Raw genomic sequence first — 59788 nt, forward strand, 5'->3', positions numbered from 1 at the left:
AGTTATTTGTTAACAACAGTTTGTCTGCACGTGGAAGGTTTTTGTGTTACAGCTGGGGGGATTATGATGAAAGGACACTTTTTTATTAAAAAAAAAAAGTGGCCCTAGTCTAGCTCAGAATTTTTTTTTTGTACAGCAAAAAAATATAAAAAAAAAAAATCTCTGCTTGCTGGATCTGCTGAATTGAGGGTGCTGGGGAAGTTGTACACAAGGAAGGTGGGTATACAAATTGCCTTGATGAGATTGTTTGGGCAGAATAACATTGAAACGAGTCCCTGAGCAAAATATTACTTAAAAACATGCAAACAAAAACTGCAGATGGTTGCAAACTGAATGCTACCCTGTGATGTTAGCACTAGGCTGGAATAACTCTGTGGGTTGTAATGCTTCCTGAGCATTCCCCTCTGGACCTACCTGCCTGGAAACACTGCTATCTTTTTCCTGCTGTAAGTGCAGGGGTAATTCATCAGTGTGTTTTTCTTTCTTTCTTTTTTTTTTTTTCTTAAACATCACTAACCCTGCAAATTAAAAAGGGACCCATGAGTAATTAGGCTTTTCTTTTTCCTTTGTTAAGTGAATAAATGATGGTGACAGCTGAAAAATGCACGTGTTTTTTCTATCTGAGTCTACAGACCTTGAAGGTCTCTGAGTGCAGGAGAAAGTGTTCTGAGATACAGATTTTCTTGGATTCCCCACAGAATATTTTTCTCTGGCTTTTCAATCGTCTCTGTCTACACAGGTTATAAATCTAGTTCAGTAGAAGCAAGACAATTTTTAATGGAATTTTTTGTTAAAACTAATTAAACATCTGCCTCCCTCATCACCACAAATGGACAGAAGATTAACTACAAAATAATGGCCAACTTGGATTTGAACAAGGAGTTTTGGAAGACTTAATAACTTGCGTTCACCTTCTGCTTTATCAGTTACTGTGTTTTCTGGCTGTTACAGGAAATTACTGGCAACTTAAGTTTCCTTGGTCAGTTGCAAATGGCCTGTAGAACAGACTTTACATTGGCAAGCATTCAAGCAATGGAAACTCATTGATTAAGACCACCACCTCTGAGAGTGATTCTTATTTCCTTAATCATGTCTTCATCATCTGCAGTTTGCAGATGAATCTCAACTTCATGCTCTGTCAAAAATCACTCTGTCTGTTATGGAAATGCTGGGAGGCACTTGACAAATTTGAATCAGACACCTTTATTTCACTCTGACATTTTGATGTAGGCAAGGCCTAATTAGGTTTTGAAAGCAATCGCCGTTCCTGTGGATAACATCTTCCCGCAAGAGATGTTCACAGACCACTCTGCCTCGTTTGGCTCTTAGTATGGACAACACGAAGCTCTTGCATTTCACTGTACCTTCTTGGCTGTTCCTGCTGTTTGCTCCCAAACCCACATCTGTTACTTGTCTTCGGTGCTCTTGAGTTGAAAGTTGGTGTTGAGTCATCTTCAAAGCAGGCTGAGCTGGCAAATGGGTAGGCACCTCTGGCAGATGGTCCGGACCTAACGCTGGCTCCATTCACACCTCTCTGCTTTCACACTTCTCGTCCCCATTTGCGCCTCGGGAAGGGATTGCTGACTGTCCCCTGAGCCCTAAATTGGAACTGATCTATATTTGCTTGTTTTAATTCCTGGCTAGCACCATGGTCATACCTTCCCCTGCTTTTAGACATCTGCAGAAGATGCTGTTTCTCTAGAGCCTGGCACCTGGGGGTTATGGCTTGTGGCTGGGTGTGAAATGCTGACAGAGTAGTGTCCTCTGGTTTTGTTAATGGTGAAATTTTATACCAATGTGCAATGGAAAATCGGGCTCCTCTCCTTGTTCACCAGTGCCAGGACACCCGGCTAACCGGAGACCTCTGCTCCTGGGCTGACACAGTTGTGCAGGCAGCCTTGTTTTCCAAAAGATGGCAAAAGAGGGTCAGTCCGCGTTGCCTTCCACAGTGAGAAGGATGAATAACTGTAAAAACATCATTTTTGATAGTGAGGAGAACTGATGGCTGGGGAGTAGGAATTCCCTAAAACATCTCCCAGAAGGGCAGCGCTTTGCAGCTGGCCCTGTGGTTGGAAAAGCTGTGAATTAACTGTTGCTTGGTGGCTTGTGGGTGAGGGTGTTTGTCCTGGTTTCAGCTGGGATAGAGTTAATTGTCTTCCTATTAGCTGGTACAGTGCTATGTTTTGAGTTCAGTATGAGAAGAATGTTGATAACACCGATGTTTTCAGTTGTTGCGAAGTAGTGTTTAGTCTAAAGTCAAGGATTTTTCAGCTTCTCATGCCCAGCCAGCGAGAAAGCTGGAGGGGCACAAGAAGTTGACACAGGACACAGCCAGGGCAGCTGACCTAAACTGGCCAACGGGGTATTCCATACCGTGTGATGTCATGTCTAGTATATAAACTGGGGGGAGTGGGGGCGGGGGATCGCTGCTCGGGGACTAGCTGGGTGTCGGTCGGTGGGTGGTAGGCAATTGCACTGTGCATCATTTGTATATTCCAATCCTTTTTATTATTACTGCTGTCATTTTATTGGTGTTATCATCGTCATTATTAGTTTCTTCTTTTCTGTTCTATTAAACCGTTCTTATCTCAACCCATGAATTTTACTACTTTTCCTGATTTTCTCCCCCATCCCACTGAGGTGGGGGAGTGAGTGAGCGAGCGGCTGCATGGTGCTTAGTTGCTGTCTGGGGTTAAACCACGACAGTGTTTTGTTCTCCCAGACCCAGATCTCAATTAAAACCACCTCCCTCTACTTCAGCTGGCCTAGGCCAAGGGGAGCTGCTCTGCCAGGAGGCTACAAGAAACGCTGGTACCAGGTTTTGTCTGCGAGCTGCTAAATTCCCTGCTTGGCCTTGACAGGGGCAAGCATGAGCAATCCTCTTCTGCTGAAATTCAGATGAGCTCTGTGTGTTTGTGGAACTGTCTTCCCTCCAGGTTATTGCATGTTTTGGGTTGACCCTTCATGGGCTGACCTTTCTCAGAAGGAAGCAGCACATGTCTCTCTCTGGTGTCACAGCAGCAAGGGACAGGTGGGAGGTCAGTGGTTTCCCTCCCCATTGGGGATCCACTGCCCAGATGTAGAGCCCATGGAGACCCTCCTCAGAAGCTGGGAGTAGGTGGCTTTTTTCCTTCCCATAGCATCCTGTAGTCTTGAGAGGAGGGAAAAAAATTAGAGTTCACTCCTGCCTCCTTCCCTGTCTGCTCACCCTGTCACAGTGCTGGGGACAGAGAAGAGGATTTGGCCATGCCAGTCAGTGCCTGTGACCCAAACAGGACCCCTGTCCTCATGCTGCCTGACAAGAGAAGGGTAACTCCAGCCCCGAGAAGCACTTGGGCTCTCATGGATAGTGGGAATGCCTTGGGATCACAGCTAAGTTTTTTCAGTCAGCATTTCTGTTCACCTTTTATTTTTTTTTTAATTGTTCAGCATGTCCATTTAGTATTTTCAGTCTTTTTATTCTGTCCTGGTTTCAGTTGTGAAAGTCTTTCAAGTGATTTTGGCAAGAAGTCCATGAGTGCACTGGCTTGATATTCTCCCATGTTTAATGTTTTGATGTAGCTTTTTTATTTCTATTTTCTTCTTTCTTTTTCTCTTTTGGCACCTCCAACCTTCATTTGTTGAAGAAATAAACCTTCAAAACCAAAGAATATTTCTTGTCTATAATGGTATGAATAAATGAACGTGAGCTCTGTGATTAATCTGTCTTTACACAGCTGTATCATCGTAGAAGGGGGGGAAAAACGCTTTGTACTTGTTTTCTAGAGGGTGTGCAGGGAGCTGGGGACAGCATCCAGTATTTTGGGAGAAGGTAACAAAGAAAAGGATGAGGACGCTCTGAATGCAGAAGAAGGTTATTACAAAAAAAAATCATTTAATGAGTCTGGGGCTTGTGCAAGGCAGAGGCTTCTCCCTCTCTCATTTGACAGAGCTGTCATCTTTCAAGCTGAAATTGTGGTTACAAGCCAGGAGGGTCGGGATGTAACTCCTGCTGCTTCACCACCGGTATTGTTTGGTCCCAATGTGCTGGTGGGTGGGCACCTGATGGCAGTGATGTCCGTAGTCTTTTCAGTACAGAAGTGAGGCAGTGAATTCCTGTGGAAATAATTTTCGCATCCTGTTGGTAACTCTGTGTCCCCTGGAAGCACTGGGAGGGTGCTCTGGGGACAGGAGGAGTGTCTCCCGTGGCAGTTTAGCTGCCCCAAGTACTTAGGCTGGCACTTGCCCTCCAAAGGGCTGAGCTCTGTGGGCAAGCAAAAACAGAACAGGAAGGGGCACTTTGACACTGATAGAAACCAATAATGTGGTGCCAAAACAGAGTAGATCCCAAACCCTGTAAAAACAAATACTGGAGCCAACATCAATGTGCCTGACAGCTGCTTTTAGCACAGAAATCACATAAGGTATTCACTTAGTAGGAGAAAATAAGGCTAAAATGGTTAGCTGAGAGAATAATTAGGCAATCTCCACTCCCCCCCCCCCTTTTTTTTTTAATTAAACAAAAGCAAATTCATTTTTCTGGCTGTGCAGGCTCTTTTCCACAGTTTGTGCCTGAACAAGGGTGTGGGATCAAATCTCTCTGCTTTGGAGAGCCTCTCCAGGCACGCGGCAGGCAGGAGGGAGCCTCAGCAGGGGATGGGGCACGGAGGTGCTGCTCGTGGGCTCCCTGGGCAGGGCTGCCCTTGGCACAGGAGACCTTGTGGGTGGGAAGGATGAGGCTCCCTTGGAGCTGCAGACCAGGCTGGAGGCAGGCTGGCTGGGTGCAGGCTGGAGCAGCCATAGGGTTGCTTTATGTTCAGCTGCTCTTTGTCTGTAGAGGATATTTCAAGCTGCTGGGGTGGTTGGGGACTGGACCTACTCTTGTACCAAGCTCTCTCTTTGAAGGGGGAGATGGAAGCGTAATTTCTTACTTAGTTTGTTCCTCTGCTGTATAAATGCCTCCCATTTTACAGGGTTAGAGCGTGTCTGTACTGCAGAGGTGAGCTAGGTGTGAATTATATATGTGAGGGCCAAAACCCAGTGCAATTCACTGAGATCTGTCTGTAGACGATGATCTTGAAAGTGGATGGATTTCCCCCTCCTCCCCACCTCCCCCTATTAAATCTAAGCTATTATGACATTTCAAGAGACTTTTAAATAAAGCATGGCGTGGATATATTTTACATCCTACCATTCACTTGTTATCCTGAGGGATGGTGTAGCTTTTGTACTCATTTCCTTGGCATTGTCAGTGATGGATATAACTGCCTTCATCTCAGTGAGGTCTTTGAATCTAGCAAGCCTTGACATCTAATGCAATTTGAATAATCAACAGAAGCAGATAATGAAATGCCAATGTTGAGAGGAAAATTCCCACAGCTTAATGTCCCAGTGCAGAGCATGGTGAGAATGTACCAAGAGTTTTGTAACCTGCTAAATTAATAATGGAGCCAACCAAGCCATACACATAAAGTATCTTCCACTGTGCCTAGAAATTAACCTTTAAAAGCCAGGGGATTTTGTCTCTTGAAGGCTGTGACTTGAGGCTGATGGGTTTTCTGCAAGATTTAAAGGTTTTGGGTTCATTGGGTGATGTAGAGTTGGGTGAAGCTTTGGGCTGGTTTGCCTAGGAAGACTCAAGGTTTCTGAGTGTGGGGGTTTTGGTTTTGTTGGTTTTTTTGGTTTGTTTTTAAGAGCTATTTTGCCCAGCACTGAGTAGGCTGGATCTCTGATAAACTTCCCATAGCCTTAGCATCCGCATCTGTGAGCATTCAGGAAGGCATATAGTAACATATGGCAAGAGGCACATCTCTGCTTTAATAAAATCCCTTTGTTTTGCCTAACAGCACTTCGGATAACTTCAAGTTGAAGTTTACCTAGTTATCCAGATCCTCAGTTTTCTTTCAGTTTTTTTTTTTTTTTTCAGAAAAAACAAAATTCCAAGAGAGTTGTAAAATAGTTCCAGTCCCCTTGGAGTAGACGGCATTAAAAACCAGCAGTTGGATAAGCATTTTAGCATTTTCTGGAGAGAAAATAAATGTGGAGAAAACAGTAACAAGTAAGGACAGCCTTTCAGCCTTTCTCTTTCTGAGCTCAGAGAAAGCACAGGCATTTGGTAGAAAGCCAGGCCAAGTTTTGTGCCAGTTGCTCTACCAAAGGTCCCAGCAGTTCCCTTGCTCTGTCTCTATCCTGCTGTGAGTGTGCAACACGTGACGGGATTTGCATTTTCTGTTTGAAGTCATGGAGCCAAATCCAACTTGATCTGAACGTTTTTCTGGGTTTTCCAGATATTTGAAATCTTGATGCAAACTCACATGTCACTTGTACAAGTGGCTGCAGATGCAGGATGGGAGGAGAGGAAACTTGTTCTCTAAATTGGCTGGGGGCAGGTGAACGAACTGATTTCATTATGCTTATGTGGGTTTCCTTAGTCCATTTGAGTTTTTAATATGTTTAAATTAATGCATGGCAGCATTAACAAGACTCTAACATTGAGTGCTGACCTGCGTGATAACCACTAATACAGTCTCGGGTTGTTTTTCAGTATTTTCTTCTGCTGTGCTCTTCTATTGGCAACTAATCTCTTTTATGCTCCATATAAAAACATCCTTCTCCAAAATAACATGTTTCTCTTTGGAGGCATTTCAGACACATTTAAGAACAAACTTGCTCCAGTGACTTATTGCAAGCCCAGAGGAGTTCTCTAATGCTGCTTCCATACGGCATCTTTTCTCTCTCTTTAGCAGCTGTTTTCTCATTTTTTCAACTTGTGAAAGACAGCCTTTGCGAGACAGGCCCACATGGGAGCTGTCATTTGATTAACCCTTCCATCACCGTGGGCAGCTTGTGTCCACCATGAGGGAGCGAGGCATGTCTTTTAAGCTCTCCCATGCCCTACACTGCCTTTTGCAGCCCCATACCAGCTTCCCTCATTCATCTGTTCCTACCTGCTCCCAGGCACCAGGGTCACCTCCTCACCTGGTTTAGGTCTGGAGTTTTTCCATCAGATCCAGTGGATCTGGGTTGCTTTGGGCAGCTGAAGACTTGGTGCCAGGCCACCCCTAAGATGTAAAACACTGGCCGTGCATAAGGGGCTTTTAACATTCGCTGTCTCCTGGGCTATGACTTGGCACGTGCTCCTGAAAGATGGGGATGTTTTGCAAAAGCCAGTGTAACACTGCTAGATGCTGTGAATATTCCTTTCAGAAGAGCCTGGGAGATTAAGGAGCCCAAAGTCTGGTAAGAATTGTCCATGCCTGTGTTGTTTCTGGAAATGGGGTGCAAGGCTCACAACTGCTATTAAACATCACCTTGTAACCACCTGTTCAGGAGTCCAGGGCTTGCTGGAGAAATAATTAAGCATTTTGGTTTTGTTAACAAGTGCTGCCAGTGCCATTCCCGTACACAGCAGGGCCCCCCTGGGGAAAATGGTGATTTTTGCATGCTGGGTGCCCATGTGCCCAATGGTGTGTCTTACCAGCCCGAGGAGAGCAGTCAAAAGAGGAGAGCGTGAAAGACCACCCAGTGGGACCAGGGATGCTGCTGACTGCAGTAAACTTGGGTCTGGGGAAAAGAGCCGTGCTTCTGCTGCTCAGGTTAGCTGAAAATGGGTGAGATTGCAATAAAGACAAGCTTAATCACATTGAGAAAAGCAGTAATAACCTCGTTTGGGGCAGGCTCTGGGCACCTTTTTAGTCTTTTCCGAAGTCACTGCTTTATAAGAGAAAGGATGGGGGAGAGAAAAACAGATGTCCCAGATACAGCTGGCGTATCTTGACTCCTAAAATAATCTTGCTTTATAAAAATTGATTTTGTTCTTTTTCTTTTACAAAGAACAACACAGAGTGAGTTCTTGCTTCCACAAATCCTCTCTGAAGGAACAGTACTGTATAAATCAAACTCTGGTTCAGGGGGTTTATTTTTTTTTTTTAATCTTTAATATTTAATTTAAGCTATCAGTTTGGACTGACATGTATTCATTTTGAAAGGGCATTTTTTTTTTCTTTAAGAAACTGATAGTTTCCTTTTTAATAGAACCTTTATATCATGCTAGGGGAAGACGAAGAAGCTACAATATTCCCCCAAACAGTATCGCACTCATGAAACCTTGTTTTCCCTGCTATGGATTCAGATTAAAATAAGGTCCTTTATGTTTTTCTTCTCCTAAAGCACTAGCACATTAGGAAGACTTACAGTCCACCAGAATAAAAAGCAAGGGCTTGGGTGTGTGAGGCTGGCTTTGCTGCCATTTTGCCCAAGTCCTGGTGGCCATTGTCCCAGTTGGAGCCATCACTGAGTCGTGCCCCAGTTAGGGTTTCAGGGTTGGTACTTGGAAATGGGGGAATGTGTGGGCTCTGAGGTCCTGGGAACCCCTGTACCCCATGTCATGTAGCATCCTTCAACGGCTGTATCTGCAGTCCCCCGACTACTGTAAGAGGTACCCAGCTGCATTAGGTACGTCATGTTTCAGAAAGTTCCCAGAGCCAGAAGAGCTTTTGAGCAAATACTCTGCTAATTTTTTTTCCTGAAGGTTTTCTTTATATAGAACAAAACATGTTTTAAGATCTAGCGGTTCAGCATGCAAATAAAATCAGCCCTCATGCACACAATCTGGAAGGTTTCAATTCAAAATTCATTGGGTTTTCTGGAGAAGCGTATGTTTTTTTTTTTCTCTGTGTGTAGAAATGTATTGAGAAAGATCCTGATCTGTGTAAACCATCAGAGTAAATGCCAATTATGGATTCATAGACTAGCAAAAAATATATGTTACTCTTGATTTATCCTTGTGGTAAGATTTATAAAGAACAGTGATAGTCTCTGTTAAAAAGAATTACTCCAGCTGGTATAAATAAAAACAATAAACTTAATGGCAAAAGTGATAATATCAGCCCACAATATGATCTGAACAGTGAGAAGCAACACACAAATTGATAGTTGATGTCCAGAGGAGAGGACTGCATTTCCTATTTGCACTTGAGGGATATATGAGGTCATTTGGGTCTGCAGGAGAGTTCTCATGCGTGACTCAAAGCAAGAGTAATGAGAATTATGGTGCTATTGCCCCACTCATTGAAATACCAGTATACACTTAAGTCTCCGCTTCTGAATTTGACTCGTTCATTGCTAGGTCAGTTGGCACTTTCCAGTGTGATATGCAAGGACTTAAAATGCATACGTCTCAGGAGCCCTCCATGTAGTTTCATTGCAGACTGCAACAAAATGTAAAAGCAAAGTCCCACAGTTGTGTGTCATCAGATCAGCTCTGCTGCGATAATGTAAAAATACTCGAGAAAATGATGTATTTGCCCTGAGAAAAAACTGCTCGGAGAAGATGCTAAAATGTATTGCCTGACAGAGAAAGACCATCCAACCAGTGAGTGTGAATGTGCTGCACTGAAAGCTTCGGAGTGACAAAATGACTTCCTGGGCTGCTGTGCCTCTCTGCGGGGAGGGAGGCCATGGCCGCGACTTGAGCAAGGCACTACAGAGCTGGGAAAAACCGTTCCTGGCGTTGGTGCTTATCTCTCTGACCTTGACAGCAATGATTTTTAGGCCTCTTGCAAGGCTAGAGCAGGATAATTCAACTGAGAAGGGATGATCGAAGTACTGATGAGTTGTGACATTGACTTTCTGCGCCTCAGTTTCCCGCATACTGTTAGTATCATGGTACATTAACTATGATTAGGTATGGTATTTTGTGAGTCTCTTAATAATGCTACTGTATAAGTATGGATAATGATTTTTTGTGTGATTTAAAAGCCTGCTCTACCACTAGCATAAGGACTGAGTCCAGCATTATGGTCTCTGATCCCCATTAACGTTAAACATCCCATAATTCTGAGCTCTTCTTTGTACAAACCCTTCTTGCTAAGCCTTGCTGCCTTTGGGTACCCTCCTCGGTCAGCAGAGGCACAGGGCAGCAATCAGCAGGTTAGTCCTGCAGTGATGGAGGGGACCTGGGTGTCTGTATGGATGTCAACAGGTCTCTTTGTCACCTCGATAGAGCAGGACATGGGCAGAGGAGGAGGTGGCTCCCTTGGTCTTCTCTGGGGATCCCAGAGACACGTTCCCTCTGTGGTCCCATAGAAAGGCTGTGGGCAGCACAACTGAGCTGGCTCGACCATTCTCTGCCCTAGCATAGGATGTGCCAAGGCCCACTGAGCTCTGCAGGGTATGTCTGGTGAGAGGACTGGGGACTTTACCTGGTAGTGCCAACCTTGTTACTGCGATTCTTGTCCTCCTTACCTCCTCCTGGCCCTCCTTTCATGCAGCATCTAGACTTCCAGTCTTTCTGAGAGGTGAAACAAGGGAGAAATGTATTGCCCGCTTACCAAGGCTGAAGCTTTGATTGCTTTAAAGCAGCCCAGCTGCAGGGTCTGCCAGGGAGGTGCTGCATTTTCCCTGCTATTGGCCTTGCTTTTCCAACAGCCGGAACAACAAACAGGCACCTGGTGACTGATCTGGCTAGAAATCAGCCGTACCTCAGCAAGTGCTGTTTTGGTTGCATTTGTGCCACTTCTCTGCACTGCCACACAGATGTCGGTATACAGGGCAGGATGCTCCATGGTCCTCCTGGCCACTGGCCCATAACCAGGAAACCACAGCCTTGGTGAAAACTTCAACATTTAAAAAAAGAAAGTATGAAACTCTTAGAAACTTTGCAGATGGTATGGGTTGAATGGAGGCTTGGAGACCTCCATGATACCAGAGATGGCAATTAGCAAGTCTTGCGTCTGGTTGGCATGAGAGCTTACACCTTGGAGGATGGCTTGAGAGCAGCGTGCTGTCATCCCACACAAATGGGCCATACAACCCTGCTCAGTAACTGAGCAAGGCTGGGGGGAGAGAGGGAAAGTTTATTCTTCCTGTCTATGTGGCTATTCCAAAAATTCACGTCTCTGAAGAATTTTTTTGAGTCTAAATTTATTCTTCATTAATTTACATCTATTTGTTCTTGTGCCAATATTCTTCCTCAGCTTAAATAGCTCTTCTCTCTCCCTTGTGTTTACCCCCTTGATGTATTTATAGAAAATAATCACAGACCCTCTCAAGCTTCATTTTGCAAGGCTAAATGAAGCAGCTTGTACAGTCTCCTCTTACAACACGGGCTCATCCCAGTTACTTCTTGCTCTGAATTGGACATTGCTGAGCACAGGAGACCACATGGGGCAGGGTATTCCCAGTGAGGTTGTGCTCATCCTTCCCAATGATGCTCATCCTGGTCTGTGCCCTGTAAACGTGTCAACGCCTCTCCGCAGTACCTGTGTGCAGAGCTACTCATCACGTTACCTTTGCTTTTCTATGGCTACAGCATGTCAAACTCTCATGACCATCCTGTGCTAGACTGACGCTTCTCTTTTCCCCTTGCTCCCAGCTAATAGGCTTCCAGGTCCTCACAGATATTCTTGCTGGTCCTTAAGTACAGAATCATAAATTTATTTCTGTTTGTGTTAGAACAATCCCTCTGCCTCTCCTTCTGTGCAATAGTCACAGGTTTTACCTAAGAACCTGCAATAGCAGGTTTCATCTAAGAATGCTTCCCAGCTTTCTGTCTAATGCCGCTGACAGCATTAGTACCTTTCTGCTCTGTGCAGGGGTAATTAATGAAGATAGTAACCAAAATGGGCCCCAGTCCTGGAGGAATTCCTCTGGTAACCTCTACCCAGCCTGCTCATCCTCCTTTCAAAATGGTATGTCAGTATCTCTCCTACAGGGTGGGTGAGGAACTAGCTACCAGTTGTGAATTAATCCAAATAATTTCCAATGAACTTAATTTTCCATGTCAGGTGTTCTGCTGAAGTCCAGATATGTTATATGTGCTGCTTTAGAAAAAATAAGGATTTTTATCAGAGAAAGATAATGGCATAGCTGGTGTGATTTATCTTGGTGCATTTTTTCCTGCCACCATTTGCTTCCAGAGCCCTTTCCTTCAACATGTATTAAAAAGCCTTCCTTGCTTGTGAAATCAGACTAAAGAGCCTGTAGTTGTCCAGATTGCTTGTCTACACTTCCAAAAAAAATTGTAATATCATATTTTCTTATTCTATCTGATTGCACAGATTTATTAAATAAATCCTTGCCTTGTAGCTATCTTATATCCAGATTTCCAAACCAGTGCAGGGAGGGCGCTGGTTCTTTCTTGATGAAATCTATTGAAAAAAGACCAACAAATGAATCCCTGTCACCATCCCTTTAATAACAAATGCAAGCAAATAAAACATCCTCGGGGACTCTCATTTTTCAAGCTCTGTATAGGTAGCATGGCTTTCAGACTGCAGCACTGTCTCTCAATGCATTTAACCACCATGCCACTTGCAAAAACTAGTAGTTCAGACATTATACGAAGCATTTGGCAAAGAATGGCGGCAGAAAGGCTTGCAATGAGCTCTGTTATCACAAAGAAGTTTGTCATTGAAGTGGAACACCCTGTATGGACACTCCAACTTTTATCATTCTCCAAAAACTGAAAGCTAACATGGTATTAACTGAACTAGTATGATAGATGGCTGTGTTATAATTGAATTAGTTGGGAAGCATTGACCTTTTTGATGTATAATGTCTCTGAATGTGAACAACAAATACAAACTAATGCTTTTATGAGTTTGCTGGGTGAGTTTAGCCATCAATTGAGTCGTGATAAATAAGACGTTGTACGCTCCAGTCAATGGAAAACATGTTTGCAGCTCCTGTGCTTGTATTTCTGTACTCTGTGAAATCAGCTCTGCAGGCACACATTACTCAGGTGTGGCTTTTATATTATGAGCTGGACCCAAATGCGAATTCAAGTCCTCAGAGGACCTTATACTTGCTGGATAATGATGAGCCCAGCAGCTACTGCCTGGTGTTAATTGTTTGCTCCCTTACTGCGTGGCCAGATTAGCTGACAATGACCTGATGAGATTTCTGCTGTTTCTGCAGCACCTCTCCTTGTCAAAATAGTTGTAGATCAATAGCTGTTACCTCCACAAGCCATACCAAAAGTGAAGTTAGATGGGAAATGCAATTAGAAGAGAGGAAGCTATTCGCAAAGAATTCATGTTGTTTGTTTTTGTTGTGTTTCTACACCTTAGTCCTTCCAGCTCCAGAGCAGAAAATGAAATTTCGCTGTTTATCTTTTATTCAGTGTGGGTTTGACAGAAAAATCACTATTGCTCTAACATGGGACTTTTTATTAGTGTTTATCTGACCGTGATAAATTCACATATTGCTACTTGCCACTGGAGCCAAAATAAATGATCTCCAGGTGGACAGGATGCTCGGGGAACTGGTGGATGTCTGATCTGCCTCTTCAAATCCAGCCTAGGTCAGGAAAGCTGGTCCTGAAAAACATCTGTTTACTGTCTCATGTGAAATGAGCTCATGGGTCTTAGCCTACATATTGACACCTCCAAAATGGCATGTCCTTGGGGCAGGAAGATTGCCCACTAACCCTTGTGCCTATTTGCAAGCATAGCTAATTCTTGGTGGCTTTGTTTTTCTCCACCTCGGCTCCCCCTTTCATGCATAGTTTGCAGGTACTTTCTTGCACACAAGAATAGCCAAACCCCTCTCCAGATCTGAGACTCACCCACAGTCTAAGAAAAGCCCGCAGCTACAGCAGCTTCTTGTAGTTACTATTGATTTAGGTAAAAGCATAAATGTTGCATTCTTCCACAGTTTGTGCGCACAGTTTGTGCATCTGTCTCTCGCCACAGGCTCTTTCTTTTCCTCTCTGGGATCAATTACCTTCTTATCCTTCGATGCAGAGTCTGGCATGCCCTGCTGGAGCACTGGAGCAGGGGCACAGCCATAACAGTTTGGATCAAAAGGATCCTTCCAATGCAAGACCTTGTCACCAGGAGGGCCAGCAGCAGACACTTTAGGGAGCACTGCAGAAATGCATTGTCATGGCTTAATTTTTATTTAAGAAAAAAACCCCATCATAGCCCCTCCAAAGTGAAGTCGGAGTAAGCCATGAAAGAGCAAAACCAGACCAACCGGTTACTGGCAGAAATTAAACTTTTCTCATCGCTGCTTTTGTACCTCTCTGCCCCCCTCTCTATCTTTGGACACCTCCCAAAACTCATCTATGCTTCTGATGCTTATCACTCCAAGTCTAGATAGTATCATTGTCTATAAGAGACTTTAAAAACTCTTTTTGGATCTTGACCTTTAGTAATACTTGGTGGCAAAGAAGTTTACAATACTGATGCTGAAAGAATAAGGTCTCCCATACCATCTTTTCTGGCTCTCTGCACAAGTGTTAAATGCAATGAAGATATTTTGTCTTGCAAATTCAGGGGCAAGTTCTGGCTGGGCTATGTGCAAATGTTCAAAGGTGGCAATGGGAGAAACCATCTCAAAAAACATCTCAAGGGCAGCTCAGATAGTGGTGAGAGGGGAGAGCAGCGTGAGCCCTCTTCCCTCCCTATGCAGAGAGGTGGGAGGCAGTAGCTGCATCTCTGTTTTTCCCAGCTTCAGCTGGGAGCTGAAAACAGAGTGCAGGGCAGCATTGCCTGTGAGGTGTAGCCTTTGCTCTGCAGAGCATGTACAGCCCTGACCTTGAAACTTATTGCCCAGAAGTTGGCATCAGGAGTCGTGCTTGACTGGTTCTTGATATCTTCTTGCTCTGAGCAACCCTGGTCAGCTCAAGCCCAGCTGTGAAGAGATGCAGCTTCTCGGCATGAGGCACGTGCTGTGGTGCTGTGCCTTCCCTGGGATGCTGCTCCTTGGACTTCTCTCTGTATCTCCTGGTGAGACCGTCCTGAGTCATCCTGGATTTGATGCGCACAAGCAGGTCAGATAGGACACCAGGTCTTCCCTGGTATTGAGCAGAAGAGTCAGTTAAATATTATATCTTATTATATTAAGATTTAAGTATTACATCTTTCCCATGTGCTAAACAAATTGTGTCAAAACTGCCATTGAAAATGTGGTTCTACATGGTCCCCCTTGATAAAGCAATTATGGAAGAGCTAGGCTTCAACGTGTGTATAATCCCCTAGACATCACAGGGAAAGTGTAAGGACTTAAGAGTAACTCACCCAGGGAGCAAACCTTGCAAACCTAATTAAATTCAACAGAGATATAGAAGGAAGTGAGATTCTTTTTCTCTACGATCTGCCCATAGTCAATGGGAGAAAAGATTAAATGCTAGAAAGGTTTCAATCTATTTGTTGTGGTTAAAGAGCCTTGTACAAGATATGTCACAAGCAGTTCAATGTCTTCATAATCTAATTTAAGTTACTGTGATCCATATGGGTCATCTGTCTTTCATCTGCTATTTTTCCCAGCATGGGGAAGCATGACTTTCTGGCTAATAAAGACATCTTGTTATGATGCATCTTATTATATTGTGCAATACCTTATGTGAATGACCCAGTGACGGATAAGAGGGCTGTGACACAGGGGAAGGAATACAAGAGAATGGGAATACGTGAAGACACTGTTCCCTGATTCTCTAACGGCAGTCAGATGGTGTCACACCACCCGCTCCAGCCTTACCAGCTACTGCAGAAATCCCAGGGCTGCTGAGATCGATAGGCTTTTTGCTGACAATTTCAAATGAAGTGAGTGATTTAACCCCAGCCAAGCCCGAATACAAAACCTGATGTGTGCTGCTGCCTGGATCTTTGGGTTGCAACCAGTGAACTTTGCACCACATTGAGGTACGAGGTGGCCTAAAGAAGCCAGCAAGAAATGGCTTATCCATAGAGATGTTCTGACCTAGTCTCCACTCTTCGAGCAGAAAACCGTACATCCCTTCAAAGGATTTTAAGGCAGACCAACACAGCTGAAAGGAAAGGATACTAAGAGCAATGAACAATTCAGAGATTTGGGACAAAGTATGTGAAAAGAGCTCCTTTAGTGCTTCCATAAATCACCCTGCACAGGCCTGGTATGTGGGAGGTCAGGAGAAGGTCCCCTCCCAGGGAAGCTGACCTTGGCCCCCGCACAGCAGTTGCCTTCCTTTTTGACTCTCCACTTTGCATGGGCTCAGCCAGAACATACTGCTTAATCTGTGAATGCCTTGGAGCATCTGGTTGATACGTGATTCTTATTCCCACGGTGAAGATCCAGGAAATGGATATAAATAAAAGCAGGGCCAATGAAGCCCAAGGTTAAGTGGAGGTGAAATCCTGCTCACCATCAGACATGAACAAGCTGGACCTAGGACTACTCCCACAATGAGATACTGTTTCCTGGAGCAAAACTGACAGAGGAGATGGGAAAACTGGAGCTTAGAACAAGCAAGGAAGCAATATTGAGAGAGCAAAAGGCAAAAAGGCGCAACTTTGGATGTATAGAGAATTAAACCTCTCTATAGCAGTGATGGTTGCTTTCCTTGGACTCACCTTGCAGAAGTGAGAACTTGTCCTTTCACTCAACAATGATTTGCAAAGACTCTGCCTTCATTTTCCAGACTGCAAGGCCACAATTAGGATGAATAGCTCCATCCTGTAGGACAGTGCCAGGGATTTCTCTTCAAGACGTACCAGGTTGATGCTGTGGGGGATGCATGCATGGACAGGGGCTTCAGATGTTGGTACTCCCCAGCTGAGTGTCCAGAGGTGTTCAAAGGCGTGGGGGTATTTTGCAGTAAACACGTTTCACTTTTAAACCCAAGAGCGGATCAAGCACTAGACAAACCACTGAAGGCAATGATAGTTTCTTCATTCCTTGATGTCTTCAGTGGAGACTGCAGGCTTTTCTGGAAGGTAGTTTTTAATCAAATGCTAACTGCTGAGCTAAACACAGTGTTTATTGAGTGAAATGCTATGGGCTACGTTATTCCGCAGACTGATGAGCTAATAGTCTCTGCTGGCCTTAAAATCTGGATGGACATTTTAAGAGGATTCTATAAAAAGGCCATCCCAATAAATAATTACTCAGGGCGGTAAAAGCTAAGGCATTTGTGAATTCCTTGGTGACCACAAGAAATTTGAAGACTGTTTAACATATTACCTAAGTGCCGGTGAGCACAATCTGACATCCATCGATACGACTGGAAAGTCTCCTCTGGCTTCAGTGGGCATTTGGTCAGGTCACGGGTGTGGAAATGGTGCGAAGGCTAAAGACAGCAGGGAGGCAGGGCTGTGCCACCCTCCATCTCAGAGCATCACTGGTGGTGAAATATCTTCCTTCAGGTTTTAACTCTCATGGGAAGGTTATTTTGATTTTCCTTTAGAAAACCTTGATGGGTAAGACCTGGGGATAAGCCAGTAACCAACAGAGAGACAGATTGCACAGAAAATTCACCTGAATGTGCAAGAAATCAGCACGTACTTTGCACAGCTTGGAAATATCTTCTCCTCTCTGGAACTCGGTATGGAAGGTAACACCTTCCCAAGAGCTCACACAGAACAAATATGTCTCCAGCTTTGACCCAAGATCCCACACAGCCTGTTGTTGAGCTGTGGTCGAGGAAATCTTGCAAAGTAGGCAGGTGGTTACCTGTCACACTTGCTGCTGCCTTCACCTGTCAGATCAAGAGAAACTGGTGCCTCAGCAGCCGGAGCAATGGCTGAGCGCAGATAAATGTGAGCCGCACTGATTCCATCTGCGCAGCCTTCCAGTACTCTGCAAGATGCTCGCTCCCTCCTAGGGGCTGCAATCAAAAAGCAGCCCCTGGTTATTTTTTTCCCCTGCTTTTGACCTAAAATCAGTTGCACCTGTGCTTTTGTGTAGGTTCACTCCAGAAAGGAAGCTTGTCTGTGCTACTGCCTGAGAAGTGTCCGAATCTTGCCCCTTTTGCTCATGGTTAACAATGCATTCAAAAAGATCCAAACTGAAAAGTCCAAGTGAAGGCTCATTTGTAAAAATACTCATCGTGAATATAAATAATCAAATTGTTCTGGATCTGCTTCAGTTGGTTAAACAAACTTAAAGTTTCTTCTCTCAGATGGATTTGCCTGCGATCGCTTCAATCATCAGTGTTTTTGTACGTGGTCTTAAAAGTCCATTTTACAAATGCTCAAACGTGCAATGTGGGGGGTTTATTTCTCATAGGCATTTGTGCCGGCAAAAGCCGGTTGTTCCCACGCCCACTGGAAATTCAACATAGCAGAGGGAAACTCATTAAAAAATTTAGACCAGTATTCACAAAAATATTTTATCTTATCCATCCCACTCCACAGTTACTTTTCTCTTTGTTCGTAAATATATTGGGGGAAAAAAAATCACTTCTTCCTAGGACTGTTGTCAAGTGCACTGCTTTGAAGAATTTGGCATATTCTCCAGTCAGCACATCTGGTATGGGTGGATGCTATTCAACAGACTGATTTTTTTTGGTGGTTGTTATATTTCAAGTGATCCTGTGCCAAAACCCGTTTAGCTGAACAAGAAGTTTGACCGTTATCAGTCACTCACTGGTAACCACTGCCAACTCAGAGATGCATCTTTCCAGGCATAGCCTGCGTGCACGCTGGCCGCAGAAGCCAACTTCAGCAATATTGATACCCTACTGAGATTTCAGAGGAAGTGCAAATACAGAGTACTTGATAAAAATAGCAATCTGCAGGCTACTTATTGCTAAGTGCTATTTAATGATGCAGAAAGTTTTGGTATTTGTCTTTAACCTAGGAGAGAATCCCAGACTGTGACAGAGAGGGAAAGAAAGCAGTGCCCTGGGTTGTCCAGCCATTCCCCCTGTGGTTGCCTTGCTCTCCCAAATCTCGGTTAAACACTTCAGGGAGCACACCAGGCTCAGTCAGTCTTGTCTAACTGGAGCGTAACTACTTGTACTCCCAGCATAGGGCTATGCTTTGGGCTTTAGATTTTCTCTTCGTCTTAAAAGCAAACCCAGAAGAGAATAAGGACTTGCTGTTGGCACACTGGCAAATGTAAACCAGTCTCTGTACTGTAAGCTGTATTGGCGAAGGACTCTTTTTTCTACATTTCAATATAGTTTGACTGCTGCTAGCCGTTTAAGAAACGTCTGTGCTGAAGAATGTGCTAGGTATGGTCATGTCCCAGTTAAAATGAAATTAGTTTTCTTTTACCTCTCAGTAAAAGAGATTTATCAGGAAATTATTTGGGGGTTCCTAAGAGCAGCTAAAACACCAAGTTGGTTGAAGAGTTTTTGGTGTGTTGAGCTCTTGTTTTTCTGACGGCACAAATTTGCCCAGAGGTTGCAATAAGGAAGGTGAAGAAAAGGCTTGCTGTGTAAAGATTTCTTAGTGCTTCAAAATGAGCTCTTGGGCCAGTCCCTTTGCTGTCAGTGGGACAAGCAGTTTGGTTTAAGTTAATCACTCGTGTAAGTCTTTGCAAGGTAGAGCGTGTAACAGCTGTGTGGTGCTACAGACGCATCGTATGAGGTAAGGCAAAGCGAGAGCCCTGAACCCAGGCTTGCTGCAGTTTATATCAGTTCGTTGGATGCATATTGCTCTAGAGGGGTTGCAACTGAAAGAAAATTTTGCAAGAGAGTGTGAACAAGACATGAGGGGGAAAAAACCTCCCTCCCCACAGGGAGTTATCAACATGGAGAGGGAGCCAGAAAGTGTCAGAGAAATAGCTAGTGGGTATTGCAGTGATGAAAGTCAGATTTTCTTCCCTAGACCTTACCTTCAACACGAGCTTCTCCTTCAGCATCCATCAGCTTCAGTGTTTCCAGCCCTGTGGAGTTATTCCTGTGCACAAACAAAAAGCACCATTGCTGCTGTGAGAGAGGACGAGACAGTGGCAACATGTTCATTTTTGTGTAGCTGGGATTAGCATCATGTATGAATGAGGAACATGCTCTGGCCCTGGCAAGCAAATTGGGCTGAACTATCTTTATGTTAGGGCTATGCCACATAGGGAAGAGGCTGCGGCCCCTCTGAGGAGCTGGGCACTGTTTCTGCAGCGCTGTGATGCCAGACAAGCTGGGAATGGCGGGTGTGCTGAGTCCTGGACACCCCTGGCTCGAGGAGACATCTCCTACATCCAGTGGGTCACCCGCTTAATTTGGAAGGAGTTGCTGAAGGGGAGGGCAGGAAAGATGGGAGGCCTGGGGGAAGGTGGAGGCTATGGGGGAGCCAGACAAGGTAAATGTGCCAGCCACTGAAGGAAAGAGGAGATGAAAGGGAAAAGAAGAGTGGAGAACAAAGCAGAGACGTCAAGGAAAGGTGGGGAGGGGAAACAGATGATGGTGCTAAAATTAGATGGGGAACGGGGACAGGGAGAGCCAATCTGGTGCTCTCCCCTCGGACAAAATTCCCACTGAAGCCGTTGTCAAACCTGGCTTGGGAGGGAGGGAGAACTGGAGTCCAGATGGGAAAGCAAGGGAAGAGGGGGGGTCATTGTCGACCTGTAGCACCCCAAGATGCTCAGAGAGGTTTTCCCTGGCCCCAAGGCGGGCCAGCCCAGCTGCCCACGGGCACTATTTCACCCCTCCCGCCTTAGGCATCGCCTTCAGCCTGGGACACACTACCCAGTGTCTTTTTGTAAAATCAACATCTTGTGTTTATGAATCTGCACCGTGTTTAACTGTTTCAAACCAATTTTTGCAGGTGATTCCTAATTATATGCCACTAGTCACAGACCACAAAAAGCTAATGAAACCCTTGCCATCAATTAAATGTAATTTCTGTGCGCTGAGGGACAAGCGAGAAAGGCAAAAGACAAAGTCATCAAACTTTCCTCTGGCTGCAGCCTGCCTTTGGGGTATGGCTTCTCCCAGTTGCCCTCGATTTGAGGGATTTGAGGGATTTGGGGCTGAGGGAACAATGCTCTGCGTGAAATATGCTGCATGCAACCGGAGAGCAGAGGGCATGCATTGAAGAGCATCCCTTCCACTGAAGCCTTGAGCTTTTAAGTTGCTGCAAATTCTCACCAGGCTTTTACAGGAGGCAGTTTCATATCACAGCTACGACTCAGGCCAGCGAGCACACACCAGGACTGTGTGCCAAGGGAGCACTGGCTGATGAATGACCATTTCAGCTGCACGGTCCCTTTTCCTCCCAGGAGGAGTTCAGGATTATGTGGTTGGGGACTTCCTGTCAATCAGGGGATCGTTGATCAGACATCTTCTTTCATAATCAGGGAATGCATCATCGATCTCATCATTATTTTTATTATGCTCCTTAATTTCTAGCTGGACCAGCTTTCGCTATGGGAGCCAACTCTGGGAACCTGTCAGAACCTGGACGAAATCAAGTAAGATCAGCTAGACCTGGACTAGCAGTAAGAAATGTTTCCTACTTATTCTCTGGTGTTTGCAATTTTGAAGGGTACAGAGAGCTTTTCTGCCCCTTCTGATGACCTGAAGGCATGCTCTATAGAAAGTGGTGTAGGGCTGAAATCATCCAGCCATGCAATTTGCAAGTAAATGGCTACTTATAGCGTAAAACAATCTGACAAAAGTGTGGAAAATGGGGCCCGAGGACACTGCCTCTTTCAGTGCTGTTAAGTAGCGCTGAGAATAAATGTATTATAAACACGTTTTTCTTCCGTTTGCAAAGATGTATGTTTATCTTCTCCTCTTGTATTAGCTGCTATGTGCGTTAAGTGTCTTTACAGATACTATGTATACCCCGAATCACATACAGTATTCTTCAAAGTCAGTGGAAGGACTTCACATCAGTGGATTTCAGACAAAATCCCCCTCCTGACCCCTTGTTTCTCCCAGGAAAGCAGAGAGGTCTGTTCCCAAGGTTGTCAGAGTAAGTAAAACACAGAGTTTTATGCCAGTTTGTCCATAGCGCTCTGATGGCCGTGACGTGTTTGTACATACAACCCTTTGAATTGGTTCATGTAGGAAAGAAAATCTGATAGTCCACTTCCCAAACAGTACTAATGAGATGAAAAGTCAAGCCTTTGACATCTTACCGCTTTATTCTCCCAGCAACACCTCTATTAAAAACTCTCTGCAATATTTTCTGGGTGGCGTGGCAAGCCGACCATGAGCAAGGAAAGAAGCGATGCTCTGACATAAGGTAAGCTCTTGCTTGCCCGGACTGGCAGCAAGCGTGCCTTGGTCCTGCACGTGCATCGCGGCACACCTGAGGCGGGGACTCCCACGCCGTGCAGCCCACACAGCACCTTGCGTTGGCGTCCCACGCTGCCAGACCCCATCGCCGCAAAGGCCACGACCCGCTTGTCTAAGGGGAGGTAGGGTACCCCTGGCCTAACGGGAGGTCAGGTACCGCGGGCAGCCGCGCAACACGAGGCCTGTGCATCAGTGGCCTTTGCGCCCCGAGGGCGGTGGGCGTGCAGGGGTGGGCACTGGGCTGCAACGTCCCCGAGTGGGAAGAGGCTCCTTTTCACGCTGGGCATCCCCCTCCCCTGCACGCCTTTGCACCAGGCTGCGGGCGCGCTGTCACCCTCTGCCCGGATTTGGGGTGCATGGCGGGAGGGGGGAAACAGCGGGGCTGACAGTGCGGCGGCAGCCGGCTGCTGCTCCCCACCCCAAGCAGCGCCCGGGACCGGGGGGGGCTCCGGGGCTCGGTACTGCCGGACCTCCGCGCCGAGCCGCCCCCCCTCCCCCCCGCAGCTCGCCAGGCTGCGAGAGCGGCCGGGACTCGCACGAATAATAAAAATAATAGCACTAATGATTTCAAAAAGCCGAAGCGCGGATCCCCTGCCTCCCCGCCGCGCACCATCCCTGCGGGCTGGCGAGCCCCGCCGCCTGCCCGCCCGCTGCCGCAGCGCTTGGGGCCGGCCGGGGCAGCCCCCCTCCCGCAGCTGCGGGCGCGGGGGGGGCGGCGCAGGGAGGCTCGGCCTGTGCAGCCCCCTCCCTCCTCCCCTCCCCTCTCTCCCTCCCTCCTTCCCTCCTCCCATGCCAACCTGCTGCCGCCTTTGTCAGCGCAGCCCGGCGCTATGGCATCCTTCTGGGGCTTCAGGCTCGGGCTCTTCCTCCCCCTCCCCCCCCTCCTCCTCTTCCTCCTCGCTGGGAAGGGGCTGCTGCAGCGGCAGAGCCAGCCGTGACGGCCGCGCTCCCCGGGCAAGAGGCAGGCGGAGCCCCCAGGTGAGCCCCAGGTGCGGGGAGGGGGCACGGACGTGCGAAAGGGTGGGCTGGCAGAAAGGGGCGCCGAGGACAAGCGCCCTCCGCTCCCCAGCTCCCAGGGATGTTCTGGGGACCGGGGGTGCTGGGGAGGGGGCTTCGGCACCGGCTCCCCCCCCCCCCCCCCCGCCGGGTTGGGGGCAGGTGGGGTAAGTGCAGGTAAGATATCCCCCCAAGCCCCTGCGGTCCCCACCGGGCGCCCCGGGGTCCCACCTCTTTGTCAGGCTCCCCGGGAAATGGGGGACTCAAAAATCTTGAAACTCTATCTGTGACTTTGGCAGCTCCACTTCACTCCCGCACAGCTGGATCTGCCCGTGGGCAGCTGGAGGGGAGCGTGCTGGTGCCCCCCGGCCTGGGCCCCGGGGCCCCCAAACCCCAAGGGGGGATCCTGAAGGGATGGGGAGGGCCAGGGATGGGGGCTAGGGAAGCTGGACCCACCAGGGTGAGGAAGCCGGTCTGTGCAGAGTCAGGTCTGGGAGGACAGTGGGGTTTTTATAGGTTTGCTATGCAAAAATTCAGGTTGCCCACAGATGGAATGAATTGCTCACATTTAACTCGATTAGACCTTTTTGCATCTATCTGTCAGCGTTTGTAGTGGCGTCTCCTTATGCAAAAATTTTTGGGAAAAATGTGACTTGGATGTGCTCTAATAACATACTGAGGGATGGTATTTGTGTGTGTTTGTATGGGCCAATAGTCGGCAAAGAAAAACCAAAAGCATATGATGCAGTAATAATTCAAGTAATTTACTGCACAGTTTTAGAATGAGTGTTTGCACTTTTCCAGATCATATAGATACTTTAACCTGGATTGCGTAACTGAACAATGCAAATAATCAGCCTAATGTTATTGTGCAAGAAAAATCAATGGCAAGCCTTGCTCGACTTGAGCCCTGACACGGCCGTGAGGGTACGCTGCCTTTATCCACAAGTTCCCTGTTAATTTATGCACTGGGTACCTTTAAAAACTGCTGAATTTGGGGGGGAGGGGGCTGAAGTGTTGTGCAGAGTCCGTTTACAGCAAAGCCTGTCTCTGTTAAGGAGCTGGGTTTGTAAAGCATGGTTTTCCAAGGCTTGTTCACACAAGGTAAGAGCTAGAAAATAGCAACTTCTTCCAGTGCTAGTCCCCACTGAACCCCCTGGTGAACGGCGGATGAGGTTAGCGGTGGGATGCCCAGGAGGGTGCAAAGCCTGCGTTGTTCCTGTGCCGAACAGCAGCGAGCTGCTGGCGAGAGCGGGTGCACAAGCCCTGTGAGCTCCCAGGCTGCAGGCGTTCGTCCCCTTCGGCTCTGGAGGAGTGAATAAAATCACACCAGCGAGGCAGGGAGCCAGCACTCATCTCCTGCCTGCCCTGGGGACCGGAGCCCACCCCATTCCCACACAGCCGAGGGAACAGTCCGGAGGAGACTGCTTGTGTTGGGCTGTTCGGGAGGACTTTTCTCTTCAATGAAAGGTGGAGAGAAGTGATTGCCATTGCGCGGGCAGGGCTCCAAAGTGCGCTTTTTAGTGTTCTTTTTAATGAGCAGCAGAAGGCCGGAGGGAGAGGAGGAGGAATAAGGTGTGTGGACACAGGCGTTGTTTCCCCGAGTGCCGGCTCCCGTGTGTGTGCGTGGTGGAAGCTAGACGGGGCTCGAGGTGCCCATTTGTTCATCAGAAATTTCTTAATGTTTTGACAGAGAAATGGATTTGTGAGTATGGGAGAAAACAAAAACTGAATTCCATCTTGATGCGTTACGTGTTTCATGCGAGGCATGTGTTGCCTGCCTTGTTTTATAGTATCTGGCATTGGGAAGACAGGCTGAAAGATTTATGAGCTCAAGTTAATAGTAAAACAGCATATCACAGGCTCTGTATTAATGTTCTTCTGCACTGAAGTAGCTGGCTCTTTCTGGGGGAATTTATGCGAGGATTGCTCGCTCTGTCGTCGCCGTAATGGTATTATAGGGTGGCCCGTTTGTCACCGTGGGGGGAAGCAAAAAAAGGATGTTGTTTCCCTCTCGGCAGGCAAATCAAAGGGAGAGGGGAAATGATGATTCCAGCAGCCGCATCTGTATATTAGCTGCACCTGCTGTGGATATTGGGAAACGGGGAGAGCAAATGTCAGAGGCACAAAGAACAGGGAAGGAAATGAAGGAGGAAATAACAGAGGAAGATAATGTGGTCTGTCTGCCAGTGGCCACGATTCAGGCTCGTGCAAGGCACCCTGCCACCCCACAGCTGCTCAGGGAAGTCGAGTGGTGGGACTTTGTGTTGAATCCTGTGCTGGGATTTATCTGCCCCGATGTGCACTGCCCTTAGCCCATGCAGTGGGGCAGGGTTGGGGCTGAAAGTGCCATGGGGGAAAGCAGCCTGGGCAATGGGGTTGCAGTACTAATTTCATAAATTCCTGTGGATAGTGAATTTATAAGGTAGTCAGGAGGTGAGGGGATGGCCTCCGCCCCAGTGCTGATTTGGGAGGTGGTGAGGAGGAAAAATCCGTTCTGGCGTTTCTGCAGGGAAGCAAGCTGCCTGAAAGAGTCCGCAGGTTCCCCTGGTCTGGAGGACCACAGGGGAGAGGTCTTAGGGAGGCTTGATTCCTAAAGACACCAGAAAATAGAACAGTATATTCCCTCTGCGCAGCAGAAAGCACCACTAGGGATGGAGGTTCCAATCATAATATTCTTGGTCTTCTCCTCCAGAGGCTGAGATAGCGGCTTAATGGTAAGATGAGAGCTCAGTTCATTGCTCTTGGTGCGGGGCAAGAAGACATTGATTTGTGGGAAGCCTTGAGCTCATCTGGGTCAAGGATAGTCAGACCCCATCGACTAGCCGTGCAATATGATGCTGTACAAGTCCATGCTGGGATATAATTGTGCTATTAGAGCAGTGAATGTCGAATCTTAGGAAGCTGAGTCAAAGCGACCCTCCCAGTGTTAATATAAAAAAATCATTAAAGATGAAATGTTAAGTGGCTCCTTTGGTCAGAGACTGTCTTGCTGAAGATAAGTAAGCTAGATCCTGTCCCTCTGTCTGGTTAGCTCCACATCTCTGGAGACCAAAGTCAGTTTGGGGGTGGTTTGGAGGGTGCGTGTGGCTGCTGGTAGTGAAGGTAAGGCACGAGGACGTTGGTGGTATTGAGGCCATCCGAGGAGGCCCTGTGCTGCTGCTCTTGCTGTGGGTGCTTTCATTTGCTTTGCTGCTTTTGACTGATTCATGACCCTGTAGCCTCTCTAAAAGGCCTTCCTGTGCTTATTTCGGAACTTTGCATTTATGTGCCATGTCCAGGTCTATTCTGGTCCTGCTTTGAGAGACAATGAATGAACGTGGACATAACAGCTGATACGGTGCCTGGCCAAGTGCTTGGCACCTGGGATATGGCAGCTCCCGCGGTGACTTGCCAAGAGGTACCTGTCTCCGTTGCAGGCTGTTAGGAGGCTTGACAAGAGACAGAGTTGCTTAATGTGCCACTAAAAACCTTGGCACCAGGTTTTTACATCCCTGACCCAGGAAACAAGATTTCAAGGCCCTTATATATTATCCTTATGGGGTAATACATCCTATTCTTCAAAGCCTGAATCTGTTGTGTGCTCCGCTAGCAACGTTTCTGATGCTCTGGCACAGGGGAGCACCCATTTCCATGCCCAGGCTGAAGCCCAAAGGTACCTTTTGCACCTAAAGTGTGCTCACACCAGAAAGCTGCTTGTGAACAGCCAAGGGGTGAAGAGGAAGTTATTCCAACTCCTAGCTAGCTTACTTTTCCTCAAGGCCTACATCTGATTTTGCAACCTGCTTTTTCAATTCCTACCTCCCATAGCTGACCCTCAGTTGAGTGAATTGGCCAGATTCCCACCTCAGCAGGCTCAGCTCTCTCCTGGTCATCCTTGTCTTAAAGTCTCTGTCACCTCCCTGTCCTCTCACTGCTTTATAGCTGACTGCCACCTCCCAGGCTTGGGTCTGTGAGCGCAGGGTCCCAGACTGAGCTAAACCAGGTTTAGCAGAACTCCTCTGCTTGAGATCCATGCTTCAGTGCTGCTGCCTTACTGCTTGGGTGTGGATTGGAGTCCCCGAACCAAAGTTCCTTGTCGGTGCTAAATAAAAGCAGTGTGAGATTTGGGGGTATGCAGGGCTTCCACTGAACTTACTGAACTTGTCAGCACTCAGCACCTTTGAAAATCAGGCTGCGCCTAAGTTTTACCAGATTCATAAGGTTTAGAAACCTGAATTGAAGTTAAAACCTTTGATGGGAGGGGTATGCTAAGAATGGCTTGGTACAAACCAAAAAATTTCAAGAAACTGTACCTACGATATCCTTAGTGGGATGAGACAATAAAGACAGAAAGGTAGGGAACAAAATGGGTTGACAGTTTTCAGAAATATATTACTGCAAACTGGCTACTTGTGTATTTTGGTAGGAGTGTGAGTGGGGAGAAAGCAGGGCGCTGGCAGGCTGGTGCAGACAGCGTATAGTGTGTATCAGGCTGTGAAAACGCATATCCAGGTGAGGGTTTTGCAAGAAGCTGTGAAGTTACAAATGGGAGGAGATAGTTGCTTTTGCTGGTATTCAGCCCGGAGGTGACAAAAAGACAGATTTCCACTCTTGCCCCAAATGACAGATTTATGACATGCAGAAAATTGACTTGCAATGCCAGTCCCCTGGCAGCTGGGAGAGTCTCTGAGCCCCACATGTGAAGTTTACTCTGGGAGTGCTTGGTGGCTTTGGTGGCAGACAGAGCAGTTTGGACCTAGCTTGGGAGCTTCATTGTCTTATGGTGACATGTCAGAGAAATACAAAGGCAGGCTGTTAAAGAGGCTGTGCCTCCGAGCACACGCTGTTGATAAAGAGGAAAGGGATACAAGCATCCTCCTCCAGCTTTTAGCATTACTTTCTGGAGCTGAGCACTGAGCAATATAACACTTTTGCTCTTTTGTCAGTTTACCTAAGAGTTGTGCTGCCATGCATAATACAGGAGCTTTAAAAGCAAACATGCATGCAGCAGAGGTGTTGGAAAATCCCTGTAGCCATTGGTTTCTGAGAGTAGTGTTTACAATCACAGAAATACTTTCACGTTGCTGCTGCTCAACTTCTGATCATATGCAGTAGAAAGATGCTGCTTAAATAAACAGCCATGTCTGTATGGAGACTTGTTTCATATTCTTACGGGCAACGTGGTGGTTTTGTTTTTTCCCTCTGGAAGATGCTACTGTGGCATTTGCTATGAAAGCTGACGTGCACTGGCTACTGATAGTGATCGCCAGTGTGTAGTGTCAGGGCAAGATGAAAGGCTACAAGAGAGGGAACAGGAGCCCTGCATTCCTGGAGTGGTGCTCAGGAGTCCTCAGGTTTTTGGCTGGGAGGTGACTTTTTGAATGAGTAATAATAAACCTTGCAAGCCTGACTTTTGTGCTTTTCCATTTGGATGGATATTCTGCACTTGATGCAGAGGGAGAGACAAGTTCCAGGGGTCATCTGAGGGTAGGAGTGAATGGGGGAAGATACCGTACCTTTTTGGAGAAGAGAAAATATTTTTGTCATTCCTATCAGTAAGAATAACAAAGTGACCAAACATAGGAATTGGCAGACTGCATCATCCTGTGCTCTGTCTCTCCTAGTAGCCAACAGCAAAGACACTGACAAGGATATTCACAGTAGGCAGATGAAAAATAGTGTGCCCCCCCCCGACATCCTTTCCTAATCCATAATAGCTAGAGGTTGGTTTCAACTTTGAAAGTGCAGGGGTTTATATCCTTCCCAAGATGTTTGCTTGCGTTAGCTGTGCTTGTTTGACCTATTCTTGTTATCCACATAAATGTGCAGCCTTTGCTCTCCACCTCTGCCCTATCATTTCGGGCCGGTGAATGGAGCTGCACTCCCCGGGTTGCTCTGGGACCACATCACCGAAGAGGATGTTCTCTGTCCTTGTTCTCAGTCTTCAAATCCACCCTGATTGGCAGCCAGCCCTCTAGCATCTGCTGGAATGGTTTCAAGATTCAGTGGGATTTTCTTTTGCTTAACTCTTTCTGCTCTTTTCTAAATTTTGCACTTTGTAGCTGAAATGGGGTTCACACAGATTTTTCACATGGGATGTGATTTTTCACATGGGCAGCTTTTCCATTCCTGAATCATAACTTAGGAAAAGGTATTTCTGGAAAAAGTGTCATGGTATTCAGAGGAGATAATTCAGAGTAGAGGAGAAAATAATGTTTTAAAATAAGCAAGATGGTAATTATGTGCTCAGATAACTTCTAAAAACACGTCAGAAGTTTATTGCCAGAAAATCTTCCTGAGAGCCATTTGCAGTCAGATATGAAAACAGCTGGGGTTGTCATGGTGTGGTAGATCATCTCTGGTTAGGCTAGGGCTAGAATTATTGCCAAACAATTTGATGTGTCTGTACTTTCAACCTCTTACAAGTCGGTAAGAAATTGTGTGAAAGCCCCGTAGCAAGCAGGCTGGGATTGTATATCTGCCAGCAGTTCAGCCCCTCCAAAGCTTCTGCTGTTTATTCACTTGCTTGCTTTAGTAGACGCTGACATAAATGAGCTTCCTTGGATGAAATCTGGATTCCATTTAAGCATCGATTTCATCGATGCTAGGATTACAGCCTGGAGTTCGAAACATGAGGATGGGTTATACAAGCAAGCCCTTGACTGCATGGCTAGGAAGTCAGGTCCCATCTGTGGCTGAATTACAAGGTCCTGAATGTTATCTGTGGGTGACTTACAATCTTTTTTGTTTGCTGTTGTGTGTTACTGTAGAAGTGGAACGCAGTTTCCAGGCTAAACAACAAAATACGCTTAAGCCATGGAGTCCAACCAGGAATCCTCCCTCTTCCTGGTGAAGATCTTGGAGGAGCTAGACACGAAGCAGAATACTGTTTCTTACCAGGACCTCTGCAAGTCCCTGTGTGCGAGGTTTGATTTATCCCAGTTGGCCAAGCTCAGAAGCGTGCTGTTTTACACCGCTTGCCTGGATCCTAATTTCCCAGCGACTCTGTTCAAAGACAAAATGAGATGCACTGTAAACAATCAGCAATCAAAGAAAATCATGGTTGCAGCAGATATAGTAACAATATTCAACCTCATACAAATGAACGGGGGAGTGGCCAAGGAGAAACTTCCAGTTGCAAGGCAGAAAGTGAAGAAGAAAGAGTCCTTTGAGTCCTGTAGGTCTGACACAGAAATCTGCAATATGGCAGACTGCGTGCCCAACTGTGAGCTGAATGACCAGGAGTTTAATCGGGCATTTCCAGTCAGAAGGTCTTCAAAATGCAGAAAGATGGACTGCAAAGACTGTCAACAGTTTGTCCCCTCATCAGAACCCAACTTTTTACTTGGTGTTAATAAGGAGATGAAGGGTCGGGCTGCCTCTCTGGACAGGCTGCAGGCGCTGGCGTCCTACTCCATCACCACATCTCCACCATGTGAGATGCAGAGTACATACTTCCCCATGAACATTGAAAATGAATCTATTTCAGACCAGGACTCCTTGCCTATAAGTGCAGGCATAAAAGAAACTTTCATTTCAAATGACGAGCCGTTTGTGATGCAGTCGTGTGTTCAGAAAAGAAATATATTCAAAGAAGATTTTCATAATCTGATTACAATATCTCCCAACTTAATACCACCCAACAAAAAGCCAGAAGATGGACACAGAGAGCCTCAGAACAGGAAAGAAAGCTCTAAGCAAGCTTTCTTCAACCACAGCTTTGAAATGCCATACAGCAGCCAGTACTTGAATCCAGTTTATTCGCCTATACCAGACAAAAGACGAGTGAAGCATGAAAGTTTAGATGATCTTCAAGCTTCCACGTATTTTGGCCCAACTACTATTCTCGGGCCCCAGGACACCAAAAAGTGGACTGGAAAGCCAACCAAGCAAACTGCCTGGCCAGCTAAAAGCTGGAGTTTAAATACTGAGGAGGTACCTGACTTTGAACGATCATTTTTTAATAGGAAGCAGTCTGAAGAGAAGCCGCGATACCAGAGTTCGAACAACCCATCTCCAAACTTTCCTTCAGCTGACAGGCATCAGTCCTACCTAAACGCGAAGGATCAGCAACCAATTATGCAGGCAAACTACGCTGTGAAACCAAATGGGCATAAACCCAAGGAAATTCCTTCCATTCTAGATGTGGAGAAACATGAGCCAGTCAAAAAGTTTAAGGATAAAAGCATTAATTGCACTTCTGTTCAGATCTTAAGCATTGACAGGACCACGAGTGTTGGGACGCAAACGGAGCAGCAAATGCTGGACCACAAGAAATGCAAGGATTTGTGTGCGGGGGGCCAAGCCAAGTACGGAGAGCGGCACTCTCTTAAGCAGTCGGATGATGACTCTGAAATCGTCAGTGATGACATCAGTGACATTTTCCGTTTTTTGGATGACATGAGTATTAGCGGGTCCACAGGAGTGATGCAATCTTCGTGCTACAACAGCACTGGTTCTTTGTCTCAGGTGCATAAATCAGACTGTGAGAGCTCACCTGAGCACAATTTGACTAAAATCTCCAATGGGAGTGCCTGTAACAAATTGGATAAAGTGGTCCGGGCAGATATCAGTAACACAGATGATGAACTAAAAACGAGTGTCTGCAAATTAGTTTTGAGGATTGGTGAAATAGAGAAGAAACTGGAATCTCTCTCAGGTGTCCGAGAAGAAATCTCCCAAGTCCTGGGAAAATTAAGCAAATTGGATCAAAAAATTCAGCAGCCAGAGAAGGTCAGTGTACAGATAGATCTCAATTCTTTAACAAGTGAGGCTGCATCAGATGAGAGTAACTCCCCGCAGATATTTCAGTGCCACAATACTCCTCATGGAGGCAAACTGGAGAATAATCCAGAATGGTGCTGTTCAGATGCCAGTGGAAGTAATAGTGAGAGTCTTCGAGTAAAAGCCTTAAAAAAAAGTTTGTTTACTAGGAGGTCATCAAGATCATTAACAGAAGAAAACAGTGCAACTGAATCCAAAATAGCAAGTATTTCAAACTCTCCCCGAGACTGGAGAGCTATTACTTACACCAACCAGGTTGGCATTACAGAAGAGGAGATGAAAGAAAGAGATGGAGGAGAAAATAAGGACTGGCACAGGAAATCTAAAGAGGTAATTTCAACTTTAACTCACATAATAAGTACTTTAAAATAATCTATGAATATCTTCCATAGTCATCACAAGCCTCAGGGTATGACAATACTTTGCCCTGCCATATTATGCCTGTCTTTATTGTTATCATAATTGAGTGATTTTGTACCTATATGTTCTTGCTTGGCAGCTGCAATATGGTCAAGTTGTTCCTTAAAAGCTTTGCTCTTTTGAAAAGGGAGGGGGGGTAACGTGGGTGACATCTTTGGAAGATGATGGTATTCTTCATCATCAGTGGTGATGTAAGGAGGCCGGGTGATTAACTTGGTGAAAAGGGTGTGGGGAAGATTGAAATTCTCTAGTAGTTGTTTTAGAAGGGATATTTTGAAATTGCATTGTGAGAGCTTTTATCAAAGAAGTGTATGCATATTTAAAAGCCAACAAAATAGGTTCATGGATTCATATCCCTCAAGAAAAGAATCCTTGTATGCGTACCATGAGACGCTAACTGTAATTATGTTCTCTATATCTGACTTTCACGGTCATTTAAATGAGTCTTAAGCCTCCTGTTGTGGAAATGCAGCATAGCTGTGGTCGTCTTTTTGTTGGTCAGAAAAACTCTGCCCATCCCTCCCAACAGCTGCCCACTGCTGTCTTCACGGATTGCATAGCTATCATGGCCGTCCTTGCGCTGGGGTCTGGTTGCTGCTCAGTTGAAACTGTGCATGGTTTGGGTGGTTGTTTCTGTTTCTTGGGGGTCCTTCAGCTCCCTTGTCAATCAGGACCACATGATGGGCATGCTGTGCCTCCTTACAATGGGGAATGAGGGCAGAGAAGGGTTGAGAAGGGAGAGGAAGAGGTTTGATGGAAGTAAGTGCAGTTGGGTGAAAAAGAAACCATAAACCATGGGTTATTAGTAGGTTGCGGAAGGGGAAGAAGGTTACCGTTAGTAAGCCCAAACCTTGGCTTTTCTGTACATTGATCCGCCCAGGATGAAATGCTGACTTTGAAAGTCCCTTCCTCACTCCTGCAGTAGACCGTAGCTGACAATGGATTGGTACCATGGATGGTGCGGTGTCAAGGGGTGCTACCTGGGGGCTTCAAGATTTCTTCCTGCTAAAATTTGATCTGGAAGCAGATCAAACAGGTCATTTGAAGAACATTTTTATAATCTGTAAACAGTATGAAACATAAATTTCCTCTGCTGCATCAGCTTTGTGTTCATGTTATGGTGAACACGGAGTTGTGCCTGTTAAATACTACTTTGGTCTGGTTGTGAGAAGAAGGTGGGAAAATGGATTAAGGCCATCCAAAACCTTTGTCCTAGCTGGTACTTTTTTTGTCATATGGTGATTCTGAAAGGAATATTTCTGTCCTTTGTGTTTAACCCCCTCATAGTCCTGTTTCTTCTCTCAAATTCTTTTGAACCCTATTGCAGGCAGACAGGCAGTACGAAATCCCACAGCCACATAGACTCTCTAAACAACCAAAAGATGCTTTCTTGATTGAACAAGTCTTTAGTCCTCATCCCTACCCTGCATCACTCAAGTCACACATGAAAAGCAACCCACTCTACACAGACATGAGGTTGACAGAGCTGGCCGAAGTGAAACGCGCCCAGCCATCATGGACCATAGAGGAATACACGAGGAATTCGGGGGATAAAGGCAAGATTGCAGCATTGGATCTACAAGTGAGTCCCGTGTGTTTAATTTGAATGGCTTGATTGCAAACGGATGTTGCCAGAATATGCATTTAAGAAGGGATTTGGATAGCTCAGGAAGGAGCTATGCAGTGTTGAGCCTCTGGTCTTGCTGATCCCTATCCATGCTGGCCAGGGACAAAGAAGAATGTGGATGTTTTCATTGCTGAATGGTGATCCTTGACAGGTTGGTGCTCCGAGCTTATTCTGCAATGGAGAGATGTCTGCTAAGCCATCATAGTGTTAGTATCTGCTAAGCCGTCGTGGTGCTAGTAGCTCTAAAGAAAAGTTGAGGGATAAAGGGGTGCAGAGATGAACTGGTCCCTAACTGCACAAAGGCAGAGTGGTGCAGAAGCTGGCGCTGCTGCTTTTTCTTCTCTCCATGTTCCGTCTGAATTATTCACAGAGAATTTAAGTGTTAGGGCTTTTTCCATTTTGCTAGGAACATGAGACATAAAATACTTGCAGAAGACGTTCAATAGCATGACTGTTTTTGAAACACATCACTGTTGTAGCTTTGAAGTGGCTGTTGGAAACCAGAGTCATGTGAAGAGCAGATCAGCTAATGGTGTGTCTTGTTTGCGTTTTAGTTCAGCTTGGAAGTGCGCAGGCTCTTCTGCAACAAGCAGAGCAGAGCAAGTTACTGGGAGACAAATTCAAATTTTGGATTTAAATTTTCCCAAACTGCGTTGTATTTGAAATCACAATCCTGATATGTAACGGGCTGCCCAGACCCAGGACTGAATGCCCACATTGGATACCTTGCCTAGCCTGATAAACACAAGACATCTTCTGAGAAGGAAGATGTCTGAAAACAGGTTTAAAGAGGAAGCATGAAGAATGACATCCAAAGTGTGTAAAGACCAAACAAATGTTGCAATATTTGGTCGTGAAACCCAAAATGCATCACATAATGAAATCCACACTGATGCGCAGATCACTGTGTATCATTCATATGCATTTATACAGCAGCATGCAGAACCGGTGGGGGTCTGGTGCTGACCTCAGGCATTTTGGGCTCCTTGCATGCGTGTGCATGCCCCAGAGCAGAGCAAGCTGCCTCAGCTAGCTTCAGGCTTGGCGGCAGTTGGGGTACACTGACCTACAGCTTGGGGCTTATCAGCACCGCACTAACACAGCTCTGTGATCAGCAGTCTGTGCGGTGCAGCCATGCTCAAGCAGGGAGTCTGCTTGCCTCCAAAGCTTGTCTGCCAGGGAAGGTGGTGTGCAAGAACCTGAGACTTGTGGCTCCACGTCAGCTCTCGATGGCTCAGTGCTGAGGTACCTAACCAAGCTCCAAACCCATCAGACTAAGCCCTAGGAGAGCATCAGGATACTGTGAGAAAGACTTGGATAGCCCAAGTCTCAGGACCCCGTGTTGGCTGGTTTGGAGTTAAAACGATCACCCACAGAGTGCTGTAGTGCAACTCCCATGAGTGTTTGTGCCTCCTGGCTCGGCTCATGCAAACTTCCCTGTTCTTACCAGCCCCTGCTACTTGCTGTGGCTAAAGTGCACTCGGAGAGAAACCAAGTAGCACAGGGACAAGGCCACATCTTGCCTCAGCTGCCTGCTGCTTTTTGGGCTTAAAAGCTTTAGAGGGCTTACGAAATTCCTAATGCTGGCATTGCAGACTATATGCTAGAGTAGGAATAGGCTGAAAGAAGTTCCTCTGCAGCAGGCAGTCACAAAGCATCCCTTAACCTGCTGCGCGGAGGCAACAGGGGAGGTGATATTTGGGAGCAGAGCTCCCCTGGGAGAAGTGTTCTCCATCTGCTCCTTGTAGGGCCGTTTCGTTCCCTGTAAGCAGCTCTGTGCGACTGTGAGCAAACCAGAGAAATCGGCTTATTGCCATCATTTATCTTTAGGATAAAGGTGATAAAACTTTACTGGTTTGATTCTCTCCCTCCAAAAGGACTGCCAGAACTGCATCTACTCTGCAAAGCCCATGTCTAGACTTTATAATAGAGCTTACTGACAAACTTAAAAAATAGACGCAGACCGATGAGTGGGGTTTTTTTCCCCAGTGATTAAGTTTATTAGAACTGAAAGTAAATACATTATGCTTTAATGAACATTCCTATGTCTGGCAATGAAATGGGAAAGGAAGCTGATTAACAGTAATGGGCCTTTTTAATAATGCATCTTCCTTCTGAAGTAGTTAAAAGGTCAATACCAAGGCAGAGGGGTCCTAAACTGTAATTTCCTTGAAGCATAGCATGGCTATCTTTGGGTTTTTTCTACCTTTGTTTATTTAAAATTTCTCCTGGAACTTGACAAGTCTGCTGCGTTTTCCTTCAAAAAAAGAAATTGCAAAACTAGTCAGGCCAAAGTTTGTCCCAGTGTGGGGTCTGTGTGAGATCTCATCGCTTTGCTCTGTGTATGATGATCCACTGGGATGAAACATTGTCAAGCTATTTTCTGATGCCTTTAGAGATGAGGTTGCTGATTTTTTTCAGAAGGCTGGAATAGGTCATTCAGAGCCTGAATGGTACAGTCTCAGACTTGGCTGATGGCCTCTGTTTCAGCATATTAGCGCTATCACAGCCACCTCCATTAAATGTTTGTAAAACCATTGCTCAGTTTTAATTGTTTATTTCTGGGGTAGCTACTACTTGTAGTAGTTCTGTACATAAAACAAACACTGCTTTCAGGCAAAGCAAGGTTTCAGCCAGTAGCTTGTGGCCACAAAATCTGAATTAACCAATTAAAGGCTTACCCAAATCCCTCTCAAGTCAACTGGAGTTTCTTTGTGTGGAGTCCAGCGAGCTTTGGATCAGGTCTGTTACGAGCCCAGAAATAGTGTGTGTTAGGGTATTCTCACTGGAACATTTTTATGTGGAATCTTTTTCATTTTTTAAAGAAATGGCCTTTTGGAGACCCAGACACAGGAGACAGCTTCGAGGAAAAGCTGTCATTTTTCAAAATGTTCTTTCTGCTTTATTCCTTTCTGCTGGTAAGTGCAATATAATACCTACTGTTTGGATTTTCCCCATTTCCCCCTGTTTTCCCTAACAGAAAGGATGAAGGGAAAAAACCAAGCAAGGTGGAAATGCAAAGCTTGAAGAGCTTAAATTCTAAGGAAGAAAAAACTGAAAGATAAAAGAAAGCCCCCCAAAAACGTTCAGATGGAGACACTGATAAAGTTCCCCAGGTTGTATTTAATTTACTGGCCAATTCAGATTTCCTTCACTTTTTTTTTTTTTTTTTGGTTACCTCTGTGGAATGGGAGGGCAAAGTCTTTAATTTCTTAGGCGTACTCTTAAAATCACCTCCAACCCAGAGAGACTCAGACTTTGGCAATGAGCAGAGTATTGCCTCCTGTGGAAATATAAATTGTGCCATTGGGGTTAAATGATCTCATTTATGGAGATGGTCCAGAGTACGGTGTGGTACCAAATTGTATGCCAGGTGTCCAGTTCCCCTTCCCCTCCTGCCCCTAAAACTGAGACAGCATCACGCATGCAGGTGATTTTCAGAAGATGGAACTGGAAGGAGAGCTCGAAGCTGAGGATCGCTCTGTCCTGGGCAATTTCATGGAAACCCACTTGCAACTCCCCTCCGCAGGGTGTTCAGCACCTGCTGCCTGCGGTTGTGTATTCCCATGCTGAAACCAAGGGCCAGTGTCCCCGCGCATTGCCGTTCCGGAGGGGGTCTGCAAATTGCCCATCCAGAGGGACTGGGTGTCGGATGGGGCTGGGCGATTGTACCCTGCAAGCAAGTTATGGTAGTAAAATTAGGGTTAGCTTTATAAAATGAAGTGCATGAGGAGTATATGTTAAGAACCCTTCCCATCAGCTGGGCTTTAATAATTTAAAAAGCAGTAACAGACCGGTAGTTGCTGACACCTCTGCTGTCTAGCAGATTAAAGAGATTTTATTTAAATGCCATCCAAGATGACGAAGTTTCCGGCAAATCAGAGGTACGTGAGGGATTTTGCAGCAGAATTATACTGTTGCAGGAGTTTATTTTTTGCAGTATTTTGTTGCCACTTTCGTCAGCCTTATGGAACTGGGACCAGGAGTTGAAGGGATGTGAGAAGTGGCAATAACCCACTTTATCCTGACAGCAGACCCAGATGCAGTTGGGAGGCCTTCAGGCACATCTGCTTTATTTATTTATTTTATATAGGACAGGTCCCAGACAATTAACAACTGTTTCCTTTTAATTTTTAGACTCAAGAATCTTTAAACCCAAACAACTTAGAATACTGGATGGAAGACATTTATACTCCTGGCTATGATTCCTTATTAAAACGCAAAGAAGCCGAGTTCAGAAGAGCAAAGGTTTGCAAGATAGCTGCCCTGATAGCAGCGGCAGCTTGTACGGTTATTCTGGTCATTGTAGTTCCCATTTGTACAATGAAATCCTGAACCTGCGGACAGACCCGTGACTCCCAGCTGTGTGTATCTCAGATAGCTCACGCTGTGTTTCAGACGTCTGATGGCAAAACTGTAAGGAAATCGCTAAGGAAAAATGTTCTGAGGATATCCTGATGGAGAATGCTGTAAACGTAGGCAAAACACAAAACAACTAGAGAAACATTTTTTTTTAAAAAGTATTATTTTAAATAACAGACTGTGTGGCAGAGTTAATGGGAACTCGGTTCAATTTTTATGCATTTTTAGAAGTGCAATATTTTTTTTTTCCTAAAGAAACAATATAATGTTTTACAGAATCAGAGACTGATGAGAATCCAGGCAAAAGAGAAAGGTTGTCTGAGCTATGTTGCATTTAACAGAGGTATGGGTACATGGAGGTAGCACTGTATAGAAGGGAATGTTCTATATGCATTACATCAGGGAGCTAGGAAAGTCTTAAAGCTCTCTACAATGTAGAAAACTCTGAATGTATTGTCTTTATTTTATAGTATTTATGTATTTCATGATCATTTGATTGAAAGCAGACTGTGTAGCCATGAACAGAGTTCATTCCTATGTTCAGATTAAAAAGGGCTCTTTGTATTTGGTCTTGCCCTAAGACCCACTCTATCATCACTGAGTACTTAGATAAGTGCAATGTGCTGCAGACCAAAAAGATTATGTTTTAAAGCAATCACAAAAGGTTTTAGTTGCTTCTGTTGAATAACATTTGCATAGAACTGGCAAACTTGCCTTGCCAAAAGGGTATTCTTTACCTCCACAGACAGTGAAATTGTCTCAATTTCACTCCTGCCAGCAAGCAAAGCTGGAAAATCAAAGCAAAGCTCTGTTAAAGTTCTTGGAAATGTAATCTGAGCAGTTATAATTTTTTTCACAAAGTCTTTGTGCCTTTTTTTAGACCGTAGATTAAATAGAACTGCTTAATTTTGCTATTTTAAGACCATAACATAAATCACAGCATAATGGGTACTAATGGAGGTTCTTTTCCTGCAAGCCTTCTATACAGTTCAGAGTGCTCCTCAAACAGCAGGGCTGGTGGTTACTGAGCACTTATATTAAGGGCACAGTTTTTCAGCACTAGTGGAAACTTGCTGTTAATGCATTGCATTCGGCATGGGGAGATCTTTTGCTTCCCTCTTGCTAACGTACTTAAGAATGATGGTTGACTCTACCGGACAGCAAGCAGTCTGTATCCCATGGGCAATGTCCATTTGATGCTTTATCCCAAATGCAAATAGCAGGTTCAAAGGAATTCTCAAGCTATGACAGAAATTACCTGCCATGGTTAGTGAAAGCAAATACCCAGACACTATTACTCTTCTGTCAAGTATAGATGAAAAAAAAAAAAGTAAAAAAAAAATATTTTCAGGAAGTAATGTGATCTTGCTGGTCCTCTAAGGGAAAGGAGATTCTTTTAGTGAATGCTCTTTATGTAGGGTAATTTGGTTTCTTCAGAAGCAGCCTCCCTACACGATGACACAGCAGCTAGGAAAGCATCGGATGCTCGTTCCTCCTGCTCTCTGGGATGTGCCGTGCTCACTGTTTGTTTTTGGCTGGTTTAAAAAAAGTAGTGAGGAAAGGGTGTGTGGGAGGCAAAGGCTTTGTTGTGACTTTAGATGTGTGTCAGTTCTTTCCTGCAGCTGGAGAGCTGTTTATGTGCTGCTCGTGTGCTGGATTTTATTTAGGGATAGGTGATCCCTGGGACCGCTGATCTATCAGAAAATAAGCACAGGGTCAGGTGTCCCGTCAGCAAATACAGAACAAGGATAAGCCCCTAGACCAAAATCTGTGCCCGCCTGGCCTGAATCCTGACCCAAATTCTGTAGCTTTGGACCATTCCTAATACCAAGATTATTTCTCTTTCCTCCCAGATGCTGCAGGATGGAGTCACAGCAGGGAGGGAGCAATTCACACTGTCTATTTTAGGCTGCCTTTGGTTACGGTATGATTCAGAGCACCTGAGTTTAGGAGCTCAGGATCCGTACATAGTAAATATAGACAGGTAGAGAAACCTCCGGGGATGATTTGGAGCTGCCAGCAAGATATCTAATATTAGACATGTGAATACTCGCCGGAGGGCATTGCTCTGCAGTTTACCTTATGCACAATTTAGGTTGATTGTATATGTAAAAAAACCCTATTCCTGGTTCCAGGTAATGTCAGAAAGCCCTTTTACACCCCTCCTTGGCCTGGCGATAGCAAGCACAAGGCGCTGTCGGAAAGAGCAGCGTGGCCCTGTGGTGGCACAGTCTCAGTCCCCCGTCTGCCCGCGCTGGCGGTGACAAGTCCCTTGGAGGTGCAGGATGAGCGTGGGACGGACACTGGGCAGGCCCCTCGCCCTCGCCAACCCCAGCTCCGCTAGCATGAGCGGTCTGACCCTGCTGCCCCCCAACCCAAAATCAGCAGCGCTTCCTCCGTTGCATCTCAGTAATCTGATTTTAGAAAATAACTGAATATCTAAGTGGAGATGCGAGAAGGGTGCAGGAGATGTTATTGATTAGAGGGGCGGGCTGGGGCTGTGCTTGCACTGATGCATTAGAGTAGATGTAAGGACCCCTGTTTTGTATATGCAGGGATTTTTTTTTTGTCTGTGCAAGACTCATCTAGCTGGCACCGGATGAGTCTGCATTAGAGATGACCAAAATCCTGGGAAGGATTTGGCAGGTTATGGAGCCATGGGTGACGTGGAGCTGGCCCAACCCAAGCACTCAGCATCCCAAGCGTCTATGCTGCTCCTGATTTAACGAGGTGCTTTTGCTCATCCTTACTTTGCACAAGCAGCCAGTGGCACCCACCTCCATCGGGGCAGTGGTTTCCCTACACACCAGACCGTGGTTTGTCATGGATCTCCCTCTTGGGGCTTGATTCGGTTCCTGCAAACTCTGGGACCATCTCCACGGTGCTGGAAGCCCAAAGGGAGTGGGGAAAGCAGAGTCTAGCTCCCTGTCTCCCTGCTCCACAAATACCTCCGGGAGCTGCTGCCTTGCCATCTCCTTCACTCCCCGACTGCCTCCGGCAGCTCCTCGGCACCACTGGGATGTGCATCCCTAGCTGTTCCCAGCAGGTGTTACATCTGGCACAGGGCTCTTCGCTTAAAATAGGTAAGGAGGTGAAGCGGTGGGATGCTGCTGCTGGAGGACAGCAACCTGAGAAGGAGGGACCCTGCAGTTCTGCCCAGAGTATACAAGCTAGGTGAAATACTGACAATACTAACCTGCAAGAATATTGTGATCAACCTTGTGAACCAGTTACCAACTAGAATATACTGTATGCTATATGATAGACTTTTGTATAAAAAAAAATAAACAAATTAAAGCTATAGGTACATTGTAATCCTTGGTGTGATTGAAAAAAGTGTCCTAGATTGTATTAATTAATTAAAATAATGATGAGCATATTGAACTGTTTTTCGTATTTATGCCTTATAAACTTGATATATTACACATGATAAAATGAAACTGCAAGAATTATCAAAAAGATACTCCATTTTGGGGGCAAATCCCATTTGCTTTTCCTAAATCAAGAGTGCTGCTTGAAATGAGCTCAATAAATCATGTGTGCAGAAAAGCAAGAGCAGGATCTGTCCCCAAATGACTTTTTAGGATTTTTTTTTTTTTTTAACGGGGCTTTGGTTAATGTACTATGTAATAATTTTATTTTATAAAGTTACTGTACAATGTTGCTTTTTGGTTCATTTAAATATAATACCAAATAAACTTGAAAATTACAGCGTCCTAAGTTTTACTGAAACAGTTATAATAATGTATTACTCCATTGCTTTTCCTCTTTTTTTTTTTTTTTTTTTTCCAGAGACATCAAGATAGCCATGGGATGCAACTGTCTCAGTGTTACATAACTAAGCAGCCTATCTAGTTCTTGGCAGAATTGCTAATGGATTTCTCACTTGTGAAATAATAAGATGGCAGAAGATAATGCAAAATGAGTTTGTTGGGTTTCTTTTAAAAGCTCCTTTGCATCACATTGTCTGGGCTTCTGGGAGATTAGCTCTTGACACTAATCATAATATTTCATTTTATAGGTTATTTCATGACTGAGTTTTGCCATATCAACTGTTTTAAAAAGGTCATGACTAATATTTTGGTATCTATTTCACTAACGTGTTTATGCAACCACTGTTCCTGCTATAGATAACTATTTATAGTCACCTATCAACAGACAATCAGTTTGCTTAGGATCTCTATATGAATTTAACCTGCTGCTTTTGACTTGTTAATTGCAAAACCAGGTTGTCTTAAAATTCCAGGTGTTGAAACAAAGATAGAGCTGAGCCTACCACTGAAGGTCATCCAGCATCAGAGGTTGCAAAAGGCAGCCACAGGAAAGAGGACGTATATAAATAATGAACAATGACATGAAAACCTAGTAATGTAAGATCTTGATTTCCTCATCTCTATTGCATAAGCACCTTTAATGCATTGCTTTAGCAATCCTGGTCAGGGTGGGGAGTGCTGAGTGCTCTCTGCAGGGCTGGGCCACCGGCCCCAGCCTCGGGTGCTCATGTGTCGTAAGTCAGGCTGCAAACCATCACAGGTCCCCTTGGGAGGGACTGTGGTTCACAGTTTACCATTGGTTTCAGTTTTGGAGGTGGTAGCATGGATTTGCATCAATTTCAGGTTTTTCTCTTGTACCCATCAAGTCCAGAAGCTTGCAACTAGAAGTGCCCTCTGGATTTTTACGTTACAGCATGAATCCAGGAGCAGGAGCTTTCATAAAAATGCTAAGTGTGACAAGGCTCATGCCAAAAAATCCTAAGCACTCTGGCACAGCATTCCTCAGCTGTCTATGTAGGATATATAGACCTCATCTGGGTCATCGCTGTGCTGGAAGATGGGGTAGCTGCCAGGTTTCTACGGTAGCTGCTGGATAGAGTCACTGAGTCTTGAGGTAGATAGCTCCTATATGCAATGCTGTATTGGTGACCAAGACCCAGCCCCATGATCTCTGTGCTGCTTTGAATGTGTCGCTGACAGCAATCAATTGTACTGGTTGAATAAATTCTTTATTTCAGATCTAGCTCTGATGAATTGCTCTGCCTGATGCACAAAAGAGTCACAAGCAAAATATGGGATCTCAGGGCCATATGCTGCCCTCTGAGGTGCTCCTGTGACTCCATCCCGTTGAATCTGCACACGGAAGAAGAGAAAGTAGCTGGTAGCCTGCCTGTAGCAGCATGGTCCTATTGAAAGGAAAGGTCAGTTGTGTTGGTGTGAACTTTGGGAACAGGCAAGCACCTGTGGAAGTAATTAAGAAGATGAGATACGGTCTTTCATGTTATTTTTTCTTTGTTATCTTTTCAGGAAAGAGCACTATATTGTGTAAAGTGCTGCTCTGCTAGTAGTTCTCCCACAAGCTGGGTCACTTTGGATAACTTCTGAGACCATGGAGCACTCGGTATCTTGCAGGTTGTTACATAAATCTACGACATTCACTTAGAAACTGGAGCAAAATCTTCATAAAAGGAAGAACTGTGCTGTCAGAAGCCAAACTCCTCCCATAAGTAAGTTCCATTTGGTTTTATTTTTTTTTTTTTCTGCAATATAGCACAAACTACGTGTAGGAGAGCCACAAAGCTCTTCCAAAAGCAACAGTACATCTAATCCTTCTCAAGAGCAATAGACTGAGATTTTCAAAGACGACTAGTTAATGGTCCTGGATGAGCCGAGCACAAGAAAGCAACTGTGCTTGGCCTATGCACAGTACCTCTTGGTCCTGGTGGACCAGCATTGGATGCGGGGAGATGTGCAAAGCTCTTTGCTGGACCAGGGAAGTTGTCCACAAGGCTTAATACAGTATAGGATTGAGGAAATGGTGGGTGTCTGGAGACATGGTTGCTGCTGAGGCTGGAGGCTTTTAGAAATGAAGAGCTTTGTGGCAGCAATTACCCATCCCCAATCCTGCTTCTCCCTGCCCTCCCATACCCTGTCTCTGTGGATTTTGGGATATTCCTCCGAGGCACTAAGCAGGTCTCTGGACATGATCTTGCCTTTTCTCGAAGTTAACCGGATTTCGGCAGTAAATAGAGGGAATTTTCTGCCAGACATTGGTGCTTTGGCCTTAGCTAAAAAAATCCCCCGAGGTCTGAGATCTCCTAGTCCCACTGGTGGGGTTGACAGCACTTAAGGAAATGTGACCTGGCCCTTCCTCTCACCCATCCCCAAAACATCATGAGACCACCCTGGAAATGGTAGGGTTATGAAGATTACTCCCATTGGCTTTCATGTTGGGCTTTGTGGAAGTCGCATTTCCAGGCCAGTCTCTGCAACCAGAGAGTTGAAAACTGATTTCATTTATTAAGGATGAAAATAAATGAGTGAACTCCTCAGGTAAGAACATGCAGTTCTGATTGCTGTTGCTTTAAGAAAAATGTAAAATCCTGCTATTCACAACAAAATTGCTCTCTTTTCCGTGCTTATTTTGAGCCTGTATGTGGTGTGCTGTCTGCATGTTGTTCCCCAGCATGTGGTGGGGCTCCAGCCCATGTCCATAAAGTCGAGTGTCCTGCCTGGAAGGGGGGAAAAGAGGGAATTATGTACGGTAAAACAGCCCTACCTGGGAGAGGGACTAGAGAAATGCTGATTATTCTGCCTGTCCCTGGAAACGATGGGGAGTCTGGTCCCTGTTGAAAGCTTTGCTGTAAACTCTGCTTTAGTGACAGACGAATTTCTACTTGTATTGAAAAATCCTCCTGAACTGCTGTCCTGCCGGGCTGACACACTTACTGCAATAAAACAAATCTGTGTTGTGCTGTGTGTTTTTCCCCGAGTAATGGTGGGGGGAGAGGGGAGAACCAAGGAGGCTGAATCATTTGTCTTCTTTCCTTGTCTTAGTAATGAAATATTGCCGTTGAACTTCACCCTGCCTTTCCTGTTACTAATTTTTTTTTTTTTTTTGCGATGGTCACCTTTTAAGAGGCTCGTAAAATTGCATTACTAAAATTTATGACTGTGTAGCAAATGTGTGCACATGCATTAATTCTGTTCAAGGCTAACGTCTTGTAGCTGCAAAATTAATGTTACGGTGCAGTTTCTAGTATGGCTAATGGCTGTTCAATAAAGCAGGACTCGCGCTTTGCTCACCTTATGGCACTTAATTCCTTGAAACAGCCCTGCCTTGAAGAGTTTGCCAGGTAACGGTTAAAAAAGGGTAGATGTACAACACGTGGATGTGTATTTTTATACATTTTTGTTATGCAATTAGAGCCTTGAAAATCTTGGCCTTGTGAGTTGGTTCCGTTGGGTTTCAGCTCCTTTGCATGGCATTTAGTTCAAAGGTTCAAAAGCAGGTGTATCTGAATGCAGTGGATTAAAAATGTGCCTCTTAACCATGGCTCTGGTCTGGAGAGGCTGAACTGGATGTTAGAGTTATCTTGTGAGTTATACCCCATGCTGTTTGGAAGTGAGTGAACAATAAATGATAAATTAATTGACATTATCTACATTTAGACTTACATTTTCTTACTATACAAAAAAGTCACTTTCTGCTAGAAGGGTAGATTAGTATTTGTAGCCTTTTTGCCAATTGAAAGAGAACCGCTAATCTGGCATTCCAGCTTGAAGAGAGATATAATAACGCAAATAACCAATGACGAGGGCTTACTTGTATACTGGTTGAAGAGAAGAGGTTGGAGGAATATTTTCAGGGTGCTGAGACAGGAATTTAGATGGTGTCTGACAGCGCTCATTTTCTTCTGCAAAGCTTTGTCTGACAGCCGGAAGAAAACTCAGTGCTCATGATCTTGTACGATAGCCTGGTGTTTGGGATATGGTATGTGCAAGGCCATTGCTGTTAGAGGTAAAAACCTGATCACTTGGGATTCAAAAGGAAAGTATGAAATGTTGAGCAACTAGATGTGCTGGAGCTCCAGGACAGGCGAATGTCTGGTTGTTAATTCCAAGTTACACTACGCATGAGCCCACTGGTCCCACAGAGTGGGCTCCAACCACAACAGACCCTGGGCTTATGTCAAGTGATCGCTTGGCAAAGTGGTCAGTGATGGCAGCCTGCAAAGGTCTGATGGAGGAGAAAAACATCCCTTTATGTACAGTAGCATCTGTGCTGTCTTAGCCTCCAGGAGCAAGAGCCTTTTGGGGAGGCAGCGACACTTCTTTCTCTCTGCTGGAAGGCATGAGCTGACAAAAGTAAGGCATCCCTGGGATGGAGAAACCAGTGCAGGGGGAAAGATAATCTCATGTGGAAGCTCTCAAGGCAGTATCATATGTCTTCCATGTTTTGGGACCAGTCTCTTCATCTCTCTGGGCTTTAGTTTCGTGCCAGTTATTCACTGTGTCTCTCTTCAGGCTTTTTCTTGGAACAGAGCTTTTACCCCACCGTGTGGTTGTGAGGTGCCCAGGAAAATTGGGGCGAGACAGGGTGTTGTGGTTTAACCTCAGCCAGCAACTAAGGACCACACAGCCGCTTGCTCACTCCCATCACAGTGGGATGGGGAAGAGAATTGGAAGGGTGAAAGTGAGAAAACTCATGGGTTGAGATAAAGACAGTTCAATAGGTAAAGCAAAAGCCACGCACACAAGCAAAGCAAAAGAAGGAATTCATTCACCACTTCCCATCGGCAGGCAGGTGTTCAGCCATCTCCAGGAAAGCAGGGCTCCACCATGTGTAACGGTTACTTGGGAAGACAAACGCCATCGCTCCGAACGTCCCCCCTTCCTTCTTCTTCCCCCAGCTTTATATACGGAGCATGACGTCATATGGTCAGTTGGGGTCAGCTGTCCCGGCTGTGTCCCCTCCCAACTTCTTGTGCCCCCCCAGCCTCCTCGCTGGTGGGGTGGGGTGAGAAGCAGAAAAGGCCTTGGCTCTGTGTGAGCACTGCTCAGCAGTAACGAAAACAGCCCTGTGTTATCAACACTGTTTCCAGCACAAAGCCAAAACAGAGTCCCATACCAGCTACTATGAAGAAAATTAACCCAGCCAAAACCAGCACACACAGGCTGAGATATCTCACAAGCATCGTCTTGATGCTTATAATGGCGTTACCAGTATCATAAACAGTTACAGCCAGATCAGCCATCAGATTTGTAACTCTGGTGGTAATCAGTTATACAACACCTGGGAGGTATTTGGCTCAACTTGTCAAAGTGTTTTGGTATTGTGAGAATGATGAATGTCACCGGGAAAGCTTTTTTGGGAGGATAAGAGGAGAGAGAAAAGCAGGGGAAGAGCGATGCTCTGCTGGGATCGCAGCATTGGGAGAGTGGGATTAGTGCTGCAGGAGATGGGCAGACAGCGAGCATCTGCTCTGGGCCACCAGGATCAGAGCACAGCAGGAATGAGAAATTCTTGGACCAGTTATCAAGGAATTGGGAAACTCCAGGATACTGTACTCATGGGGGATTTTTACTACCCAGACATCTGCTGGGTAACAAATGCAGCTAATCACAGTGATAATGTACAACCCTAATTCACTATAAATTCTCTCCCATATGTTTAGAATTGTATTTACAGTAGGAAGTGAGGGATAGTTATTCATGAATCAAGGTGAACTGAGTTGCTGGTGCAGAGTCAGCCATATATTGTGGAAAATAACATATGACAGACTTGAACAGACTCCCTCTGAAAGCATGGCTGTATTTCAGGTATTTTAAGTGAAAAATGTTGCTGTAATTACTGATTGCTTATAAATGCACCAATTGAACTCCTCATTTCTCCGTAACCTTTGTTGACCTTGAAGCACAAGTTCACAAGTGGAGTTGATGAAGAATTATCCGCCAGACAAAATACGCCTCCTCGAATTCAATTCTGCTGATGAGGAGGTTGAAAAGGGTTAAGAAAAAAATAAGAAAGGAACCACGATAATGGCCGCTTAGCTCACTGGTAGCACACGAAAAGATGTTGTTTTATTGATATACTTCTATGGCCTTTCTTCAGCTGCAGGCAGTAATTTTGCCATCGAACTCACCATGGGCCCAGAAGAGCACTGTGAGCTTAAATATATCTAATATTGAGGTGGGAAGGAGGTGTCCCAGCTGCCAGAGTTCAGGGCTGAGCACAGTTAGTTACTGATGAATTATGGTGCCTTTTCCTCCCGTTCAGCAATTCCCTGCTCCCTAGTTGTGCTTGCCTCTGTGCTGCCTCATCGTCAGCATGGGTTTATTTTGGTAAGGATGCCATATGCTGAGCTCTGGCTTCGGCCACTCAGGGCCCAGGGATTTGCATAATGGCATTACTGCTTATTCCTCGATTACAATCTTTGAATATGCAAATCTGTTGATGCTGGTTACTGTAATCCCCCTGTCCTGGCTGGTCCACAGCTGGGGAAGTCTTTGAGCCCTTTGCTGGCAGCAAGGGTTTTCCTGTTGGTTTCTCATTTCCAGCTGTGGGTGAAGGGGAAAACCTCTTGATCAGCTACCTCAAATAGAGGGAGAGTGAAAAGCAAAGAGAGAGGGCTGTGAAATTCAGAAAAAGGGAGTACCTTTTTTTAAAAGAGCTTGAATGCCTTTTTCCTTGTTATTTTCCTTGCAGGAGCTCATGTTCATCCTTCCGGTGAGAGATGGGATGGGTCAGCTTGCTCCATCCCACCCACTGCCGCAGGGTTTTGTCCTTGCAGTAACTGTCCCCGATTTCTGTCTGTCCTGGCTGCTTCCTGCGTGAAAGCTCATTTCAGAGCTCTTGGTGGTCTGCCGACTCCGGTGGAGCCAGCTCAGTGTAAGGCAGGAGAGGAGTTCAGCAGAGGACTTGCTTGCTCGGGTGGAGGGATGGGGAAACCTCAGCTCACAGTACCTGAGTGTGGGGGGCCTGGGGTTACCTGTCCCAGCTTGGTGGTTACTTTGGACGAAAGAAGGAATGGTGAACTGCAGAGTAGTTTAACAGGTGCTGAGCTGTATATACATGTCCAGAGCAGGAGCTCTTCTTATTAAAACACTGATTAAACTTTCCCACTTCTACTTCCAGTATTTTTCTAATAGTATTTTCAGTATTACTTATTAATTTTTCTGCTGTATCTTTTCAAATGGGGGGGGGAGAGGGGGGAAGAGAGAGAGCAAGCAGCTGCTTTATTTTCTGGGAGAAATAGGTAAAACTGGAAAATCAACGCCTTTTCAATGGCAAGGGTGAAATCCTGGAGCCATCGAAATCCAACTTCCCCAGACTCCTGAAGAGGTGGTATTTCACCCAAAACGCCCTGCAGGCCACCTGCACTTTGTGTTGTGGGGACTAGCATTCAGTCAGTAGAGACTGTCCTCAGATCCAGCTGCCAGTCATCATACTATCTCCTTACAGCTTCACCCCTCTCTGCTAACACTGCGTGCTCTTATGGCACCCATGATAGCTCATATTGTTCTTCTTCCCTCAGCCACGGACCTACTAGCTCGATCTGCACAAGCAGCGTTTGTTGAGAAAACCAGTTATTTTGCATCTGAGTTGATAATGATGCTGTGAGAATGTCACGGCAGCGTAAGTCAAAATGTCCAGGGAGTGGGGTATCTAGATGGATTTGAAAGGAACACTTTTGCCTATGCATGGGAACATGTCCCATGCCATTATGTGTTAATGGATGTGATTTATTTCAGAAAAAAGAAGAAAACCCAGGCAAATGTAGAACCAATGATTTACGGGAAACAACACTGTTTGGAATATAAATAGATAAGTAGCATATTTGTTGCTGATGGTGCTATGTTCCCTGGGATAATAAAGCCATTTTGTAACTATTTGTCTGTGTCTTAAGCTTGCACACATTTTGTCTCAAAGTTTTTAATTTCTAATGAGGTTTCCTATCCTGAATATTTTTCTCAGTTCAACAAAAATGGTTTGACATCCATTTGTAAAAGGCTTCATTGTAATGTATTAGTACGCTCTGTTCCCACATCAGTTTCTTCTGTTCTGAGGATCTCCCCGGTACTCCTTTATCAGCCACACGTGGGGGAAGATACCTGAAAATAAAGACGTATCTTGTAACAGGGCCCGCTACTGAAAATGTCCAGAGCATTCCTGAGCTCTGCTTTCATGGCATACTTGGCAAAAGCTTGTCATGGTCCTCTCCTGGAAGATTAGTACGAACTGAAACAGTTGGAAAGCAATTGTTCTTCACGTGTTTTAGACCCTTTCAGTGACTAAGATTTTTGGAGGTGTTCGTCTTACTTTCACTGCAGGCATTTCTGCTGTACCATAAAAGTAGTGAAAAAAATAACCAGACAATGAGATTTTCATCTTATTCTATCATGGAGTAGTACACAAGAATTATTTTTCACTATGTACAAATGAACTGTATCTTTTTTAGGTGAATTGTAATCATGGAAGGGAAGGAACATCCTGGGAACTGAAGAGCTATGTTTAGGGCAAGCAAAGGACAGCACTGCATGTATTATTTTATCATCAAGTATCTCTAATCTGGAAGAGTTCCTCTACAAACCTTTAGGAATAAGAGGCTAATCTAGTGCCTGGTTTTATTCAGTATTTGCCTTGTCTGCTGAGACCAATGGGAAGAGATGAGTTTATTATGTTGATATTTGCAGGAAGCTGAGGTGATATCGCCAAGATTCTTCAAGCATATAAAGTGCCAAGGCTACAGGAATCAACTCTTTATATTTCAGAAATGGTGCAGATAAAATACAATCATTCAGAAACACTGCAAAGAAGGAACATGGTGCCATTTTTGTGTTGTGGAGCAACATGGCAATGTAGAAGCACGAACAGGTCCAGTAAAGGACAGGATGTCACCTCATGGCCAAAGTGTCCCACCTCTTAAGTCTTGTCCTGACCCAGCCTCCTTGTAGTAAAAAATAGTAGTCACGGTGAGACTTGAATTGCATTAATCAAGAGAGAGATTTCCCTACACATCGTCAGTCTATGAAGCTGTCCGGCCTTCCTGTCTGCATTCTGTTTTATTCAAGTTTTCCTCAATAACAGTGGGTTATCTTTTCTACTCCTATCAGTTTGCCAGAGGTTGTAAGTGGTAGAAGTGAATAAAATCCTCAAGAATAAGTTCTGCTGCAATGATCTGTTTTACTTAAATATGTGATCAAATGAAAATGCAGCTTCTGAAGAACACTTTATAACAAGAGCAGAATCTGGCAACTTCTCAGATGGCCTCAATGACTGTAGTCTTATGGGAAACTTTGATCATAGCTTCCTTCATCTCTTTTCATGCTGCTTACAAAGTTACTCTATGTAAAAATGTAGTGTATGATTTACTTTAACCAAGGAAAGACAAATTCATTCTGAAGGCGGGAGATGGCTAATCTCTGGGCTCGAGTCCTGTGTAGATCTTGAATGATTTTGGAGCAGTTGCTCTGGAGAGGATGTGCCAAGTCACTGACAGCAGGGCCATACCAGAGAACATTGTTGTGCTAGTTATCGACTATAATGAAATGGAAAGGTGACCTTCTGCAGTCACGTTTCATTATTTCAGAATTGGAGATGAACTTTCCCCAAAATTGTAGGGTATAATGGGTATCTGTGCACTAACCCTCCCACCAGCCCTGTCTGCACACCTACATTTTGAGCCATCTGGAAGCTCTTATGGGCCAGGAGCCATACCCTGAAGCAGGACAGTCTTCTCGACGGGAGCTGTGGTGGTTACTGAAGGAATTCAGCCTTTATTTAGTCCATAAGAGAAGTTTCCCACCACTGCTGATCTGCAGGCACCGCTTAGTTGCTGTTCTGCGACTGCCACGCTACATTGCAGTATTTCAGGAGGAAAAGTGGAGAATGACTTTTCCATTTGAAGCCATATGAGGGGATTCAGCCAGACAGCATGTAATTACCCTAGCTGGAGCCGGGCCAAGGGAGAGGATCTGTGGCTCCCCATCTGCAGGCTTTTTTTCAGCACTTAAATGAGAGATTGCACGGAACACATTGAAATTAATGAAACAAACTTAGTTTCTGTCTGGACACCTCCTCCATCATGCCCACATCAGACACAAATAGCTCACCAGTATTGTGTACCCTAGACTGCCCTTCAAAGGCTCAGCTTACAAGCCCAAATGAAAGAGCAGCTGGAGGCAAGGAGCCTTTCCCATTCATTCAGGTGAGTTGTGAAGTGGGTAATGAAAATGCTATTGTTTTCCAACACAGGCAAAATAGGTTATTCAGGCAAATAAATTCTGCCCGTGACTCTTCCTCTTACAATAGAAACCGTGGCCCTAATCCAGTAAAGCACTTTAGTATGTGCTTAACTGGAAATTTGTGAGTGGCCCTGCTGATTGCAAGGGATCAGCTCACATGCTTAAAGTTAAATATGAGGAGTGGGAGCTGGCAAGTGGGCGGATGAGCGGTGCGATTGCCCAGGGGCCCTGCCTTATTATCTATGATTATATGGGCTTAGCGTTTGGCTGGATCCGGGCCCGCTTGAACAAAGAAGCGGGATTAGCAGGCGTGCAAACAGGGAGCAAAGCCAGAGGGTTCCAGCAGTGCCGAACACAACTTTGTTACTCTGACAGAATGTATAAAAGTGAATGAAAAGGCTGTATGATTGCTGTTGCCATCCTGTTAATTAGGCTGAACTCATGCTTCATTAGTGCTACAATATGCTTCCATCTTAACAAAGCCCTATTGGGTGTATGGAGCCACTTTATTATTAGTAAAATGAAGCCTTATCAGAAAGCCTTGTAATTCATTTCGTAAGACAAGTCATGACATATATTATGTTGAAATTGCTCTGAAGAGACAGATTACTTGCTTAACACTTGCTTTTCCTAATGAACAGGAAAAGATGTTTTCCAAACTAAGTTATTTATTGTATTGAGAGCTCTCCTGACCTCATGCCTAATTACGTTGCATAGCCCTTTAGCAGTGTTTCAGGTAGTTCCTAAATAACACAAATTGAGCTGCTTTTGCTCTAGCACATTCTCAAAGTGGCACAGTGAAAATACCATCAAGCATTAAAATCCCTATTTCTTGCTGTCGTTGTGGGGAAGAGAGTTCTGCGTATAACCAGTACAATATCCCTGCAGCAGGAATGCAGCAAAAGTACTAGCACAACCCACATTCCCACATTCCCTGTTTGCAGCAATATAAAGGGGTACCAATTAAGCAGCATAGTGAAAACTTGACACAGAAGCAAGAAACAACCTGTACTGGGTTGTTCACTGCCCTCAAGAAAACACTGCGTTCCCGCGACACTGCCGTGTTGTGGGCAGAGCCTGTTATTTCTAGTAGTGTTATGACAGATGCTGACCTGGCAGTGATTTTTCTATGGACCACTATGCTGGGAAGGGAGTTTGGATGAAATCAGGGCACAGGTCCACATTGGCCTCAACTGGAGAGCTGACTTAAGTCAGTCCTGCCCTACCAGATATCCCCACTTAGCGATGTTGGTGGGTTTCTGTGGCTGCCTTTGAAACCAGATTTCTGCAGATTAGAACATATTAGGACTAACACACACAAAAAATCCCAAAGAGTTTTTGCTGACCTTGGTTGTTTGACCCAACCATCTAGTGTAGCATATGGCAGCTCTTTGCAGTGCGCTTGGCACTGTGGGAGTAATTGGTCATGGGTGGAGAGATAAAGAGCAAATGGGTGAGAAAGTGGATGTAAGGAGGAGTGACTTTAACAGATCTACCACCAAGGGTACAAAAATGTTCACAAAGGTATGAATTTGAGGCAGAATAATTTTCCAACCTGTGTAACTAATTGCTAGTGACTGTTAGGGATGTGGGAGCAGGTTGTGTTTTGTGCTCCAGTGATGGTCTCATGCAACGACTTTCTCTTCTACAGGCTGAAGTCAAATGGCAAATGTTGGCTTTGTTTCAGTACAGCGGGATGAATACCATGGTGCTCCACCACCTTCCCCAGAAGGTCCTCGTTTGATGGATCCCTTCTGGGACCCCCAGTGCAGCATCTCTCTCTGCCACAGCTGAAAGCAGCTGTGTCCGGCAGAGTGGGTCACGAGTGGTGGAGTTAGATTCGACTCCATCCTAGCTCTCAGCTCTTCCTACCTGAATGATCTGGATTTGCTGTTACTGGTGGTAAGCTCACAGAAGGGACATGTGCGGCAACATCTTTTTATTTTCGTTTCCTCCTTGTACCATTCTTTAACATTACTGTAAACATCCGTGCTTACTCATGTCTTCCTACAGTAAACCTAAAAATATCTCCCTCCCTCCATTTCCAATGCTATACCTTGCAGACCTGAAATGACCCTATATGAGAGGGTCATAACAGCACAGTCTAATGGAGAAGAAAAATGGCAATGAGGTAATGTAGTAAAACCAACTGTCTGAAAGAGCATCTCTGAACTGCTCACCAATTCTGTTTGCTCTTGCAATTCAGGCTACTTGTATTGCCATCCAACTCCAGGGCTGAAGGGCATTTATTGGTGTAACCCTGTGAAACCCCTGCTGCAGTCGCGAGTGCCATGGATGATGGGTGCAGTCTCACGTTTGCGTGCCAGCTGCTGCGCGATTGCACATCCCCAATGAAATCAGCACCAGCCCTGCGAACCCGGGGGAGCTGCGCTTATTCACACCAAATCAGATTTGCCCCAGCACTCCAAAATGAGCACTGTGATATGAAATTTATAACAATGACTATTGGGAACCAGAGGTGGTTTCGCAGAAGGATTATTATTTACTGCTTAAATAGAAATATCTTATAGGGATGGAAAATGCTGCACTACAGTAAATTTGGGAAGATCCTGTAAGATTTTGTTCCAAGATGGAATAATGCCTTTCTTGATGCCTCAGGGCCACCACCACCATAAGCCACCATTGCTGGTTTTTGTCAGGTTAGTTTGAATCTGGCTCAGATCCCTTGCTCTGCTTTGGCATGCAGCTGTAGAAATGCTTGAGCTGAAATGAAGTTATGGGACAGGATGAGGCCGTACAGGAGAAGAACAGCTGTTTTGGTGGCAGAGCCAGCTTACATCAATTTAAAGTGATCACAGAACTGTCACACAAGATAGGCGATTGCTCGTGTTCTCCACTGCTTATGGTCAAGGATGCACCTGTAACTATTTGGTTGCTTAACCAATTGGTTTCCTAAGCTCATTTTTGTATAGGTTACATGTATAACCAAAAGCAAATAAAAATAGCTAATGTGTCAAATAGCAAGTAATTGTAACTGCCAACTCAAAATTGTGGGGTTTAGCATACATAGGCCATAAGAGCATCTAATTTTCCATTCTTCTGGCTGCGTTTGTTAATGTGATGATGAAATAAATGACTCATTATCAGTGCATTCCCACAGAATAACTTCAACAACAGTACAAGGTGCAGTCTACTTGCAAATGTCTAATCCAGTTATTCTGTGTGTTTTTTTAAAATAGCCTTCCTGGGGTGAAATCTCCATTTTTAAAAAGTGGATTGTCAGAATTTAACACGTTGATGAACACAGGCTCCTTTCCCACTTCCCTGTGCTTGTGAACTGAGTTTGCAGGGATGGTGGGTGTCATGCGGTACTGGATATATTTTGCTTCACCTGTCATATGCCTTAACTCACCACAGTGTTTTGCATCTGGGTCAGCTGTATTTTTGTCAAGCATTAACATGCATAAGGGTTTGCCAGTCTTAATAAAAATGCTCCTGAAAACCGCATTCTTCCACCTCTTTATTGAAGCAGATTATATTGTGTTTGAACTGTGTTTGAACTGAAGGTACACTCATGTGAAAACTGTTATATTCATAACACACACCCAAGCAATAACAAAGAGCTCAGTTAATGAAAATCACTCAAAGGAACTCACTGCCCACCCCCTCCAAGATCAATTAGAAAGATTATTCCAGCATCCCTAATGCTGCCATGCTGCTGTTGTGCTGTAAAGCACCTGTTCCCTTTAGAAGGCTAAGGTAGGGAGTCTGTCAATAATGTGTAATAAACAGTGCTGGGAAAAAAGCATTCACCACTGCAAAGGACAACATTTGGACAGTGTAGTAAACATATAAGATCTCCCTGTGAAGTTCACATTCAAATGAGCACAAGAACAGAAGGTCTGGGGGCAAAAGCTGTGGCCCAAAGCTGGATTGGAGAGTCTGAAGCACCTTTTCAGACAAAGGCTGGCAAAACTCTTTCCCAGGGTGTTTCTGTCTTTGGAGGACACCTCAGTATGGCTTCCTAAAGCTCAGTAGATCAAAGATCAGCTGGAAGATGACTGTTCCTCCAAAGAGAGAAGAAAACATCCTTTCTGGCAGTACACCAGCAAATTCAGATGCTATTAACACCACAACAGACAGAGTAGCTGCCAGAGAAGAAATGCGATGTGTAGAGTGGGGAATGCAACATTTTGCTGTGTGGCTATAAGCATGGCAGTGTGGGCAAACCCTTGGCTGCTGGGACACGATGATGCTCCACTGGCTTCAGAGACATACAGCAAATTATACCAGTTGAGAGTTTGTCTTTGTTGTGGATATTCCAGTTTCTAAACGTGTTTTTTCTCTTCCCCTTTTTCCTCACCTCTGGTGTCTCTTTTGGCAGCAACAGGTTTCTCTTGGGGATTTATTTTTCCCACTGCAGCCAAAGGTGGGCCTGAGCTTTAATGATGCAGAGCTGAATGCTGGAGTTTCTTAATAATTGGCAAAAGTCTTAAAAACTGAGACTCTCGTATTTATCAATAATGAGAAACTGCTGTCAGAACCACTTTGAATACTTGTCTGATACTAATTGTTCTGCCAAAAATAGCCTATTTTTTAGCTATATGAAAAATTAATATTGCCAAAACATTACTTCCCCTTGTAAAAAATGCACCAATCCTTCAAACAGCATTAAAGATATAATTCATTGACTTATGCAAATGAAAAATGTTCATAATCATTTTGGTAAATATTTCATTTAGTGTAAATACAGATCCCTTTTAACCTGCAAACATATGCAAAGGCAGGTGAGGTTTATTTCAAACAGTTCACAACACAAAGGGCTGCTGCATTTTTCAAGTTCATCTTTCTGCCCACATCTGGAGGCTAAAAGGGAGGAGAGAGGAGGGCAAACCTTTTTCTCCAATGGTCATGACTAAATCACTGAATAACTACTTTTTTGCTCTTTACAGCAGTGTTTTAATATGCAGTGTGATTCACTTGCTGCACTATGAAGGGAAAAGTGCCCCAACCCAAATAGCTAGGAACAGAAATACTAATCTTAACTACCCCTGTGTTTAAATAAGAGGATTTATGGAGCACAGCAGGAAAAACTGAGGCATTCGTTCCCTTTGAGCTAAACCCCCACTCTTTGCTCTCTAGCCACACAATTCATTGGCCTAACACATTCCGATGCATTAGTTTGGCCATGTTAATTCCTTTGAAATATGTTTTAACCCACTGTATTTCCAAAATCACAAAATGGTTGATTTAGCTTTACGTGCTTACGCATTGTTGGAAAGATAGGACGTTTCCTGTTTGATTTGTAGAGCTCACTAATCACATACTTCGGATTTCTTGTCTGAGTCATTAATAAAAGCTTATGAACTTCTGACTCGTGTGATTGCATTCAGGAAATGTCTTTTTTAAACATGGAAGGTGCTTGCTTTCATCACACCAGAAGACGGAGAAACTTCCTCTAATTCCCTCCATTGATAATTTTTATCTTGGCTTTGCTTGCGGCTTATGGCTGCCTTCGTCAAAGGGCGCTGCACAGACCACTTCTGCTTGCAGAGCACTAATGAGCACTCAGTGCTGTCGGTGGCTGCTGGACGCAGCTCTTAACAGCTTCATCACTGTCCACAGCAGGTGAGTCCAACTCATCTGGAAGGGATTATAAATGAGTGGGATGAGGTAGATGTGGGCAGCGGGACTGCACCGTGTCAACACTGCGAACTGCCGTGTGGCTGTGCAGGGCTTCAGGGGCAGTGATTTTGGGGAGTTTGTGGCCCTCTTCACCATGCTAGATCTGTTTCTCCACACTCTTTCCTCCTTCCCCCACCCCAGTATTTCATTTCGATGTGGCTGTTTGTAACCACCTCAATCCCCGCCTTGGGGAGGGAAATCTCTGCGTGTGATGGGGATCATCTGTCTTCCCCCAACACAGCTTCCTCAGGGTCCTCCTGATTAAAAGCTTAGTGAAAACCATAGGACTTCTATTCAATAAAACACTAGTCTTCACCAAAGGCAACAGGTCAAAGTCCTCAGTGAACTGACCCAAAGACCCCCAAAAGCTTTGGCCAAAGCCCAGGAGTTTGGTTTTCAGCCAATGGCACAACAAACAGAATAGAAAAGGTGGAGAAGGGGATATTTGATACATAGTTTCCTTTGGTATTCTGCCATTCCTGTGTATATTCAACTTTATTTTCCTTACTTTAGAACGTTTCTGTCCCTCAGCCGGGGCGCTGCTGAATTCTCTTGCTGCTTTTCTAATGAGTCTCTTCTGGGTTATTGCCATATTCCCACATGGTTTGTACCTGCATCTCCTGTGAGAGAGGCAGCTAATTCTGTGCTCTTCAGGTGGGAGAGGAGTGTTTGCACAGCTAAAAACACCTTTGTTTCTCACATTGGCATTGCTTACATCTAATTTGCTGCCCTCTGTTATCACCTAGGCACTTTAAGAGCTATTGCTTGCCAATATACATATTTGCTGTTGTTTTTTGCTAAATGCATTACATTTTGCTCTTCTAAGAGGTATCTCATTATCTGAAGTCCTGCACAAAGCTGGAAGGAAGCCAGTATCCTATCTGTGTGCCCCCCTTGCAGGGCAGTGCTGCAGAGCGACTCATATACAGGGTATGGACTTCTCCCTCAACAAGAAGTTGCTGTGTGACATGGCACCAGGACCAACAGCCCGGCCTGTTAGCGTGGAACTCCCAGCAAAGCTTGGGAAGTGAAATCCTGGAGTCACCAGGGACTTTTTACCAGTAACTTCAGCAGACTCAGGATACCACTCCCCACCCTCTCCAGCAGAGCAAGATGGGGTCCTGCTGGCCTCGTGCTTTGCTCAGCACCTTCAGTTCAGGGCTGAAATCAATCATTTGGCTTTAGATTCAGTTTTAGTCCTTCCTTGAGATTTCCTGGAAAACCTTAGACAAGCAGATAGTGCCTACATGATTTGTAACCCAGAAGAGGAACAGCCACATCTTTCTCATGGGGGTGGGAGAGCATTGCTGCTGCAGAGAACACCTCCCTACCTGTCCCTGTGGGTACAGGAACCTGGGGAGCAGGGGGCACCAAGGGAATAACCTTCAGTCTGCAAAATATGAATAATATTCAGATTGCAGGTCCTTGCTTAAATCTGCTCCCTGCCACTAGCAAGGCATTGCAGGCTCTGCAAAGGCAACGGTACGCTCCGGAGTCCCAGCTCGGACCTGTTGCTTTTTTCCTTTGGTACCTCCAAGCATTACAGTATATTACAGCTGGACTCCAGATGTACCATACTGTAAGATCTTGCTTTAAGTATTCCCTGAAGATGTACACAGCTTTTCCAATTTTTAAATGCTAATAAAAAGATTAGCATCATTATTTATTTGGTTCATATTTTCTCCCTGATGCACACATGTCTGAGCAGATGCACATATACGGGCCAGGATCTTTTTTTCTCTTGTGAGCAAGGCAGCATCAACAATGCTCTCACTCCCTTCTTCCATGAGGGGTTTAAGAAAGAAATCACTCATTTAATTGAAGTTTTATTTAAGATATAAACTTCAAAATGCTTTCTACTACCTTAATGTGGTCAGCTGTCCTTTTCTGTTGATTGGATCAGGATGAGGAAGAGCGAGTAGTGCAATAGGAAGACCTAAAAGGGAGATCACACGGATTAAGAGGGGAGAGTCCAACAGGAAGGTGTGTAGCAAGAAAGGCATGAGCGAGGCATTGGGAAGGTTG

At 45.1% G+C, this 59788-nt stretch overlaps 1 protein-coding gene across 3 annotated transcripts; it reads left to right on the forward strand.

Annotated features, from left to right (window-relative positions):
- Positions 1-22683: 22683 nt before the first annotated feature.
- Positions 22684-57452, forward strand: MINAR1 (membrane integral NOTCH2 associated receptor 1). Of its 3 annotated transcripts, XM_052808349.1 has the most exons (8): positions 22685-22903; positions 29674-32017; positions 33435-33689; positions 37872-43290; positions 43397-43596; positions 50332-52080; positions 53769-54019; positions 54649-57452. In XM_052808349.1, the coding sequence occupies exons 2-4, from the start codon at positions 29720-29722 to the stop codon at positions 38067-38069; spliced, it is 2751 nt and encodes a 916-aa protein (XP_052664309.1). In that variant the 5' UTR covers positions 22685-22903; positions 29674-29719; the 3' UTR covers positions 38070-43290; positions 43397-43596; positions 50332-52080; positions 53769-54019; positions 54649-57452. The 3 variants fall into 3 exon arrangements, with proteins under 3 accessions (XP_052664310.1, XP_052664309.1, XP_052664308.1); XM_052808350.1 differs by having other exon boundaries at positions 22684-22903; positions 43108-43290; positions 53769-57452; XM_052808348.1 differs by having other exon boundaries at positions 53769-57452.
- Positions 57453-59788: the final 2336 nt, after the last annotated feature.

This window comes from Harpia harpyja, chromosome 14, assembly GCF_026419915.1.
Source record: "Harpia harpyja isolate bHarHar1 chromosome 14, bHarHar1 primary haplotype, whole genome shotgun sequence".
In the NCBI taxonomy this organism is placed as follows: Eukaryota; Metazoa; Chordata; class Aves; order Accipitriformes; family Accipitridae; genus Harpia; species Harpia harpyja.

Excerpts from the sequence above, each read along its gene's own strand:
- MINAR1 (XM_052808348.1), top strand. The coding sequence starts at position 29,720 with ATGGAGTCCAACCAGGAATCCTCCCTCTTCCTGGTGAAGATCTTGGAG. Across the intron at positions 32,018-33,434 it reads GGCACAGGAAATCTAAAGAG|GCAGACAGGCAGTACGAAAT; the intron begins GTAATTTCAACT and ends ACCCTATTGCAG. Across the intron at positions 33,690-37,871 it reads TTGCAGCATTGGATCTACAA|ACTCAAGAATCTTTAAACCC; the intron begins GTGAGTCCCGTG and ends TTTAATTTTTAG.